The following is a 60,752-nucleotide window of genomic DNA, read 5'->3' on the forward strand; positions in this document are numbered from 1 at the left end:
AGCTTCAGGGCAGTGCCTGTCAGGCTGTGACAACTGAGTTAAGACAGTGAGGGGCCCAGTGGTCAATTGGCTGCTATAAATTAGAATTAGGCAGGGAGTTCTTAAATCAAGTAGTGGACAAAGTGATGCTGAGTTCAAGACATCCAATAGTTAACCTGTGCGGTGCTGAAAAAGATAAGGGAAAGATGTCTCAGTTCATACTGGGGAATTGTTGTCCTTTGTTGTCATACTGCAGAAGGAAATACTAATGTTGAACTCTTGAATATTGAAGAATGTGAAATCTCTGTTAAAAACTAAGTTGGTGGGCAACAGAGAAATGAATCAATTTGATAGTGTGTCTTTAATACACTGACCAATTTGTGATGATTTTTGGCAGGCATCATATCAATTCTGTGAAGCAAGGTAGAGAATACTTTCACATACTTCACCAAGAATCACTGGAGAGGAAGAACATGCTGAAAGCAGCCCAGCAGGCTCAGGGCACAAGATGGAGAACTGAGTTCCGGCCACCCAGATACTCCTCCGATGCAGAGGAGTCAGAGGAAGAAATAAACACGTAAGTCAGCTGAGAGGCCTTTTGGTGGTTTGAGGGCAGTGGTTTTAAAAAGCGACAATTTCCAGTTTCTGCCATTACTTCGTATTGAGGCAGAATATTACTACTTGTGTGAACTAGAAAGAAAAAATGCTTAAAATATGGGTAAGTGAGCAGCTGTAAACTTAGCAAGCGTGGAAAAAAATGCTTGAGTGACTGTTTAAAAAGGAGGAAGTGTAGAAGGCAGAAGGTTAGTGAACTCAGGAGAGGTTTCATAGCCAACTCAGAACTGATTCTCTGAGGAGAAAAGGAGGAGGCCTAGTGAGTTTGTGCCATGCTTTTGTTCCCACAATGGGACCCCAGCATTAAGAATAAAAAAGAATTGCATTCAGCAGAATAAGTGGTTTAGCTTGCAGAGTGGGTTTCTTCGCTAGTTCAGACCTATTACTTACTACCTTCTTCAGGTTTTATCTCATTTCTGTCATTAGATAGTCTTCAATCCTTTGGTTCACGATGATCTTTTCAGTGCACCTCTAATGCCTGTTGTAATGCTGTAGTTGTCTTCTGTTTGTCAACCCTCACTAGGTGATGAGATGATTAAATTACTTGCTCAGCAGGACAGAGTAGCTCTTGTAGAGGTTACGCACCTTTGGAGCATCATTGTATCAAAAGCTCATCTATCTCTAACAGTCTTTTCTCAACAGTTTGCTGTGGCTTTTTTCACTCCCAGGTACCAGCTTCCTCTCATTCACCTTTCTTCCATGAACTGACTCTCAACTTGGACAACTCCATCTCCAGAGTCATCTGAGAGGCAATCACACCCTAGTTATAAAGTGGGACAACAATATATAACCATTATTAACAAATAAATAAAATCTTTCCTGTTAGTATGAAACCCAGACCAAAAAGCAAACAAGTAGCAGACAGGCTGAGAGATTCTGAACAGAAAAGTTTCATATTTACTACAGTAATATCCAGCATTCTCAATGGTCACTAACTGAATAGCTAGAAAAGGTGGGAAAGGAATAGAATATTACTGAGAGATAGAAGGAGAAAAGGCATAGGGTATTAGTCAAAGTATGTTGGAATCTTAGCCTCTAATGTCTGTGTCATCTATAACTTTCTCCTTACTTGTTCAAGTCACCTACAGCTGTATTATTTAAATGGCACAATGAAGCACTTTGATCCTAGGTTAATGAAGGCCACATGAACACTTTGAGTAAACAAGATTGTGTAATTTAAAAAGATAAAAAAATTGAATACATAAGAACCTCCCTAAAAGCTTTTTCTAAACTCTGTGCTTATTATTCTTTTTGATATGTAACTGTTCTATCTACCTGTAACTCAGCTAATCCATTTTTATTGCAGACAAATAATTGATTACACATATGAAAAATACCATTGCCTTTATTATGGTGACCATTCAGACTATTGAAGTAATTTATTTTCTTCTGTAAGGAAAGGCTTCTTTCTTCAGAAAGGCTGACCTAAAAAGATTTGAAATTCCTCTTTCCTTTATGAAGGTATACATGCATAAGCAAAATTATCTTCATTTAGGTACAGCTTCTCCTAGCAGTAAAAAAAAAAGCTTTTACTGGTACAGAGTATACCAGGCTTGTGGGTGAATACTGACAAAGCCACTGTAATCCTACATCTGCACCAGGGGTTTTGCCTGTTATAAAAAAATTAAGAAAATCTTACAACTAACCTAAAAATCTACACTAGCAAAAGTTCCTAGTGGAAACCTGATGTCCTTTAATATTTTCAACGTGTTGCTTAAAACTAATATGAATTGAAAGTTTAACTTCATTTTTAGAGGAAAGACCTCTAACATCTGCCAACATTTCTAAGAGGGAAATCATTACACTTATAATCAGATGTCAAAATTGGGGAGTCTTATGGAGAATATTCTCAACTCCAGGATGTGTTGGGTGGGACAGGAGTATGCAATGAAACACGTGTGAAACAAGAAATGTGTGACTTGGGACAGTTGGAATGAGTGAAGGCACACCTGCCAATGTGGTTTACATACATGCAGGAACTCTGCCAGCATGTGTTAGTGCCAGCTGTGTGCTGCTATACATATGCTTGTCTGCAGTGGTGTACAGTTTAAAGTGGGCAGGGGGGAGTCTAGGAACAAAATACAGCTCATTATGTGTTGTGGAGACTTACTTCACTCCTAGCTTTCACAGTGCTGACTTCAAAAATTAAGAACTTCATAGAACAAGAAAAGCTCTGAAGCAGTGTTAAACTGCTGGGGCACAAAGTGTCTTTTTAACAGATGATGTCTGGCTTTAGTCTTTCACGGCTGCTGAAACTGTTGGCATGATTTTCCATGCACAGATCCCAGTGATGGATGTAGGTCTTTCACATCCCCCTTCCTTTTTCCCTGTAGGACAGCAGCAAATATTAAGCCTCTACTAGGACTTTTTCTACTGCTGTTACGTAAGTTGTAGCATTTAATTGTGTTATCAATTATTTTAAGTGTATCAATACTCTAAACTAGGTAACAGCTTCTTATCATAACAGTAGACAAAGTAGAAATAAAGTTCAGTTATCCCTCATTACTAGGAATATGGACTCTGTCAAACACTTCAGTGTGTATACAATGGTCCCACTGTCTATTCTGGCATTCTGTTCTTTTGTTAGAACTACAGAGAAGAGGAAATTGGAAGTGTGATTTGAGGAAGCACAAAACAGACATGTTTTGAACAACAAAGTCTGTGGAATTCATGTGTCAGATCATCTGTAATAAGTACAAATTTGCAGTTACAATTTATCTAAGATTATCTGAATGGTACTTCTGAATGACTGAATGACCACTTCTTGAGGTTTTGTGTAAGAAATTTCTTTTGGGACAGCAGGAACACCTGGCAGCTTATATCTTTGTTGGCTATCTCCTTTGTTAGACAAAACAATGTGTAAGTTTATTCACTTCTTAATTAGCTGAAGAAAATAGGCATGTTGATCTCTATTTAAAAATAGTGCTGAGATGCCTGGCCAGTGTTTTATGTACTATTCACAGTTGCTGCTTTGCTTTAGAAAACTTGTATCAACGGAATGCTTGGGGCACATGCTCCTTAGCCCTTGTTCCAACTATTTGCTAGTTCATAGCAGGCAATAGTAAGCTGACATCCCCAAACTGCTTCAGATCTAGAAAGGACATGTTAATCCAGAATCATTCATTCATCTAGGAAGTCTCTGCTAAAGAAATCTGCATATAGCTTTAAGACTCACCCACTCTGATCTCAGTTAACCTCTCACTATTTTTTATGGCCAGTATCATTTCAGTTTTATACTAATTTATGAGCCAGCATACAATAGTTCATGTTATATTTTCTGTGTAGACATCCTGTCTTCTGTATATTATTGCTATATGAAGGCTACAATATCTCACTGTGCTTATTAAGCTTGAATCTCCATTGTCCAACACCAGGTGCAGGTAGTTATTTACATTTGGGAAAAAGAGCTGTAAACATCTCCTTTTCTTGGTAGCATTTTGTAAACACTTTGCACAGGTGTAAATGGCTAAACAGGCTTGTGGCAGTGAAAAAACAGTGCTCACAGACTATTTAAAAAAAAAATCTGTTACATTGGTTTGGCCAGCACTCAAGACTCTTTTTTTTTTTTTTAAATTGGGGTAAATCTTTTCGACTTAATCTTTATTGTTTTCTGTGCATACAATATGTTAACCCAGCAAAAATTGAACAGAATTTTACAGGCACATCTTGAAACTTTGGCCTCATGTGTATACAATCCTACTGACTCCATTGGCATGATACCAGCAGAAAACAAGTGTAATGGAACGTAAGCAGTACCTTGCATCTTTTCTCAAAACAAATCAGTCACTACTTTTCATCTGCCTGCAAATTTGATTTCTCATAAATGCTTAATTGCTAATAACAAGTAGTAGTATAAATATGTAAATACAAATAATAGCATATTTATAAAGTACCATAAACATATTAGAAATAATAATTATATATCCTGGTAAACATAAGTAACAGATTTGTAATATTAATAAATTATAATAAATGCAGTAATTAACAATTTAGAAATACACCTAAGGATTTTTTTAGTGTAAGGAGGAGAAGAGGGAGTGTGGTGATGTGAACGCAAAAAACAGTTTTATTGGCAATGTCTTTATTTCACACACTCCTTTTTTAATTTCAGTCTTTGTCCTTTCCCACAGTTGCTCTCTAACAGAACGCAACCACCTGAGGAAGTCAGGGAAGAAGAAAAAAAAGATGACCTTACGGTCTTTCACTCCTGTTCATACAAGTGTCTTGATTCCAAGCCCCCCTGGAGCAAAACGGTATATTTGCAGGCAGATTTATGTCCTGCCCTCCTTGGTAGGACATAAGCAAAATTTACAGCAATGCAGACCCATAACACATACCTAGAGCTGCTGTTCAACTGGTAAAGACATATCCTGAGAATTTCAGAAGTTTGTGGTGAAATAGTCTGTCTTTGCTAATAGTAACTGTTAAATTCTAACTTTAAATGATTGAATCCTAATGAGTTACTGAATACTTTGTGCGCATGTACACAAACACACGTCATTTGCCTTGCTGATCTCAAGTCAGCAAATTCTGACTGAGTTGCATAAGATTTGCTTATGTGGCATAGCTGTCAAGATTAGGCTCGTTTTAAGGAAAGACTATAAAAATTAAAATTTAATTTGCTTAATTAAAAAAAGTAGGTCTACAAAAGAGAGAGGGACAAGAGAGTATGTGTACTGTGTACGCTTCTATATTTTGTATTAGTCATTAATACACGCTGTCTGGTCTGTTCTAAGTTCATTAACCCAATTGCTCACCAAATTTGCATGTGGAATAAACTAAAATGCCAAAGATAATCTTAGTTCAGAAAAAGATGGGTCCAACATCTTAAACTCACACACTGCTTTTTGTTAAACGCAAAACTTAGAAGCTTCTGTAGAATCCAAAAACCGTAAGAATCCATACCATTAAAGGATAAATGCTGGAATCCTCATAGGTATCAGAGCACTGAGCACATCACCAAGATAAGTCCATTGAAAAATTTCACATCCAAAAATATGCTTTCAGGATTCAGAGTTATGTATTAACATTACAAAAACCTGGAGAGGTGTCTAGAATTCACTGGGACAATGAAAAAAACCATCTGCTATGGAAATGCTTAAATGTGTCTATTTCAGCCAACATGATGCCAATCTGACTGCTTCCCTGACTCTATACTATAACACATTTGTTTCTCTTCTTTGCAGTGAGCATCTTTTCCGACAGCTGTGCGCCATACATTGGCTTTTGGAAGCTTTGACTCTTGAATCCAACAGTTCGATGCATTCCATATTAACGTGTTGGAATCCAGCGTATGTGCTCAATGCATGATAGTAGATGGAATGGCGAGTTTGGGAGCTTTTGTTCTTTATATGTTGTTGTTTCTCTTCTTTCAAGTAATAACTATATGAGTGAAATGTTATTAATTCTGTACCATGCAACATAAACAAATTTTGCATCAACTTTGCACCCATGCAGTCAGCAGGGAGCTCCCCCGCAGAAAAGGACCTGGGGGTGTTGATCGACAGCCGGCTGAATATGAGCCAGCAGTGTGCCCAGGTGGCCAAGAAGGCCAACGGCATCCTGGCCTGTATCAGAAATGGTGTGGCCAGCAGGAGCAGGGAGGTGATCATGCCTCTGTACTTGGCTCTGGTGAGGCCGCACCTCGAATACTGTGTTCAGTTTTGGGCCCCTCACTACAAGAAAGACATTGAGGTGCTGGAGCGTGTCCAGAGAAGGGCGACGAAGCTGGTGAGGGGTCTGGAACACAAGTCTTATGAGGAGCGGCTGAGGGAGCTGGGGTTGTTTAGCCTGGAGAAGAGGAGGCTGAGGGGAGACCTTATCGCTCTCTACAACTACCTGAAAGGGGGTTGCAGAGAGCTGGGTGCTGGTCTCTTCTCCCAAGTGACTAGTGACAGGACTAGAGGAAATGGCCTCAAGTTGCGCCAGGGGAGGTTCAGGCTAGATATTAGGAAAAAGTTCTTCACTGAGAGAGTGGTGAAACATTGGAATAGGCTGCCCAGGGAGGTGGTAGAGTCACCCTCCCTGGAGATATTCAAGGAGCGTGTGGATGTGGCATTGTGGGATGTAGCTTGATGGACATGGTGCTGTGTGGTGTTGGGTGGGTTGTGGCTTGTTGTTGTTGTGTGGTGGGTTTTTGGTGTGGGGTGTGTGTGGTTTTTTGGGGTTTTTTTGTTTTTTTCTCCAGGTTGGACTTGATGATCTTACAGGTCTTTTCCAACCGTAGTGATTCTGTGAGTTGTACAGTCAAATCAGTAGCACAGCATGGTCCTCTATTATTGCAGGTTGCAGAACTAGGAGGAAAATACTGTGCTATCCCAGCCAAATTCAGTTGTTTTTTTTCTTTTTCTCTTTTGGTTAATAATTATGGAAATTAAATACATATAGTAATACATGTATGTGTATTCCCATAGCCTTCCCTTGGAGGGTTATCCCAGTGAACTCAACAGAAATCCCATATACATTGTAATTACAGAACAAAGCCAGCTTTTAAGTGATATTTAGTAGCTGGTTCTATTCTGTCAATTATGTATGACAGTGATGGGTACTTGTAAAAGATGGATTGTTTCTGAACTTTTATACTGTTAAAAGTAAGTATTAATTTAAGTTCCCAACACTTCTAGTCAGTATAATCATGTTGTCATAACATGTATTTTTAAATTATTCATGGGTGTTTGGTAAAACAGTGAGCAGTTTATGCTCTGATTTGCAGGGCAGAGTTCTTCAAAGCTGTTCTGTTCTCTCTGTATACCCTCAGTCAAGAAAAACTGTGCCTATGTATAAAAGAGGTGGCAGAGTAGCATTATATAGAATTAGCCTGATAAATTGGAGGAGAGAATCAGTCCAGTATGGATTGTGGATGGGTTTTTCACCCCTTTACACATGAGGACCAACCAATAGACTTGGATAAAAGAACCAGTTTGTCAGCAAGTCTCATAGATACAGGGCAGGCTGACAGCAGAGTATAAATGCATAAGGCTCTGGATTAATTTCCAGGTTCTGAACTAGTGCAATCTTTTGTTGCATACTTCCTTCTGCTCTCTATTGCTGTCTCTAACCACCGCTCCTCTCCCTCAATGTCATTTGAACTGATCTGGATACACACATTCTTCATTACACAGTAACCATGAAAAATTAGGCTTACATTTAGTACGTTTAGATCATATCGTCTCTGCACAAAAAGAGATTTTATAAAATGTGGTGAAGAAAGCAAGCTTAGAACACCAATCTGCTTTTAAAACCTTTGACTGATTAGGTGGGGACTGAATGATAAATGAGACTACCTCAGCAGTGACCTGTTGTTATACCACAGCTGCAAGGACTGCAGCTTCCATGTTTACCTTTGTCAACATGATATAACATTTAAACTTTTGGACTAGTCCTCACTCAGCCAGCACTGAAAAATCCAACTCATATGAACCTGCTGTCATTTGTATCCAGGAAATCTTCCTGTGCTGGACAAAATTCTTTAGTACTTGCACAGAGGAAGTTGAGAGAATAATCTGGCCCAGTACATGTATGATAGTTTGTAGGATGACTGTGCTTTCTTTAGGTTCTTCTTCACTTGTGACTATAACATACTCATGGCTTATACACCTTGCATTGTCTTTCCATTTCTTACAAGCAAAGGTAGACATCATAGTAGTGGTCAGCCACCATTTACTCTCCATTTATTGCGTTTCTTAGAAGAACTTATAATAAAAGCATGACACTCAAAATGGAAAACTAATTAAATTGTTTTCACTTAGGGACCCTGGTGGTTGTAAAAAAACAGTAAAAGAAATCGAAGAGGAAAAGATAACAACATATATGTGGGAGCTCTTTATTACAAACAGAAAGGTAACTGCGTTGTTAATTTCTTCCTTGGGACCTAATCCAACTTTTCAATTGTTTGTTCTGTTGCTTAATTGAACTCCCTGAGACCACATTTTATGCTCTGAATCTTGTGACTGCAGAGTACTTGTCTCTAGGTTTTGAAGAATAACGATTTGATACCAGGTAATAGGAAGAGCAGTATATAGCTGATTGAAACTGTGGCTTGGTCTTAGTCATAAGTACTGATGTGGGAAGAATTAAATATTCAGCTTAAAACATAACTAGCCTCTTGTTTGCATTTGCCCCCTTTTTATGACCCAGAGTCACGTAGCAGTACCTGTTCACACAAACAGGTCTTTTCCAGTCAAATGGGGATTTCAGACTGGTATGCTGGAGGCCTTATTCTAGTAAATTCTGGTCATGATTTGCTTGGTTGTCTTTTTACATAGAATTTAAAGCTAAATTTGGAAACAAATTCTAAATGTTGAGGGCTTTAAAGAAAGCGGGATTCACTCACCAGATTCAAAGCAAGGCCAAAGGAAAGGAGAAAAGCAATTCAGAAGAAAGCCTTTAAAAGAAAAAAAAGTTAATACCTGAGCAGAAATTAAACACTAGAAAATTATCTGTAACACTTGGTAACTATTTTATTATCTTTCTGAAACCACGGAAAGACTTTTCTTTCTGAAACTGCTGATGTGACTGGAGGAAAATGAAGGGGGAATGAGTGATCCTTAAGAGTATAATTAGGGGAATTCAATAAAGAACCAGTGGGTTTCTCACTCTGTAGCACATCTTACACATTGATCTTCAGCAGTTTCCTTAAGCTTTTAGTTCCTTGCTTTGCCCCCTATAAGGCTAAATTAAACAAGTTTTGTAAAGTGCTTTTAGAACCCCAGGTGAGGCACTCCTAGAAATATGAGCTGTTGTTACATGCAGGCTATTTGCTCTTGTTTGTCAACACCTGCAGCTTGTACCCTCATGACATAATAATTAAAATGATTCAACAGAAGATTATGATTTCTGTTGGGGAATAGAAGATTTATTTCTGTGGGGGGAATAAGTAGCAAAAGTTGTGAAACTTTTAAAGACAAAGATTGTGGTTTTATGCAAATATTCTTCCTGCTGTTAGCAAACAGAGAGGGAAAGTCAGCAAGTCCCATAAAACAATTCTGTTCTTTAAAATATGAAGCTTTCTGATTTTTTTTTTTCCATACAGTCTTAACAGTTCTTTGAAGTCAGGTCCAAATGAACATAAGCAGAAGAAACCAAAGTGCCTGTCAGTCCTGATGTGTCTTTTGGCATTTACATTGCTGAGACTTTTTTTCCTCCCTGAATTAATGACAATTTTCTTTGTCATTTACGCTACTATTACTTGAAGACTGCTTTTCATATTTGATATGAAACTTCTAGTGGAAATATTGGATTCCTTCAGGGGTACTTGTGTTATAATACATATTGTTCTGATTATCAAGCCTGCAGAATTCAGTCTGCTTTCAGACTTCGGTTTTACAATCCTGACACAGGAAATTCATCTGCCAGGTTATTGGGTGTTGGGAGGAGACTTGAACATTTATCAAACCACTGTGACCTATTCTTCCCCGTACATGAGAGTGTTGCTCTATTACCAACTCTCTCTGCTGCTGCAGTGTTACTTGTTTACAAATTAGCTTAATCTGTTGGCATTAATGCAGTAGCAGAGGAGTATTGAAGAAAGATAACAAAATGAAGGAGGTCCTACCCAAGAAATCACTAGCTTGTTTGAAGTCACTGGAGAAAAATCTGAGGTTATAGGAGGACCAGAAGGATCTAATATTGGAGTTAGTTACAGAAATACAATTCTTTTTTGTCAAACATCTATAAAACCCCTTCCTTCCTATTCATTTTTTTCTTCTAGGTACAGAAATGCACCTGGAAAGCACGATGCAGTCCACTTAGCAGGAAGATAAACAAGATATCTACTCCAGGCATCTCTCAGCTTAGCAGTCAGTCATCTCCCCAGGGTCAAACCCCCTGTGGCAGCGTAACTTCCACTGCACTTTGCTCTGAAGACGTCGTCAGTATTAATATAGCTTCATCTGATGTTATGAGTGAGTCAACACAAGCTAAAGAACAACAACCTCTTTTCCCCTGTAAGTTACTTTTCTTGACTGCCAATATCAAATGGATTTGCTTTCAGTGTTGCTAGGGAGAACCTACTTCAAAGATACTGCTAGATGTACCAGTATATTTCTCTTCAGGCATATGGAATGTTGTACAAGTCTCTCTGTGCCCTCCCCCTTAGCAAATTGTTTTAAAGACAATATAATCCCATGTGAATATTAAGTAAGAGTTTTAAATAATACTCAGTTACAGTAGTTGTATAATCAGACTGTCATCCACATCTATAAGGTCCAGGAGGAGGTGAAAACAGTGAAACTGTTCTCTGCCATAACCAACTGATCCACTGAATATGTGTCTGTCTAACTTAGGGGGTTCTGTTTAACTTAAGGGTTTCTTACTCGGTATTCCTCCTACTCATCTATCAGTGATTACCTGCACTTGATAGACCTGACAGAATAGTTTATCTGTTAGCTCTGCAATGCATTTCACTACAAAGCTTAAGTTTTTTGCTTTCCTTTTAAGTAAAGCTGGACCAGAAAAGCATGTTAGCATTTAGTACTGCTGATTTTCTTTTAATTGATATTCATATTATCATTATTAGGCTGACATGCTCTCCTAGACTCTAAATTACTACTCGGGAAGGAGCTCTTGGAGTCATTTGGGATAGTTCTGTGAATGTTCAGTAGCTATCAAAAAGGCAAAAAGGACCCTAAGAATGAAATGGAAGACAAAGCAGAAAACTTGTTATGCAAAAATACAAATGTTTTGTATGTGCTTCTTCAGTTCTGGTCCTTGCAATTCAGACAGGCTGGTATCAGAAGTGGTAAAATTTGACGGGGAAAAAATGTGGTGAGGTATGTTAGAGATACAGAGTAGCTTCCAGATGAGAACCAATTAAAAAGACTAGGGCTCTTCAGTGCAGAAAAACAGCTAAATACAAGGTTGTGACAGATCTCTGTAACATCATGAAGTGCATGGAAGAAGGCGATTAGAGAGTGGTTATTCACAAGTTCCCTTGACAACAGATTTATGGGACACCAAATTAAATTATCTGGCAGAAAGTTTAAAACAATGGGAAGTGTTTTCATGCAATGCATGCTTAAACTTAGGAATTCATTGCTACAATATATTGCTGGAAGTATATTCAAGTGCAAAACCAATTAAATGAATAGAAGAAAAAACAATTAATTGCTCTTAAATGTACAGGAATGGACACATTCTCTGGGTCTGAAAGACCTTTAGGTTCAGACTGCCAGAAACTGGGTAGATATATCAGAAAGCTTGCGCTAATATCAGATACTACCTATGCAGCTGCTGCTGTCCATGGCACTAAGCACAGATGAATGGCCTTCCTGTGACATGAATGGGAATAGTGGAGAATTCAAAGCTATAATTCCAAGCAATTTCTTTAGAGATGTAGGTGAACAATTGGTTTGTGTGTGAGATGAGATTTGAAAATAATTTTGAGAGCAGTAACAGCTGGGAGCCTCTGTTTGCTGTGGGACATGAAGAAATATCTTGCGGTATGTGTGATGCATGGGAAGGACGTTTTGTGTACCCTTTGGAACAACATCTATCACATGATTGCCTGTGATTGCAGGGGACTGGCCTGAGTTACCAGTCTGGTCCCCTCAAGGACTGGTCCTCTCAAGGATTATGTTCCTAGCTCTAAAAAATATGGAAAGTTATTTTCTGCAGGGCAGCTCTGTAGCAAAGGTTGGATTCTGTAATGAATTCTGAAGCGGCTAGAATCATGTTTAATCCAGGATTCTGATTATAGGATGCTTCATGGACAAATCAGAAATTAATTACAAGTACAGCTGCCTGGTAGCCTTACACCCTAAATTCACAAAACTTCATGTAACTCATACAGACATAATTTTGAGAGCACACACAACTCTAACCCACATGTATGCATATACGTATATAGTTCAAAAGTGGGAAAGAGAATCTATAGTAGGCAGCTAATCAGTAGATACAGCTGAATGTGACTCTAACAGAAAGATTTCTTTTAAGGAAAGAATTTGTAACTCAATATAAAGCCTTTCATCCAACCGTAATTTAGATGCTGTTGTTTGGGGACTGCTGCTGTAGAATGTCTGCTTATACAAATTTGATTTTTCAGTGCTGTTGGCTGAATGAGGACCTGTACTAGTCCAAAAGTTTAAATGTGACATCATGTTGACAAAGGTAAACATGGAAGCTGCAGTCCTTGTAGCTGTGGTATAACCATAGGTCACTGCTGAGGTAGTCTCATTTATCGTCCAGTCCCCACCTAATCAGTCAAAGGTTTTACAAAGCAGATTAGTGTTCTAAGCTTGCTTTCTTCACCACATTTTAAAAAAATCTCTTTTTGTGCAAACAGAGACGATATGATCTAAATGTAAGCCTAATTTTTCATGGTTACTGTGTAATGAAGAATGTGTGTATCCAGATCAGTTCAAATGACATATATTTTCTTCACGCCGAGAAGTAAAATGAGACCTGTATCTGAGAGATTAAACACTAACTGGATTTTTATCCCCGAAGCTTTCCAGCCACAGTTTAGCTTTGAATTCTCAGTCAAAAAAATACTTTTAAAAGAGGAGGTATAAATACTTGTGCAAAGGATCTTCATTATAGAACTTATACCTGAATTTGGGGCTTTTCTTTGGGATTGATCAATGTCTTTTCAATTGATTTATCATAGTTAGATCCCTGCAAAACAAGTAAATATTAGTACCCCATTTCACAGATTATTAACTAAGGCATAGAAATCAAGGTCAGGTGAAATTACTACATTCTTTGCTGTTTTTCTGTTTTCTAATTAATGTCTGACTAGCTCACAGCTATGGAGGTTAATATTTCAAAAATATTACGAATATGGACGAGCTTGAGTATTTGTTTTCCCAGTTTCTCCAGATGGAGAATTGGAACAGGTTCTAATGCTAGTAAATGGAGGGCAGAGAGGTATTGTGCCCTCTGTTTCTGTTGATCAGCCAAAAAGAGGAGCTGTATCTTTGTGGTATTAGCCCTAGTTTGCTTCCTGTCATCTTCCTCCAAAATCTGCCAAGAGGACTGCTTCCAGGACTGGCTTTAGACAACTCAACAGATCTTGGAGAAAACATCAAATGCAGCTGCTGCTTAGTATAGCCCTCTTCCCCCAAAGCACCATTATCTGCAGAGTAGATGGGTTTCAGATATCCGGCTGCTCAATCTGCCCAAATGGTAACCATAAATAGAAAGCACTGGTTTCTTCTAAGAAGTTCTTCATGACACTGCATGCCAAGAACAGATGAGATTTGTGTGCAGCCTTAGCTCAGTCTAAGCAGAGGCTCCCTGCCCATATCGATGTCAGGTTCCAGACCCTGTGGGGGCTCAGCCCTTGTATTCAAACTGCTCCCCAGCTCTAGAGCTCTGGAAGGTCCAGCGGCATAGCCAGCATCTTACAGGCTTACACTTTGAGAATAGTAGGGGTCACAGTGGAGCCATCATTAGAACTAGTCAGTGCTAGAACTTAGGAATTTCTGACTGGGACCTTGGCACTCTCAAAACTCACCTGGCCACAGCTAATAGAGGATCTTAATTATAAGCATGGTTCTTAAAATTTTAGCCTATTAGCTGGTGCTCAGCAACTTGTTCCATCCATGTCTGACATTTCTAAATTCACAATATAATATTCAAATCTGTACATGACAGAAAAACTAAGGTTGGAAAAGACCTGTATGTAAGATCATCAAGTCCAACCATCAACCCAACACCACCATGCCCGCTAAACCGTGTCCCGCAATGCCATGTCTACACTTTTTTTGAACGCCTCCAGTGACGGTGACTCCACCACCTCCCTGGGCAGCCTGTTCCAATGCTTCACCACTCTCTCAGTAAAGAAATTTTTCCTAATATCCAGTCTAAACAAACTACTTTTAACAAGTAGAAATAGTTTGTGCTGTTATTTAACACAGTCAACATTCAGCAGTCATTTTCTATTATACTGCATGTGGTGCTTCACAAAAATGTAGGAAAAGGACCTTTTGAATTTGGGGATTACAATTTTAAGGTGTTGAGTGCTCAGTAAAATGTCACTTATTACCATGTAGGACATATTGAGCACTTCAGAGGATGACTTGGAATTTGACAGCTAGCACTGGGATTTTTAATAACAAGTGTGACAGTTGTTTTACTGCATGAGTGATTGGATGGAATAATGCAGAAAAGATGGCCGTCTCAGTGTCTCTCTAAGGGGTTGGCATCAAAGCAGGAATGAAACAGCAGTGGGAAGGAAAACAAAGATGTGAATTTGAAGGAAAGCAGTGAGTTAAATTGGCTTTCCAGGTATTCAAGGGAGAGGAGAATATAAGCATTCACATTAGTGGAAGGCAGGAAGAGTAAAGAGTGTTATTAGTGAGAGAGATCTGCTCAAAGGTGGATAATCTGGAAACTATAGCTAATGAAGGGCTACTTGAGGACATGTCTTAAGTTTTAGTAGATGCTGATAAGGAGACACAGAGAGGTAATTAGATACCTGTTGATGTTAAATGTATTAAATTCCATATGACATTTAAAAGAAGAATAGCAAAGTAATACAGTAGACTTAAAAATTCAGAAGACTTGACAGTTATGCCAGTAGAATGCTAACAGCACAGTACAATAACTGAAAATAGACTTTCTGCATAGTTTGTTCAAATCTACCCATTCTTCTAATACAATATTTTTATAAGCATCTAATGTAAAAAATATTTAGTGTCTTCTGCTTGATGGGGTTTTTTCACAGCTGAAAGAACAAAGCTTATGTTTTCAAAAGTGATTAATGAATTGGGTGTATTCATATTTGGGTACCTATCTTGAAACCTCTTTAAAAAGCTACATTTTGAAGAAACTTTGATTTTATTTTTTTTTAGAAATACTAAATAGCAGGTTTCTTTAGGATGTCTCATTCAGGCCAGCATATATGGCATCCTCTCTGCAAGGAAGAGAGGAATGCTCTATTGAGTTGGCATGTTTTTACAGAAATTTTTTTATCAGCCCTACAGAAAAGCATCCAGATAACATGTGAAGACGTGTCAAAAGATGTCCATAAACAAGAAGATATGGTTAAGGCTGTACTGCAACGGTACGTTGCCTAATGGGTTTCTGAATGACTAGGAGAAGCAACTCATCTGGACAGAGCCTATGCCTTTCTTTTTGTTCTCTCTCTCCATCCCCCACCCCCCAAAATGAATTCAGCACTCAGTGAATTCAGATGACATTTACATTTTTTTGCATTGGTGGCAGAGCCCATTTTACTGCTGTGCAAGCAGTATGTATTTTCTGAAAAATAGCCTATGAATCTTGCCTTTGCAAACAGAAGAGATCTTATGCTCCAGCAGCTTTGTAGAAAAAGCGATGTTCTATCTTATTCTTGTAGAATTGTTTCTGTTTCTACCATTGCATTTTTCAGTAGTCTCTCTATAACATTCCCAGCTAAGCTTACATTAGATGTGTTCCCTCATTACTCAGTTCTGTGGTGCTTTCCACCGCCGTAAGATCAACATGACAAACCATTCTTACAATTAGACTTTGCTGAAGCATTTTTTCCTCTTGAGTTGAGGTCAAAAGAAATAAATTTTGTACCTGGATAGCTCCAGCAAGTCTGTAATATTAAGAATGTTTTATCAGCACCTGTAGAATTTTTCAGATTCTGAAGAAGGCATACTGTATGCTATTTTAAAGCTGCTTGTGTCTTACAGTTTGTTGGCAGTGGCTCAGAAGAACTACAGAGTAAACATGCCGCTCATTAAGGACCAAGAGAGTATAATATCAAAGAAGCAGAGGCCCAGAAGGCAGGGGTAAGGGTACAAATCTGTTTTTGAAGCACCTTACATGCTGTATAAACTCAGCGCTATGTGTGAAAAGCATTTGGTACGCAAATGTCAGAGATCATTTTATTACATGAGCAGGCCAATGAAACCTTGCAGCACATTTTGTACATTTTAATGCAATGCGAAGGCACTTTCCTGGAAGGATGTGACTGGAAAGATGGTAAAAATCCAAATTTAATATATATTTTTTAATTTTTTAATTTTTAATTTTAATTAATAAAATTTATGAAATAATTTTATTAATTAAGAAAATTATAAATATATTAAATTTGGATTTTTACTGAGAATAAGGAGATCTCAAAATTTACATGGGCTCACACCGCTGTATATTCTAAGCAACACAGGTGCTTACCACAAAATGGTTACCACAAGATGCTAATTCCAATTTTCTATGTTGTTTTAGTTGCAGCTGCCATATCAGCTCTTTCATTAAAAGCAAATCTAACTTGTGTGCTGATATGAGGCAAAAGTTCACAGCAGTACGTGAAGAAGCAGCTTGTTGTTTACATAATACCCTAGCAAGCCTTGAGAGGTAGGAAGAGACTGTTTCCTGTATACTCTTAAAACACTACACACCTTGCTTCTGACTAGATTTAGGACTTGTCTTCAGGCCTTTTAAAGATGCATTTATATGGATTGACATTAAAATAAGAATATAGTGATGATGAGAGAAAGTTTTATGCTTGTCTGTGTACAAAAAATACATTACAGGTTAAATACTTACAGCACTGTGTGTTTTGGGATATTTCTGAATTACTTTTCTGGAAATAGTTTTGCTAAAAACATTGGTTATATTTATTTTGGATACCGTAGTTCTTTTCACCCAAAGACAGAATAATAAATTCAGTCCACATACAATCTGTATGGCTGTGTTGTGTTTTCAGTTGAGAGATCACTGTATTGTTCTTCAGTGTCACTTTGACTCTTCTCATAGTAATGGTTGCAATGTCCTCTCTCAAGGCCTTTTCCCAGATCAGTGACATTCCTACCCTGATGACCAGCTGAAGCTTGTCACCCTTTTCCTTTTACTCAAAACATCCATCTGTGATGTTTGTGCAAATTCTTTTATCTCATTAAACATCAGACCTGAGATCCTTCTCTACGTTGCTGTTCTAAAGGATGCTATAGGCACAGTTTTCTTCCCCCTCTCACTTCCTTCTTTCTATTCTTCTGTTTTGTTTTGTACTTAGATTTTTTTTTTGTCCCTAGAGCTTTCCTTATCTGGAGCTGGGTCCTTGTTTTCTTCCCTGAGCAGCTGCTGTGACTGCGTAAGGAACTAATCACTACAGCATCCTACAGTATGGAAGGACAAGTCACATGGAAACTTAACTATTTGCAGCTATTTTACCATTCTCCATACAGCCACACAAGCGTGTTCTGTTTGATCAGCATTTGGAGATGAAGCCTTAGTTTGGCAGGATATAGTATAAGTAATTTATTGGAAAGAAAAGCAGATTTTTATTTTTGTTATAACACAGTAGTACTTTTGATAAGAATGCATTCATGAGCCCAATCTCTGGGTCAAAATTCTAGCTCAGGTCACTCTATTCCATCTCTCTTCTGTTGTATTTTAAATAATATTTTACCCTAAATCACTGTGCAGTATTCTGTTTGGTTTTAAGCAGTGGATACCTGATAGGAAGTGGAGCTTGAATTTCAGTTTAAAAGCTTTGGTTCTGAAGTTTGTTTCTTACCTATGGCCTAGAGTTGATATAAAATGTAAACACTTTTTAATATGTTTGTAGAAATATGAGTGTATACAGAACACTGCAAAATCAAAAATTGTTATTACTGTCCACAGACTGAACATACAATGTGTTCTTCACAGTTATTGATTTCTGCCTGCCTTAATGTCTTCCCAGTTAACTATGCAAAAGTATGGTAATGTTTAAAACACAGTTTTAATTTTTAAGGTTTTTTGTAGGAGGCAGGAAGAGCGATGTTGTCAAAAATATCAGGCTTTGAAACAATTGAAGTATTTCAGAAGAGACATGGAAAGAATAAGACAGCTGGGCATAAGAGCCAAAAAAGAACATGGTGAAGATGGACTAAACTGGTAAGGAGGCACAGAAACTCTCAGTTTAAATGAGATGGTCAGGGTCCCAGAGTTCTGTCTTTAGTACAAAAAGCTCTTTTTCTTTCTTTTTTTTTCTCCCCAAAGCAAAGTATCACTAGAAACCACTGAATCAGTTGCTGGAAATACAGGCTTTTCAAACTGGTAGCAACAAAAATATGGATGTGATCTCTAGGAGCAGATCTCAGCCTGCTCAGCAAATAGGTTACTTGGAAATGGTAAGAAAGGGGATAATGAAGAGTTCCTTTCCAGTGATACTGGGCAAAAAGCACTCAGTCCTTGCATTCACACACCCCCCAGCGTAAGGAGACTTCTTGCACCAGGAAGTATGTCAAACATGCTGCATGCTGAAGATGAGAGATATTGTATAAATGTACATGGGTTAGATTCACAACTTACTGAACTGAACATTCACAGTACTGAAACTGATGGCAAAGGAGACTTGGATTCTAGCTGTCCATCCATGTTAAAAAGAAAAATATTTCCCTGCCAATTTTTGAACTGCACATGGATAATACTGCAACGCTTACAAGGGCAAATAGAGTAATCACCTAAATGCTTCCCAGTACAGCAAATATGCAGATTACTAGTGTTTTATTTTTGAAAGGATATTGTTGTACCCAGTGATCAGTTTCCAGGTACACACTAGAAATAGCCTACCAGAATACCTCAGCAAGCTCACAACGTGTTCCCTACTGCCCTGTCCATGAGAACTCCTTGGACATGGGATTACAGAGTATGCAAACTGCATGGAATGTTGGGGTTTTTTTTAGCCTGCCCTCTTCTGCTCTCCTTGCTAGTAAGCCTTCTGTCCTTCATAATTTGAAATAATGAAAAGTCCATTTCTAATCTCAATCCAAAATGTAGGTGGCCCAGCCTTAATGAGGAAACCTAGTCTTGGCCTATCTAGCAGAACTCTGCTTTTAATTGTCAAACATATATGCTCCAGCTGTCCCCCAAATTTAAGATGTGGCATGTAAATAAGGCCTGAAAGTGGAGTGGATGTGGTTTTGCTTTTATGCTTAATAGTTATGCTAGAAGAAGCCTTAATTTGGACAAAGCTCCAGGAGTATAATGAAGACTATACTAATATGGCTTTTTACTTTTTCCTTCTATGCAAGAATAATACTACCAGTCTGCTGTTCCTTCATAGGACAATCGTGCTTCTGCAGTGAGGAGGCTGTCTTGCTTTGACTATGCCAGCACAGTTAGACAAGTATAGCTCTCTATGCCAGACCTGTTCTGCAAAGTGCTATCTGTGAGGGGTCTGAAGAGTGAAATCTCTGACGAGGCTGGTCAACCCCCTTGTGGAGGCACAAAGTCACGACAGACAAATTGCTTTCACCATACCACTTGTTTCATTTATAATAGGTCTGTTTTTTTTCTGTACTCTGGCAAACACTGCCTTGCCAAGAAAGCTGAATCACAGTAGGAACATTTTACTAGTATATGCTGTCAGTCTAGTTGTCTTAATCTCTTGTGAAGTGAGAAAAAACCAAAAATAATATATGAACAGTGCCATATAAGAGTACACTAAACATAATTTCCTTTCTTACCTAAAATATCTTAATGTGTGGATGGGTTATAAAAGGCCTGTGTGTGACATGATTATGGTAACCTGGGTAATCTAGCCAGTGATAATAAGGAGTTGGCTATACAGCCATACCCATACCAGCAGTGCATTACTGAGTGTAGAACTGGCACTAGTGAAGATGAGAACCTACATGTTTCCTTTTTTACCAGTTTAAGGAGGAAATTCCTCACCCCTCCTCTCCTTTCCCAGTAACATGTATCCTAAACTGGAAGGAGGCAGCACTTCCTGTTGAGGTGTTGCTAAATCCTCAGCCCTTTGCAATGAAAGCCACAGCACACTCCAGCCATGCACAGTCTAGAAAGGTTTGGAACATCAGCCTCCAGGACTGTCAAAGCAGCACTGCAGAATTTATACAGAGCATTAAAAAAAAAGGCACTCTTTTCACAAGAGTTTTATTTTTATTGTAACATGTAATTCTCCTGAATCCCTATATTCAGAGCGAAATGGTAAAGACTGCATGTTACAGTGCACTTACATCAGTGAGATTTATGTCAGCACGTAGAGGGAGGACAATGATGATAGCACAGGGAAAAGGGATAGTAAAGAGAATCAGAAAGTGTGTCAGATCAGGCACTGATTCCACTGGAAAATCCATAGAGGCTAAACAAAATAAATAGAGGAAAGATGAAGAGGACAAATCTGTAGTAAAATGGAAACATTTGTTAGAATTTTATTATTTCCTTTCATACCCAAGTCTGTCATCCAAAATTTAAATGAACAATGAAGAAGCATCTATTTCAATGCCCTGCAAAGGGAATTGGTGCACAAGTCCAATAAAGTAAAGCTTTTTCACATTATTCACTCAGAATTACACTGAGCATTGCATTCCCCAAACAGCCATTTTTTCTGCAGAAGTTATGGAGGTGGTGAAGTGGCAGAAATGCCAGGCAAACCCAGAGTTATTAATCAGATATGCATTTGTTCCCAGGGCTTTTCTTTTATTGCTGTTCTTCTTTCTGCTAAAGGTTTCCTGTATTGCTTGCCAGACTCCCAGAGTCTGTGAAGAGTGACCGTTATGTACAGAAAATTTTAAAGAAATTGGAAAAATATGGCAAGACTCCTGACTTGAAAATTCATCCAGACAGCTTTCTTAAGGCTCTGGCTGATCTACAGATGTGGGAGCTGTGTTCTCCAGAAATTGCTGCAGCTGTAGAGGTGAGATGAGTCCAGTTCTTGATTCTCTGTGTGATGAGGGTGGGGAGAGCAGGCACCTATGGGTGAAATTCATGCAGTGGAAGGTTACCAGATGAAATCATTTAGGATCTCACCAAATGAAGATGCTACTATTCACCTTTTACAAGGCACTTTGAACTCCTTAGAAGAAAGATGTTATGACAAGCATTGGATTATTAATCAGTATAATTTTATTATGTCATTGATTTATTTACCGCCACAGTGAAAGTGACATCTGTCATAAATTGTTAGGGACACTTGAAAAGAAACATTAACTTGTTGTGCCCTGAAAAGGCCTGTCATTCCTAGTAGTTACATCCATGAGCTATTCAAGTAAAGTATTATGTCGCTGATCCAGGAACTCTGCAGATACCTTTGTTTTGCTTCAGCAACATTAAAAAAAAAATCTGCTTCTCAAGATTTTAAGTTGGGCTCAGCTCTTGTGGTTCTAGAAGTAATTGGTAGGAGAGGAAGGACACAAGAAAGAGAAGAGAATACATTTAGAATGTATACCGCTATGTAGTCTAACCAGGTAACTAACTTACAAAAAATGGCAATGATGCCACCTTGTGTTTTTTGTTCTCATCACAGTTATTTCCACTAATCTACAAGGCCAACGGAAATCTCTGAGAGGCCGCAGGTCACTGTGCATCTTACACGTATTGAGTGTTATCATGCCTTACAAAGGCAAAGGTTTAGCACCCAAAATGTCGAGATCAGACTACCTGTATTTTCCTGATGTCTTATGAAAATAGCCATTTTGTCTTGATCCCTAATTTGCACAGTCACTAACCAGAGAGGCAGCCTTGCCTTAATGTTCAATATATGTCTCTGTTGCTTGCTGGTTTTAGATCTATTTCTTTGCTGTTTCCATTCTGTTCCCTTTGTGTTTTGATCCCTCATATTAGTGCAATAGTAACAGAGAGAACCATGTCAACATGGCTGAATCTCCTATCTGCTTATTTATGCGTCTTTCAAAAATAGCCACAGAGGAAGGAGGACCTTGGTGCTCCCTCTGACTGGAATAGATAAAGGAAACTGTTGCACTTTAGGAGCAAGAAGAGCATCACTGAATATGAGCTGGCTGACACTGACAGATTCCAGATGAAGTTCCTATTGAACTTCAAGTTGCTTTAATGTATGTGCTGCAATGGTAGGTAGAAGACAGCTGCAAGTTTAAAGCACAAAGACTTGACTTGGAAGGATTCAGGATATAAATTGCAATGAAGATTGTAGAGTTTTCCTTTTAATTCATTTTAGAGCATATCCAGCTGTTCTGAAAGTTGCTTTCAAATGTTTTGGTGATATAAAGCACTGTTTGCAGAAGCCATTACATTTGTTTTGTTGTCATCAAAAACTCAGGAAAGAACCTTTTTCTGTTTCAGTTTGTACGTGAAAGTATTGTGCAGATGCCAGAAGAGGATTTCAGCGAGTGGTTTCAGACAAGAATAGCCCCCCTCAGTGCACAGTCCTCCTTTTAATTAAATGGCCAGATGATATGGTTTTCCAGCTACGCTGTCTTCAAGCAGAAAACTACTGCCTGTTGAGATCTGCCTCAGGCAAGACTGGGGAAGGGGAGTGAACTTCAGGAAGTCCCACTGAGCACTCTAGCACAACTGAAATTTGTCCTTCTACAGTGTTCTGCTGGCTGTAGTCGGCCATAGAAAATAAAAGCTAAATACTGTTGCTCCTTCCTGTACGATGTCTTGGACTCACCATCAAATTTCAATCTTATCTAACCATGTAGGATGAAGAATGAGTTTCTAATCACAGATCAGGTCATTTCTTCAGACATTCCTCTAACAATACCTACAGTATAACAAGCATCTACTCAGTACGGATATACCGATTTCCATATCTAAATAGCATTGTGTCTGTTTGCCTTTCATTTTAGGTCTCCTTTATAAAAAATATCCCAAGCACAGGGTAGTTGTAAGCTTTAAGACAATTCTTTTTTTGCATTAATTCTTTTTTGTAATTCGGATGTTTTATTTTTGCATGGAGTTTATTCTGTAGTTATTCTGTGATTATGGATTAATTCTTGCCTTATTAAAATCAGTATTGAAAAACCAAGCATTCTTAGATGCATTTCCCAGGTTTTCACCTGAAGATATGTTTTCCCCCTGATGACCTTAGCATATGTTTGCCATTACTCTGCTGGGTAAGACAGGAGAATGACACCCCTGAACTCACAGACAGTGATAAATACATGACCTTTGTGAACCTGTCTGGACCTAACTGTATTTCATGGTGCGTCACAACTGCTGGGTGATGGAATCAGTGACCCAGTGACCTTCTAAGCTGATGATCTTAATGACCTGCTTACCTGCCTGTCAAAGCTTCCCGAGGACCTACTGGGGAGAAATGCTGTTGATCCTTCAGCCACAATAAGGGGAAACAATGCTAGTTTAGGGTCCAGGTGAGTACAGTGACCTCTGATGTGTAATATATTATTGATTAATGGCCTTATTTTGTCCCCTTCCTCATTATCAAGAGATAAATGTTTTACAAGGAAAAGAGCCAAGAACACAGATTTCTTTCACTTACAGCCATCAGAAAAAAGCAAGCTCTTAAAGTTCTGTTGTGCTCCCACTTTTCTCATTCTGTATGTGGTGGAGATAAGCTAGCATTTGTACAGGCAGTGAATTCGTATTTTCGCCTGTCCATGGTTTTCTTTCCCTCCATTTCAAAATCCAGTGGCAAACTTTCCTCCAAAACTCTGGAGGCCTGATCTAGTGCCCAGTGAAATCAGTGGCAGTGCTGCTGCCGGATGAGCAGGATGAGGTCTTATTCTGACCTGTGAGACCTCAACTCCACTGTTCACTGTATTCTTCCATTTTTTTTAACTTCCTTGCAGCCCTCCATATGTTTTGAGAAACCCTAGTTCTGCTGTTCTTTTGGGATCGTTTCGCCATGATCCGAGTCAAGTTTCATTGTTAGTGCTTTTGTGCGTTACCCTGTGGTAACGACTGATACTATGTGCAAACAAAAAGAAATCTTAATTTAACAGCTTGGGAGCTCCTGGTTGAACTGTGGCTACACAAGGCAAAACATTCAGATTGGTCCTTCCTCACTACATGGAACTGCAGATAGAAGGTTGTGAGTTTTCCTTACATATAAGAAATAGAAACAAAGGGGCTTGTTCCTAGCTGCAGTACATGAGCCATGCTGCCAAAATCAAAACTTTATACCAGCCGAGCATGTGACCTAATGTGTCTGCCTGCATGTAAGATGAGATGATTGTGCCAAATGTAATTAGCTAATGTCTGAGCAGCTCTTTGAGCTCCCAAACCAGGATGCCGATGTTGAATGTTAGGAGTCTCTAATGTTTTTGTGGGATTATGAAATATCTTATGTATGTTTTCCATTGACAATGCCTCTTCTTTCTCCTATTGCCAACAGGTAACAAAAGGGACTCCTTCTCTAAAAAGAAAATAGATCATCTTTTCTCCTCCTCCAGCACCAGCCTAATGAAAAATTTTCTGCTTCTTTTACTCTGAGGTGGAGAAGAGCTCCTCTGGAGCAAAATAGCAGCTTCCCTTTTCCTGCTTCCTGACAAACTTAGTTTCCTCAGGCAAGATCCTCAACCCTACTCAAGTCTTTGTCTGCCAATTTAAAGGACTGAAACGATAACATAGAGGTTAGCTAAAAGAAGACTTTGGCTTTTTAAACTTTTGGGTTTTTTTCCTGCAGGTATCTTGGATTCTCCCAAATACTTCCGTGAACAATCTCACAATCTTTGACTTACTGCTTCAGCAGACCCTTGCAAGGTAGGTTCAAAGTAACCCATTTAACACATTGGAGATGGATGCACCAAGAGTCCAAGCAATTTGCTAAAAGTCAACAAGAGCGTGTGGTAGAGCTGCTTGGATTAGTGTTCTGTCCACTCATCCTTCCTCCCATTCTGTTCTGGTCCTTTACAATTTCAGCTAATGGGCCAGTCATTCACAAATTCCATTAGGCAAAACAAACCATGCAAGCTTGGGTTAGTCACTTGCTTCATGCACTGGAGGGATGTTTGGGGGATTCAGACACTGAACTCACACAGAATCTTGATCCTGTATGACAGAATCACTAAGGTTGGAAAAGACCTGTAAGATCATCAAGTCCAACCATCACCCCAACCCCACCATGCCCACTAAACCATGTCCCACAATGCCACGTCCATACGTTCCTTGAACACCTCCAGTGATGGTGACTCCACCACCTCCCTGGGCAGCCTGTTCCAGTGCTTCACCGCTCTCTCAGTAAAGAAATTTTTCCTAATATCCAGCATAAACCTCCCCTGGTGCAACTTGAGGCCATTTCCTCTTGTCCTGTCGCTAGTCACTTGGGAGAAGAGACCAACACCCACCTCTCTGCAACCCCCTTTCAGGTAGTTGTAGAGAGTGATGAGGCCTCCCCTCAGCCTCCTCTTCTCCAGACTGAACAACCCCAGTTCCCTCAGCCGCTCCTCATCAGACTTGTGCTCCAGACCCCTCACCAGCTTTGTTGCCCTTCTCTGGACACGCTCCAGTACCTCAATGTCCTCCTTCTGTTTCTTGCTGCCTGATGTGTTCCTAGTGTCATCCAAACCCCACCCTCCCCAGATTACACTTCTGTGAAACTGAAATAAGAACATTTTCCTACATCTCACTAGTAGCAGGGCAGAAAGTTATTCAAGCAATTCTCATGCAACAATATTAGGCTGACATGTGCTACAGGAAAACTCTTCGATTAAAATAGTAATGCCTCTTTCACCATTCACCCTTCCCTTCCGCTTTGCAATGGTTCTGAAATTGTCATTCTACTCTCTTTTCATAGGAAAGATTTCACCATGGGAGAAAAGGAGCCAACCATCCTATTATATCAACAACAATACTCCCACTGTGTTTTATATAGGACATAAAAAGCAGCATCTTATAAATAGGGATTATAAAATAGACATCTCTGTCTGTCTTAGAGATAGGTTGTTTTATTGTAAATAAATGTCACAATCATTGTAAGGGTATTCAGAAATCAGGGTATGTCTTTCTAATTGGAATTTCAGCTGTGCTGTCTTCTAAATTAATGACACCATGCCAGTATGTTAAAGAGATGCAACTATATTTGGCATCACATATTAATAACAGCAATTCTATTTGCTAAGTTGTAATAAATATCACTGTTGTAGCACTGCAGAAGATAAAAGCTCAGGCTAACAAACCCTGGGATATTTGGGACCAGCTCCAGCTCCTATTAAGGTCAATGTAAAGGTTCTGATTGACCCTGTTGAGTATTGATTACTGTAAAATCAGAATAGGTTATGACAAGTGCAAAGGCTGATCTTGTAACCAGCAGCTCAATCTTTTATTCACGGCACTAACTGAGTGTTTGTAGCCACACTTTTTGCTACGCAGCAAGCCTATACAAAGCAAAATAAAAATACACTTCCCAGAAAGCTGACCAACCACCAAAAGAAAGTGCTCAAAGAGAAAAAAAGATGTGACAGAAGGAATGCAGCTGGGAAGAATTCTCAGATACCCCAACCTTAATTTCCTATCTCTGGTGAGATTTTTTTTTCCTCATGTGCCTAAAAGCAGCTTCCACAGGATGAGTGCTGGACTTGTACCAAGGGCATGAGGTGATTGATCTGTAAAATCCTTTAGTTGTTCAGTGGCAGAGAGGTTTCTGTACAGACCCATTCTTCTTGCTGAAGAATCCTACTCCCCTATCTACAGACTTCCAAAGACTTGATTTCCTCTTTCTGGATGCTAAAATGTTCAGAGGCCCCTTCAAGAGGCTTTTTACTGGGAAAAATGTCTGAGTAATGATTTAATGATTTAGTACTGTTAAGGGCTGGTTTATGGAAAATAGTATCAGAGCTGTTTTGAATCAGCAGAGTAGAAATAATGACACCAAATGTAGATAAGACTGTTCTTCACCCACTGCCTGGATTGCAATGAGCGGAAGTAAAGCTTAATCTTTCCACTTTGGCTGGAACTGAATCACACCTTTGAAAGTAATAGCAGGCTCTGTATCAGGGAAGGTTACCTTAGCCAGCCCGCCACGCTCATCATCTAGAGAAGCTGGAAGAACAGTTTCTGGAAGCAGACATCTTCCCCTCTCCATTTCTGTTATAACCCACACAAGGGTTGGCATGGCTTGTTCCATCCCACCCCTCAGTTGTTCTGGGTAGGAAATGTAATTTCTTCCTATTTTTAAATTTGCAGTCCTGTATTTGGGTGTTTGTTTCTCTTTAGCAAAACCTTGGCTTCCTTGATTTAACTGACTACTAGCTGAAAAAAAATTAATGTGTAACCTCCTCCTGAAAAGATTATAAACAGCTGATTGTGAGAAGCTGGGAGGACATACCAAGGTCTGAAACACCCTGAAATTGCCCTGTTTCTTGTACTCTTCTTATTCATCTGTCATTGCCCCATGTCAAAGATGGGATGTAGATGCATTTTGGTCTACCTGATGCTTGTGGTTTATGACAAAATTGGAGAAAGAGAAAAAAAGTTGAGACTGTTGGGTAACAGCCCCATATACCAGTGTCACTGTAGCATGTTTGAAGTTGTACTTGTCTGTTCATCAGGGTAACAGGAAGCAGAAAGGATATTCATTCAGGAACCCTTTCAACAGTGAGAGGCGAGGAATGCTCTTTTGCTGCTATGCCAGACGGCCAGGGAAACAGCAGCATTCATCCCATTGAACCAGCCACCGAGTTCCATGTTTTGAGGATGCCACCACAGCTGACTGTGACTTTCTTCCTCTTTTCGGTAAGTGGCCATTTCCGTACTAAAGTGCAGTCTTAAGGAATAAAAGGCAGATCCTAGATTATTCTGCAATCGAGAAGGGAAATAAAGGGCATATTCCACTGGAAGGGAAAGAATTTGCTCTTGCACAAAGCAGAGCAACCTCAAAGTTAACTCTTTCCCATCAGAATATGCCTTCCAAAGGAGCTGGCACGCTATAGCCACACAAATCTCCTGCAGGTTTTAGACTGATTACCGCATCAGCCCCACACAATTACATAATTTTCAATGGTGTCAGTCCTGATTAACTATATCAGTTTCCAAGATTCTGGTTTTCCATTGTTGAAGTAGACTTTTGCAGTGCACTTCACAGGGGCAGGATTAGATCCTAAAGGAGGGAAAGGCTAGAAAAGAAAGGCTATGTTGACATGTCCTTCCTTTTTTTCCTGGCAAATGGTTGTTTGTTTTCTATGCGATTTATATAACTTCTTATTGGGGTGGAAATGTTTTAGTACTTTACATTGTAAATTACATCCAACTATATGTGACGGATTTAATCATTGTGCTATAAATTGTAGTGGATTTTTAAAAGAACCCATTGTGGTTGATAACTGGGGTATCGAATTTATTTCTAGTGCCAGATTACTGTAACAATCATCAAAACGTTGCCTTGTACAGGTAGTTTATTAGAACATTTCTCAGAATATTCTAACAACCTTTAAGAGGCTGTTTCCTACCCATGTGTCTTCAAACTGTGTTTACAAAGTAGGGCAAGTTGCAGCTAAGGGAAATAAGTATGGTCTATAGTGGAAACTTCGCACAAAAAGTGTGGAGGGAAGATGACAATGTCCAACTGTTCCCATCTTTTGTAGGAAAAGAGGAAGAACTGTGACCCATATAATCTAAGTGGCTGAGATAAAAATGACAAAAAAGCAAGCTTTTGCTCTTGAAAAAAAATAGACTTGATTATTGCAGGCTTGCAGTGCATCCTGCTGTACCCTTGTAAAAAAGAATCCAGGACATGAGCAAGGACTGAATATCGTTCAACTTTTAAAAAAGCCCTCTCCAAATTCCCCAAGAGAATGACCAGATTTTCTCATGCATGAATTGTAAAAAGAAAATACTGGCATTATTAAACAAAACAATCATTTAGTATGGAAACTGTGTGGGGATGAGCAATGGGCAATCAGACTCTTCAGTCATAGGCAAGGAACATTAGCTAGCTACTCTTTCTCTACAGTTACAACCCCCTCTCTAGCTAAAGAGGACAAGAAGCCCTTCACCCACACAGAAATCCAGAAGTACCTACACTCACACAAGTCAGTGTAGGTACTCTGGATTCTGGTCACTTCTGGAGAAGCAGTTCTCTCGCTGTTAGCTATAAGAGGGGACTAAGAGAAATCACCTCACTAGAGGTATATGGCTAAAGCTCAGTTTTCTGAATAGCCCTCCAAGGACCATTTTTTGTGTGATAATACTGCATCTGGATTTTTGACAGCCATGGAGCATAGCATGGCAATACTGTCCCAAAATAGAATATTTGCATATTTATCAGTCTGATGTGCTGGTGTCTACCCAATCAGGAGCTTTATCGGTAATGCAACTTGACTTGACATTGCAGGACAAAAGTGAACACTGAGTTCATCCATTTGAATGGGTTTTTTGGAATTGTGATAAACGTAATGTATAAATTAGGAAAAAGAATCATGTCCTGTTATGTCTACATCCAGGTCATTTCCTGGTGGGCTTCATATCCCAGAAACAGTGTCTCACTAGCTTTTTTCCCATTAAATGATCTCCTGATGCAGTAGTTAAATGAGTTCTGGGCCATGTTCACCAGTGCGCTCTATGCCGCTGCAATTACATCGAAATAAAGCTGGAGTGGCATTGATCAGTCAGATCCAAGTTTGATAGCTGTTCTAATTATTGTATTTGGGAATTCTTAATGAAAGAAGAGTACATGTGTATATGTGTGAGAGAAGGAGAGATGGTTCCTATGGGATGCTACACAGCAGAAAAGTGCTAGGTATATTAATTATTTATAAAACAATTAGTATTCAGCTTATCCCACAAGTTCAGATCTGAGTCCAGATCCAAACTTTCCCTAATGGGTGCATTTAGCCTTTTGGCTCAAGCCCTACTCTACTTACAAGTAACATAACTAACCTAGTCAAGCCACAGAACAATACACATAGTCATGCCTGTGTTTTGCTCCTGTTTGTATTGTGTGAAGCTGGAGCTGATCCAGAGAAGTCTGTGAAGAGATTCCAGACTGACTGTGGGGTGAGTGAGAACTAATTAAATTCATCGTTTGCATCAAATGCCTTAATTAACAGAATGAGATTAAATAATATTAAATAATCCTGAAACACTTTCATAAACATTTGAATTTATGAACATTTTTCAAAACAGCAATTTTCAGTTATTTGCTAGCACAAGTTATTTTGCAATTTCTTTGATAATACAAATACCACTCAAATTGGCAAAATTGTTCAAAATCTTAAACTAACAGGGCTGTTAAAAATGTTTTCAGGAAATCCTAGAAAATGAATGTTCATGAATATTTCCAAAAGGTTGAATTTACAGCACTGCATTGTACAGCCACATCTTAAATGAATTCTAATAGCAGGAAATTTGAAAAATTAAGTGCCCAATTTAAAAAAAGAAAGATATACTTGAGAAGGTGTCTGCTATTAAACCCCCTAGTAGTAACTATTCCTAGAAGAAAACAGGTAAAATTAGATATAATGTAGTACAGGCTGTCCACACACAGTAACAGAGAAAGAAATATGTTTTTCTTTATGATGTATTTTAAATAAATGCTACATCAACATTTTTTAATTAGATTACATAAATGATACTGTCCACCAGAAACTAGCACTGGAACCTTAGCGTGTGATAACATTCTTAGCAGATGAAGGTCTAAATTAGAAAAACACTACACTTCTCAGCTGTAGAAAAGTTTCAAAACATAATCAGTCTATTTTAACATATTCCAAATACATTCAACTAAACTGCTAATATTTCAGTCCCTTGCAAAACATGAGCAGAACACAATCAAACTTACTTAAGTGTGTCTAAGAGTTTTAATAACTGCTAACTCTGAGCAGCAAATCCAAACGTGAGTTCAGTCAAGCAGTAACTACACACTAAGGTCCATGGGAGTTTTCAGAAAAAAGTCTCGCTGCTGACAGTGTGTAAGGAAGAGGGCACCATGAGAGCCGGAGTCAAAGCAATTAAGTGAACACCGGCAATTAAGTTAATGCCAGCAGAGAGTGTGCACCACTGGGTACATGCCTGAATATTATCTCTCTTTGGTCAAAAAGCATGTGCCAGTCCCTGACTAGTCAAACTTAACAGCACAATGATACTTTTTGGTCTTTGCCTAGCTGCCAAATAGCAGGTGTCAACCAACACACAAGTGTACTGGGCGCACCCAGTCATCCTGTATTCCAGACAGGCCCATAGTAACTAGGGACAAGCCTACCTGAGGAATAGCCACCTGGCCCAAGAAGAAAGATTGTGACCAGTGAGGATATGTATGCTAGACTCCTTCACTAGAGGAGAGACTTGAATGTTTTGGCTTTTTTTTGGAAGGGCTCTTAGCCTCTGCAACTGCTTTTCTTCAGCACAGCCTAAATTTTATAGCTTTTCAGGCATGCGTCAGAAGGCAGCTGCTAAGAACACTTCTTAGCATGGTAAGAGACTCAAAATGTACTTTAGAAGTGACTTATAAGCAAAATTTCTGCCTAGGATTCATCTCCCCTAACTTTTGATCCTAAGGCATGCAAACTCACTTTGGCTGTGTTCTTCTCCACATGGATTCTAAAGAAAATCTGATTTAGCTAAGCTGTGATGCTCTGTTTTCAGATGGTTACAGTGAGATAAGATAAATCCTGCCATTTCAGTGCTACAAAAGGACTGCTACAACAGACTGTCTTGTCAGTCACAAGGAGAAAAAATTCCAAGAACTTGAACTCATTTGCAGGGAAATGGAACAGTGAGATAAAACAAGGGCTCCTCACAGCACAACACAGGTCACCCACAGCACTGAGCAAATACCCCTTGCTGCCTGAGATGGCTTAACAGATCCTTTAATGTTGATATGTGACTCAATCAGACAGATCAGAAGCCGGGAGATAGAATGGAAAAGGATAGATCATGAAAACACATAAAGATATCTTCACATGCGTTTAAGCGCTGGCAGGTTTGCACAGTCAGCTTATTTATTTGCTTCAAATTATGATAGTACTTCATAAGTTTATCAATGAATGAAAAAACAGTCTCAGACTGTGAAGGAAACTTACATTTTTATCTGGCCATTTCCCTGTTCACATATTATTTACCATGAATAATTTACCAAAGTAACAGCTCATCACGGATCTTTGATGTTTGCAAAGCCACAGCCCACAATTACAGTCCACAATGAAAAATAAGAGTATACAGCTGCAAGGGTAAAATTGCAAAGTTATGTTTAAACTAAGAAAGGCATTTTTCTCACAATACCTATTACAGCATCAGCGTATGCTAAGCCCAGTGGTAGAATACTGCATCATCCCCACAGGCACTGCTGACTCAGTAATACCCACAGAAATACAATAGCAAAAAGAGTCCTGATCCACCATTTTTAAGGAAGGCAACATGGATCCTTCCAGCCATTACACTTTCTACTATTTAATATGCCACATATTAAACCCTGTCCACTTCAAAAGCAGGAAAAATGAGACATGCCCCTGTTGTGCCCTAACTGGTAATATACTAGAAGAAATGATGACAGTAATACGAACAGACTTAGGGAAAGGTCTAAATTAATTCTTGAAGTGCAATGTAATGCAAATATATGCAAGTTGGCAAAAAAAAAAAAGCCACCAGGAATTTAGCCTTTGATTCCTGAATGTTCTCATTTATTTATGGCAGAGAGTTAAAGGGCAGATAGACCTCTTGCTTCAACATTTGTGCTATGCACGGATGTTGACTCTATCTATTTCTCATGGAAAAGAAAGAATTTTCAGACAAGTTGTCTCTGTCTTCTTTATAAGTCCACCCACTACCGTGCCTTCCATGAGAAATCTCCATCAGAATTATTCTTGTAACTCCTTGACTACAGTATTCAGTTAAATAATACAGCAGCTCCCTGTCTTAGGAAAAGTATAACTGTGTGAATATTTAATATGTATGAAAACCAGTAAACTGTACCTATCTGATTCAACCTCATAAATTAATAACACCTTTGCTAGGCTCCCGCTGAATCAACTGGAATTTACGGGCCCTCAAGTAAGCTTAGTTTCTGTCTCCTGTATAAAGGGGTTTTTAGTTTGTCATTGTCCAGCACTGCCTGAATGGAATTTATGAACATTCTGTGATACTGTCAATAGAGAAACTCACTTCAGAGCTAGGAACAACTGTCTTTATGATAGCTTATTACAACAATTTTCTTTGCGTAATGTTGACGAAGAGTTTGATCCAAATATTCATTTTGAATCGCTAAATGATAGGTAGCAGTAAGCAGCCTAAAACAGCCTCCCAAATCTCTCCCTTCTCATTTCTTTTCCTGCTTAAATAAGTTTAGTGTTTTCAACATGCCTGTACAAATTGCTTCTATCTACAAGCTCCACTATACAAAAAACATTATCACACAAACAGCAGCTAGGAGACACCAAAACATCTAAATTGAAAAGTGTAATGGCTACTTTCCAAAGCCTGCCAGTAAACCTTCGTGGTACAGCTGTGTTGGGGTCAACACAATGAATTACAACAGATTTCTTTCTTTTTGCATGTCTTGAAACTGTAATAGTCCTGCATTCCTTAGTACTGCTTAGTCATCTGCTGTACCTGTTTTACTCATTAACATAATCTCCATTTTTATCCAAATCTTCTGTTGGTTAATAGCAGTATATTCACTGACATCACACTGAGGCTACTTCTTTATTTCTTATTCTGAGTTACTTTATTCCTTGTTCTGAGTCCAGGATGAAATGTCACACTTGCATAAACATTCTGTATTTGTAGTAAGTTTCCTAGGAGCAACCAAATAAGATTAGAAAGGATTATCTGAAGATCAATAACAACCAGAGCAGCTCTTATACCTCACCCCCTTCAGGATTCTCTGTAACTTCTGTTCAACTCTAACTGCAATTTCGAATCAAAAATATGGCTTCTCTCATAAAGATAAGCACCAGGCACAGAGTTCTGGCCCAAAACTTGAAAACCCCAAACTGTGGAGGTATTTGGGTTTAAGGCCTCCAAAAAAAAAAAAGGATAGAATGTTTTCTGCAGCTGAAGTTCAGTCAGAAATAAAAAGACAGTTCACCTCAGATCACTATAAATAGAAGCTTCTAAGCAAAGACCTATCAGTGCAAAGCAAATTTGGACACTGAAATGTACAAAATGTACAGAAGAAAGAACTGATTTAGCAGTAAACCTGCAAAGAGGAAAAGATGGAGACCCTGGAGACACTGGTTCGTTTGGCATTGCTGACTGGGAACGGACATAGAGTCATTTCCCTCCAATAGCTGCTTGGGTGATACAGATTTCTTTATAACTTATTACTAGCAACCGGAACCAATAATGCAGTTCTGTCTTTGTTCCTTCATAGCCACGGTCTCCAGGTTTGTGAAGCATTGCTAAATGGCCTGACAATTGTGAGAACAAACAGCAAGCAGAGAAGGGATGTTCCCACATACTTGTCAAGACCAGAATGACCAGGTACAGAATTGTCTTTAAAAATAAAATGGTGGATTAGTTTTCCCCTGCTCCCCTGTAGAAGGGTACTTCTGTACAGCAGTTATTAAAACAAGCTGAAATGCTACTTTTCGGAATATGGGAGGCCTCCGTCCAATCTCATGTGTCCCATCTCCAGGTGATCCCCCTTTTGGGGGAGGGAGAGAGTCAGAGCATTGAGCTACATGACAGAAGTACCAGCCCTCCTGAGTATAAATAGCCTTAATTCCTGTGGGCTTGCTTGTTCCATTTGTAGAACAGGGATGGTTTTTACTATCATGAGATATTGTGATGAAGTATATGAAGAATTTTAAATTACTGTGCAATGGATGCAGTATGAGAATTAGTTACTGGCTAGGGTTAAACCATGACAATGTTGAATTACTTAATTTCTAGTTTATAGTTTTCCTTTAGGATTACAAGGTAGCCAGGTTTACTGTTCTCTCAGGAAGGATAAAGTATGGCTAAATGTTGGAAGATGCTTGGGATGATTTTTTCTTCAGGTAAGTAGAACTCAGCTTGGAGCCTTATGTGGCCATTGACTGTTATTGTGACCTCCTTCCCTGAAAGTGGTGTTTAAGTCTGGGTGTAGAAAGGTTCCTGTGAACATCTTGTCTGCTGTATTCAGAAAGGCTTGAGTCCGTGATCTAGCCAGAGAACAACAGTTCCTTGGAAAAGTATAAAAGTGTTGCTCACAGGTCTCCTTTATTATTTCTGTAGTCCTTTTTTCTGCTTAATAACCTAGAAGGGTTGGAAACAGAGGCAATGATAGGCAGCAGTGTGACCCTACTGAGAAATAACAGCTTTATAAAGACACTGTTTGCATTACTGTCAGGTTACTATCCCTCTATTGGGCACACTGTACTCTCTTAAAAATTTTCAGTTACTCTCTTTTTTTTTCTAAGAGTAGTTGAGAAAGAGCAATGTGCTCATTTTTGCCATAGGAGAGCAGAGACCATGATCTGAAATTAGGTTTGTTGAATGTCACCAGCCCCACTGCACAGGGGTTGACTATGCTAATCAAACACAGTCCCGTGTTAAGGCCAGTTTGGTGACATGTTGCCACATTGTTCCAGCAAGAACTGTGATCTCGAAATGCTTCCCTCGCCTTACACTGAGCTAGGGAAGCCTAGCCCATCTGACCACTCCCTCAGGCCAGTACAAGGTCCCACCAGCTCCTTCTGGTGTGTCTCTACACTTGAGAAGGGTTCATAGTGCTCAGGATTTGCAGAGACTCTGCTCTCTTAGTGCTGTGGAGAACCAATGAGGAAGCCCCTTGTATCATGTTGTCTGGACATACGTGTTAGTCCCAAACGACCTCTGAGCATTAAACTACCATTTTTGACCTTTATGTGGACTTTGACTGGTGTGTGCAGACAGTGGAACTTCTTTCCAGAACCACTGTGAGCCATGAACATGCCTTTTGAGGACAGTCCTACCAGCCAGCAATACAGCAAAGTATGGTAGAGAGACCATATTCTGCCTTACAACAAATCCTGCTGTCAAGCTATAGCACCCTCTGAAATCAGGGGAAGACGACCTTTAAAAAAAAAAAGTATCTTGAAACTGTCATGTTTTTAGCCCATCTGCTTTGCCCATCATGATAAGCAATTTATCCAGCATCTTGCCTTACTCATATCACTGGGAAAATCTCTGCTCCGTGCAGAATGATCAGTTTCTTTTTCAAGACTCAGCTTGAAGTGCAAGGCTGTAAGCAAGAATATTGGGTACTCTGAGTCATTCTCTTGGACAGCTATTTTTACGATTGTTCTCCATGGAACTACATCTTAAAACTCTCAGTTAACGTTCTTAAATAGTTTTCACTTCTTTCTGCTGAGCCATTTCAGCACAGTGGTTCTTCCCTCTGAGGTAAGAACCTTTCCCAGATTCTTGGGAATATAACTACCCTCCATCACTGCAGTCTGTGAAACCAAAGTATTGGCTGAATACCTCCTTCTTTTTCTTTGCCTCAGTAAGTGGCTACAAGTCAGTGCCATTTAAAATTTAATCTTGTCCTAACAGGATATACTTCTTGAATTTTAACCCATCTTCTACATAAAACAAACCACTAAATTCAGCTACAATAACTGCCTCATGACAGAACCTTTGTCTCAAGAACCTCTTAATGAGATCTCATTATCACAAATTGCCCCTGAATATCTATATCTTTTGTAGCTCCACACATCTCACCACTTCCTGTCTCCTGCTTTCTTTACAATCCATTAGCATCCCTTAGCAGCCTCATTTGAACAATTAAATTTTACTGTTTCTAGAAATGCACAAGGAACCCCAGGTTCTACCATTAGGTCTGTGTCTTTGAGAGACCTGGGAAGGGATTCACATGGTCTAACTTAACAGAGCCCAGATTCCTCCTGTGGTTCATGGTCCTCAGAGAAAGATTTAGTGCAGGTTGTTGGCCTGATGTGACTGGTAACTCCACCAGTCTCTGAATCACCCTCTTGGAGATCCCCCAGAAAGGCACTTAAACTAAACGTCTGATGTGAGACAGTAAGAATCTACATCCTTTCCTCATACCCCAGTTTCAAGTCTCCCTGGCTAATCTCTGCACACAACTTTGCCTTCTCTATAGAGTTGATGTGCCAGCAGCTTTTTGTTGTGCTTATGTTCAACATTAATGGCTTAAACTGCCCCTTGTGAACTGGATGTTCTCATTCACATGCCTGATACTAGGTTCTTATTTACCTCTGAGTGTTTCAACTACAAGCAGACAAACTCAAACTCATTAAGCCATTACAATGTTTCCCTGAAAGTGTTCTCATGGATTAAAGGCTTGAGTAGCCCGGGAAGATGCTGATCTCTTGCAGAGGGTAAGTCCATGGTCTCCATCCCTACTGAAATCAACTTTCAAAGTAATTGTGTGGTGTGATGCGAACTGTGTTCTCTGAGCTTGTCTGGTGACTGTGTTTAAAGTCCCCTGAGAACAAACATGTCAGAGATTTTACAGCTATGAAGAGCTTGTGCCTGAACACTAATGGGTACATTGGCAAGCAGATACAACTTGGTATTTCTTACTTTTTCCTAAAGATACAGAATCTTTTCTTTTGACATTTTGATACATCAGCAGATTCTCATTCCATGTTACATTCCAGGCATGCATCTGAGAGATGATTAATGCCTATGAAAGTAAAAATACTGCACCTATATTTCTTATGTCTTTACTGTGTTGACTGCATTTTATCCTGTAGGATGACATCCAGAAATGAGAAAACGTGGCTCCATTCAAGTCAACTGCAAAACTCCCAGTGACAAAAGTAGCTCATTCATAAGGCTCTAAACATAAGGCACTTACTGTTTTCTGTAACTTTAATTAGTGAAATGCTCTCAGGAGGAGCCAGACAGAGCAAAATCTCATCTCCAGCCTTCATCTGATCAGAAGTCTCTCTGTTTTGCTGAAGCTCCCTGCAGGTATAAAGTTCTTTTTTCTTATCTCACGTGGCAGATTCAGAGCCCGTTCCTTTCTGGGTGCAGGCTTTCCTCACCAACTTAAAAACCATGATGGAAGCAGATCTTTCTTTACTTGTTTTGTGGGGTTTTTTTTCCCCATATGGTAGGTTTTGGAAATAATAAAGATTTCCTTGCTCCCCCTCCTGCATCCTCCAAAGTGGATTTCACCTTACAGGTGTTACATTCAGTAAGCACTGAATCACTTGCTAAAAATCGGCCGAAAAAAAAAAAAAAACCTCTGGGCCTGAGCCACCAAAATGCTTTAAATTGGTTATTCTGTGCTAATCTTCAATGTTTTTGCTAAGTTTAGCAAGTTACTGGGGTTAGAAGATGACAAATTCAGCCCAGATCTAAGGACCTTACGCCACTTGCTGTTGGAGCTCGCTGACACTAGAGAGTCTAAGAACACAGCGAAGTTCTCCGCCGGGGTAACGCAAACTCAGTTAAAGTCATTTAACCGCCAACAGTTGAAAAGTTTCGGAAGAGACCGGAACAGCCGAAGGCCATGCGGCTCCGGACCCCGCCGTGCCAACGGCGGCGCGGCGGGGGAGGCGCCCAGGGGCGGGCCAGGGGTAGCCCGGGGAACCCCCGCCCGCCTCCGGCCGGCCGCCGCCGGGACACGGGGCTGGAAACCCTCGACGGCTTTCGTTTGGCTTTCTTTTTTTTCCCCCGATTCCTCCCGTGAATTGACTCCGGGCTTAAAAGAGTCCGCGCAAGAGGAGCTGTCGGCGGGCAGCCCCCCACCCCCGCCCTGCAGCGCTGCCGGCTGCCCGTCCCGGGGAGGCGCCGCGCCGGGCGGCTCCCTTGGCTCGGCGCCGCCGCGGGGTCACGCCTGCCCGGTGCGCGGCGCTGGGCTTTCCGAGCCGCCCGCCCGCCGCACCGCAGCCCCATGTCCGCGCTCCCCGCCGGTGCCGACATCAAGAGGGCTCTGGAGAACAGCCCCGAGACCAACATCGAGGATGAGCTGCCCGACGGGCCGCCGCAGCCGCGGCCCAAGAACTACCTGCTCCTCAGCATCCTCGCCTGCTTCTGTCCCGCCTATCCCGTCAACATCGTCGCCTTCGTCTTCGCCGTCATGGTGAGTAGCACCCCGCCGGGTGCCCAGGCGACATTCGGCTTGGGGCTGGGTGTTTGGCGGCGCGACCTCCGGCTCTCCGCGCCGGCCGCGGCGCTCCCGGCCGGTGCCGTCCGGGACCTGCAGGAGCAAATCGGGGCTGGAGGAGCCGTCAGGGTAACGGGCATCCAGCCGCCTTTTTAACCACTTGTCCCTGGCGCGTGTGGACAAAGTTAGGTGAGGCAGCGAGCCTGAGAGCATCAGCGGCTCAGTCGGGGTGTCCACTTAGCTATCCCAGCAGCAGATCTAAAATGTGGAGTGAAAGGCAGTTCAAATCAAGTTGTCAATATCAGGCTATCTAAGGAAAGGAGGTTTATCCCAATTAATGGGATTTGTTACATCAACTAACTTGCACCCTGAACTGGATATAGTATCTACGTGTGAAAATGGCAGTTGGGGAGCAGAAATCAGATTTGCAAAGGAACAGATGTGGTTTCTATTTCAGCTAATCAAACATGATAGAAGTGCCTTTTTTCCAGTAAACAGGTTCTTTAGTCTGATACTGTTTGCTAGAATAATACACACAACAATAACAAATGTAGGTTGTTGGCAAAAGCCCTTATAAAATTGATTATCAAGTACACTGAGAGAGCAGCCTTGCTCCTACAAGCCATAATTGATTTGCATAGTCCTTAATAACCCAGCAATCCTGTTAACTTCAAAAGATTGTTAGAACAAAATCTTCTTTGAGTCAAAAGTTGCAGAGTCAGATCCAGACTTTTCTAATAGGACACATGATCAGTGTAATCAGTAATACTGCAATGTATTTCTGTTGTTTGGGAGCTGAAAAGGGTTTAAAACATGTTCTGTATTTTCATCCTTTTCTCTGACAGCCAGGCTGAAAAGGTAGGTAAAAATATCGTTGTTTCTTTTTGCAATTAAGTATAAGAATAATTATATCTAAAATATACTAAAGCGCACTCTTCTAAAACTAGTAAGATTGATCAGAAATCACACCTAAATATTGGGATACATGCTTAAGCTTGAAAATTACTTAAAGGAGCTATTCCAAAGCCATCTTTACAACCTTTTTTGTCCAGATAAGTATTAGCTGTCATTTTATTTTTTTCTATGTGTTCATTTTCTTTGTTGTTAACTTAACTATACAATATACTCTTTTCCTTGATTTGAGAAGATTTGGTTCTCTTGGTACCCAGCATCCTTTCTGTCTGTGGACACTTAGGGTGCTATATAAAGTAATGAGAGCTGATGATCTGGGGCTGTGAGCATCTGTTCACTGTGACAGTGCTTTCACCAAAGCACTGGGGCTACGCAGAAGTTAACTGTCAAGGACAGAATTTGGCCTCTAAAGATTTTTGCACCCCATATGGAGAAATCTCCACCCACGCCCTAGTTGAAGTTCATGCAGGCTTTTGGAGTCAGGCTTAAGTAACTGTCACCAGGGGATATGTAGAAACCAGGGTGGGAAGAGCACTTCCTGAATGCTCAACAGTCTGTGCAGGTCTCAGCTGCCCACTCCCTTAAACGGGGGAAACAAAAACCAAACCAATAATCTCTACTGTATGTGAATGCCTTCTGTTTCAACATCTTTCTTACCAAAAACCTCTCCTTTTCCATTGCATGTCCACCTTCTTTTCCACAGCCTAATTCCCCTGCCTTTTAGAGTTGCAACCTGTAACTGCTCCATTAACCTCAGCTCCAGGTTCTGCCTTTTAACCTATGCTGGTTTTATTTCCACTTCTGCTGGGATCTACATCTTCCTCTCTTTCTCAGCTTGTTTCCTAGAGCTGCTAAGGGTTAACACTAAGATACAACAGTGGGTTATTTTCTTGTCTTACAGAAGATAGAGTCTGCAGAGCTTGCCTGAGATCTTGTGTCAGAAGAGATAAAGACCCATAAAAGTGGAGTTCGCTGTAAATTTCCACTTCCTAGAATGGGCCTGTAAGGAGAAGTCCTGTTGGCTTCTAGAGGGGTATGGTTCAGTACCCTGTTTGCCTGTCCTCCTTAAGTGCTCTCAATTCAGACAATGTTCTCACACTAAAAGTAGAGTCTGGGCTCTAACAAACCCCCAAATTAAATGACAGATTTGTCTTTAGTCTCTTCTTGTCTCTTGTGCTGCCCCATTTACAACTCCAACACTGGTTTCCTCACTTCTTTCTCACCTTTGGGGGCACAAACCTTACCATTTCAGATCTTAACTCCTTAACTATATTTTTAGAATCAACCTCTCCCAAGTTCTCCTTATTGTGATAATAACCTTTCCTTGTTTCTTACCTCCTTTGTGAAAGGAGTCTATTTCTCATGACAGGGGCAAGAGGATAGCTAGTAGAATGGACACTTAATGGCATCAGTGTGTTGATATATCGGCATTACAAGAGCTGCCCCCTCAAACTAGTTGCTGGTCACTTGCAGGTGTGAGGGTTGCCTGGCAGTTTTAGCAAATGGAGATCTGTTTTCCCCACAGTCCTGGCCAGGAGTCCTGGCTGTAGGATTACTGTTCTCCTCAGTATTCTTCTGCAGCTCCAGCCACGTGCCATCAGTTCTCCTGCTTCCTGTTGCTTCTAGCAGCTATATCATGTTGCTGTATGATTAGTTGGCTCACTCAACCCCAGAGGTGCCTTGCTTAGACTTTCCCTATTCTTTCTCACATAGGTGAGACCACAGCTATCAGGGCAGGAGTGTGGGGTGCAGGTACCAAGTCAGAAGGCTCATGTGACAAACGAGACTTCTCTGGTGTGAGCACTGAGCTCTTTGGCTCTTTATCTGCAGTGGTGTCTTCTCCCCCCGTTGTGAACCCGAAGAGCACTTAGCTGGCAGTGAACTAACTGCCAGTTGTATCTGAGACCTGGCTTAGGTGGACTGGCTGTATCTGACTTAAGGAATCAGAGCCAGAGGGAGGCTGTGGGACAGCTCTGAAAAATGCATCAGTTAGATATTTCTGATACTGGCACTAAGGTCTGATAGTTGAACAAACTTTGGCCTTTTTCAGTACAGCAGTCTTTATTTCAAAGATCTGTATGTTAGACTAGTCATCTAATTCCGTAGGGCCTTAGATTTGTAACAACTTCAAAACAGTCTCTCAAAAGCTATTTCCCCCGATTGCTCCTAACTTCCTCTTTACATTGACACATTTCTGTGTAATAATTTGTGTGTTTCAAACAATATATGTGGTCAAGCTGTGACAATCTTGGCTCATCTGCCTCTGATAGTAACAAGTTCTTTGACTGCATTTGTTACCCTTGGATTCAGATGCCTTGTCTGTATATTGGTTTCCCTAAGCAGAGACAACGAGCAAGAGGGTGGTAGAAGTCATGGGACAGCAAAGGATGGAACTTGCTTTCTGGGGGTCACCTCTTCTAATTGGGCTCCTAACGAACCATGTACAGTCTGTTGGCTTTAGTCAGGTCTGTGACTAGCATAGTGACGGGTGTTCCTGTACAGCTATACTTTTCTTTAGTTATAAAGTTTGTTTGGAAAGTTTATTATTTATACAGCTTTTTTTAAGTAGCTTGTAGGTACCTGGACATCTAACACCGTATGGGACAGCCTGTACCTACTTCAGGAGTATTAAACAACAAGGCTTAGCAGCTGTTCTTAAGCATTTTTTGCATGGCCCTTATCTTTGCAAACTGGTAAGCTTGCCCTCTGCAACAACATTTTCAACCTGCCCCCAGAGACACAGAAGCCCTGCACTTGTTCACATGCCGCTATGCAGCCTGCAGAGCAAACTCCCCTTTCATTGTGTCCTGCTCCTTACCTGCCTGTTTCAGTTGCCAAAAAGCAGAGATCAAGCCTGGTTCTGAATTGCTCCCCAAGTCCCCCCTCTTCTTTCTCTTTCCCTTGTAAGTTGTTCTCACACTGAGGAGTCATACTGAGCCAGCATGTCTCATTCTTCCTTTGGTCTGAACTAGAGAGAGTGTTTCATTTCCAGGCACAGCCAAATAAGGTTTGTTGCAGCCTGGCTTATGGAAAGCACAGGAAATGTTGATCAGAGGACCTCAGTCTGGTCTGCACAGATTTGTAAGAGATGTAGAGGAGAATTTCTGAAGTAATTTAGTATTCTTTCTGCTTTTGCCATAAACGGTGCTCTGGGAACGTGAAACAGAAGATGCACATTAAAAGGGATTAATAGTTTGTAGATAATTCAGTAAATTTCTGTTTATATGAGGTTAAGTTGCTTCATTGTTGAACTGAGAATATCTCTTATAAATAGATGTGTGTGAACGTGGTGAAGTCACTGAGATTGCCCAAGTAAATAAGCAGCTGCGGAACTGCGGCTTTAATTTAGTTTATGACTTCATAGTGAGCGAGGTAGCAGAAACCTGAGAAATCATATGGTATTAGGTTGAAAGTGGCTGAAATTTGTTTTAAAAGTTGGACAGACCAAGTGTTGCACACAGATGCTGTATTCTGTATATATTGTCTAGTCCTTGGAAATAAACAGATGTAACATTTAAGGCTTTAACAGTTAATGTTGTCTGTGTCTAACATTGAAAACTGGAAGCTTGATGCAAGGGCCCTTTGAAGCAGACAGAAGTAAATGAATTTCAGAGAGCTTTGCATCAGACCCCAACCACTCCCCCAAAACTCTTATTTTTTCTTGAATGCTGTCCATGTTATGCTATTTAATTTAAACCTCTTAATAAAGAAACTTTTGTCTCCTTCCTGTCTCTCCCAAATCCTCTTTATCATTAATGCTGTTTTCCTCCTCTTCATCATGGATTTGTATTAAAATGACATTATTTATTAAAGTGCACAGGGTGAATTATTTATGCGGTACCTGCAGAAATCCCATAGACATTCTCCAGACTTCCTAAATACATTAGTAAAATTGCACAGAACTGCAGGCTGGTGCTGCTATGACTTGCTTACAACTCTGTCTCATTCTTGAGACCACATGTGTGCGGAACTGAGTTTAGAGTGTTTGCAGGACCACGCTCTAGATGTCATGCAAAGTGAGTCCTTTGATGGGTGGGGAGAACAAAGTCAGGGTTGGGGTGTCAGTGATGCTTCTCCATGTTTCTCCCTGTAGCTACAGTTACATTCATAGTTGCTGTCAGAGGCAGGAGGAGAAGTCAGCATGCAGAAGACCAAGACAAGCCAAGTTTCTCCTGATACTCCTTTTATTGACCTTCCTGAACGTATTTTGAGAAAACCTAAGAAAGCTTTTCTCCTGTAGACAGGACTGCTGAAAACAGTGGAGAACTTAGCTGAGGGGGAACTGTGCCAGCCACCCTTTGTAACAGGAGGCTGCACTGATGGGGAACCAGAGGTGCCATCATCCTATTTGACTATGTGTTTGTGTCGGTCTCTCATTTCCATTTCTGTCCTCTTTCCCCACTATATCCTTTAAGTCTGCTAGCCAACCTCAATGAAACTTGACAGCAGAGCAGAGGTATTAGCGATATTCTTTAGGGAAATAAAACAGAGAAATGTTTAGGCATGTAGGCTTCCAGGAAGAGAAAAAAATGTATCAGTGCTCTCTTTAAGGGCAAGAGTGCATCAGCAGCTCAGCCTTTCTTAGACACCAGAGAATAAGTACCTGCACTTATCCTTGAGATGCAATTCTAGGAATATAGGCTTCATTGCTTTGGGACTGTCTTGGCACGAGTGATCTTACTGCAGTGCTAACACCAAGGATGCATCTAGCCCATTAACTTCTGTGTGCTCACTAATCGACAGAACACACACAGATAATGTCCCTAATTATTTTTCTGCTTGGGAAAAAAGGCTCTACAGCAATGCTTGGTATCCTCTGAAAGTTCATTCCTTTCCTACTCTCCACAGTCTCAGAACTTCACTCTGTTGAAATAGCTGTTACTCTATCTTTGCTACAGGAAGTGATTTTTAACTAAAGCCCTTTTGTAATAGCACTTGGTGATACCTCATGCAGTCATTTTCTAAAGACAACCTGAATTATTTAGTCCACAGAACAGTTCATTTGCTCAGGTCCCTATATTTCTCCCCCTGCATCTCCTGTTTCTGGGAATTCCCGTTTCCTGGAATACTTAACGAGATACTGAAGAACAGGTTATGATTAACCTGATTCCCCGAGGAATTATGCTGAGATAGTTCAGTAGTGTAATCTGATAAATAAATCTGGACTGAATGTCATGGTTTATGAACTCAAACTCTCCTGATCTTACAAAATAATTCTTAGTAATAATACTCTTTTTAAAAATTCTTTGATAGCATCTTATTCTTGGGAAAAAGTTACTACAAACTGTGTTAGACTCATGTACTAGAATACTTCAGTGTCTTTCACTGAATCTTTTCTTTTAAAAATATGGTCTGGTTAAAACAAAAATTAATTCAGAAAATCCTACAGTCTGTCTCACAAAAGAGTAGGAGATTAGAGTGGTCCTATCACACCTTGCAATCTCTGCAGGTAACGAATATAAAGCATCTGCTAAATCATGGGTGGATAAACTCAGGTCTGTTGAGATAATATCCGTATGTCTGATGCATACCTCAGGATGTATACGATAATAATTATCAGTGTGTTCCAAAAATGCAAAGGGACAGAATTTCTAGCCCATGAAGATGGCACTTAGATGTTTTGTTCAGATGATCTACATTTCTTTGGTTTGTTTTTTTTTCCCACCACCAGCAAACTACCTATTAATTCTTCAAAATTTGTTTTCAAAAGTAAAACATTGGAAAAATAGGAAATTAGTAAGCTTTTTTTAAGATGTTTTCCTGAGGCTTAAAATGCAGCCTATTTATGCTCCTTTTCATGCTTATGGTCCCATAAAGCATAAGAGTTTATTTCGCTGCTAGTGAAGTGGCCAACTAGCAGTTCACATATACTACAAAAATATTTCCAGAGATAAAAGCCACTGATTTATGCAAGTGGGTGGATTAGAGTTGATTTGACAGCTCTTATGCTGGTGTGTACAAGAAAACTCATCATATGAATATAGCCTCACCACTGAAAATAAAAGAACTGTAGTTCAAATGAAATGTGCCAGAAATGAGTGGAACGGAAAACTGGACTCCCTGCTTACCTTGGACTGTCAGCAGTGGAGGTTTATTTTTACAAAGCAAACCACCATTTTCTGAAGTCCTACGTGCATAGAACTTAATGTTAGTTCAAAGCAGTCACATTGGTTTGTGTACAGATTTCTCTTTAAAAAAATTCACAAACTCTCTGTTTCTCTTCTACAGGCTTTAAACAGTTATAATCAAGGAGATATAGAAGGGTCAAAAAGACTGGGTCGCAATGCACTCTGGGTTGCTGTTGCATCAATTATCATTGGCCTTGTCATCATTGGAATCTATTGCGTAGTTCATTTCACAACGGTAAGCAAAATGCTACTAGTTCCAACGCAGGCAGTTTTTCTCTGTGCACGGGCTTCAGAATAAGAAACTAAAGATTGTCAGAACTCTCTGCTAATGTTAAAATTTAGGGATGCATGCACGTTTTCCAAAAGAGCAATTTTACTTTTTCTTATTTTGCAATTTAGAAAATTCTGTCGTCTGTGGTTAAATGCAAATGACTGTGTCGTAGCAGCAGTGGATTTTCTAGACACTCTTGCAACTCTCATAGGTTTTTCCAGTTTAGGCCAGTTGCTTTTTGTTTTTTCTGCCTCTCAGTTTCACCATCTGCAAAGCCAAGTGCATAGAGATCCTTAGATTTCAGGTAATAGAGTCCCCAGGTGCTAATTTTCAGTCTCATAATCTGTCCAACATGTCTTTTTTAACTTTCCAAGGAGAAGATGACAGTCAATTACTATTTTACTGTTTGATATTAAGGTGACCATAACTATATCAAAAGTGACCACAAGTGTAATTTTGACTTGGCTTGCTGTGGGAGAAGGTTGCTTACTCTCAGTGCTGTGTAATGGACCTGCCTTTGTACACCTGGAACAACAGCAAAGAAGCTCAACAAATGAATTGCTGTCTACACAGTGGTTACCCAGATGGATTATAAGTTTATTTGGAAAAAAGGAGAGAAGTAGTTAGGGTATTGATATCCTTTCTTAAGGTTGTGCAGCAATATGTTCTTTTCTCCATAGTAATGTGCGCTTCCCATTGAAATAACCAATTTAAATAAATTTATTATTGGCTGTTTTGGTTGGAGAGCCTTTCAGTGCACTGTACAAACATGTATAAACTATAAACAGAGATCACCTCATCCACCACTGAAATGCAAACATCTCTGGGGAGTAGAATGGAGTAGCTGGTTAAACGTGTACAACATTTTCGGACAAAATCTTGAAGTACGCTATATTGAACTGCATGGAAGTTAGTGGAGATGGGGTCCATTTCTCTGGGATATTAGTGGATGATGCCGCAGAATCAGAAGCTTACTGTATATTCATTAATTTCCCATGCATTTTGCAAGCATGAATCTCTCTCTAGCTCATCTTGTGTTCAGTTTGTTCAGCCCTCACAGGTTTAAAACCAAGTCACTTCAGGCTGGGTGTGCCAAGTTTTGTAATTGACAGCAGCAGTAAATTTCTCTGTTCGCTTCTACTACCTTACTCATCATTTCTCAGACAAGGATAGCAGGTCAATAATTTTTTTTTTAAGTAGGAGGAGAGAAGGGCAGCATGAGGAGTGGTAGACAACACTGACCTGAAGCATTCACATTAACCAGGGCACACTACTTACATTTAGTTGTAGTCAACATTTCACTTCTGCTACAGTAGGACTCTGTGTGCTGAATGTGTGAATGCTTCTTTGTGCCTGCTGCCAGATATTAGAGGTAGTTAGCACTTTGCTTCTAGCTAGTATTTGTAAGCACCTCTCTCTCTCCTACCCTCAGGGAATTAAGTAGCAGTAAATCAGTATAATACAACTTTATGGTTTTTTCTTAAGTTTTGTCTTTTGAGGATTTTTTTAAATTGGTTTTGGTGGCTTTTGAAGAGAAAAATCTCTGTGTTAGATGGAAGCATTGCCAGGCGCCTCGGAACCCTCAGCACACTGCTGGGATATTAATTTCTGTATTCAATGAATAGTTTCCATAGAGGTCTCTTGGCCAAATGGTACTTTGAGTTTTGTGGGGACTCGGTCTGCTCTCTGGCTTTCCAGTCTCTTTACTACACACCTTCTCCGCTCACCTGTCACCCTCCAAAGAGCCCTTGTTTCTAAGAAACTGTTTGATGGGAGCAACAATCTTCTTTATTCTTCTGATGTGAAAATGAGTGAATGAGAGCACCCAACTGGCCTTTTCACCCTCCATGCTTACCTGCATCCCCTTTGTTGCCTTGCCCTTGGACATTTATATTTTACACTAAATCGTCTTTGAGTTTGACATGCCACTGATGTGGATGGCATTGCATGCTCCATGCAGTTATCTCACATCCATTTGTACTTTGGTCATGATTATTTACTACCAGCCACTTCACACTCTGCTAATGTGAAGCGAGTGTAAATTACTGCTTTGCTAACTTTAATATATATCCTTCAGTATTAGTAAGATAGTACAAAATAGCCTTAATATAATATGACAGTCAGCCCTGTAACTGGTTTATTTGATTACCATTAGGCACAGATTTGATGTTTCCATGACCTAAACATGCATTTTTACTGAAAGTTAATTTAGACTTCAGCAATATGTATGAAAAGCATGACCCTTCCAGGATTCATTACTGTGTGTTTTATCCACATGAAATTCATCAGCTACCATATTACCCAGTTGCTCCTGGTGACGTTCCTTGTGGCTTCTTTTGGTCTTCAAAGGATAACAAGTCTCATTGCAAATTACCATTGGGAGTACCCCCTTGTATTCTCCTTCCATATTCTTATGTATCTCTCCCTAGAGTTTGTTGTTTACCACCCTACCATCCCATTTCTAACCTGTGTTAGTACGTTATCTGTTCTCCCATGACTGCTAGAACTTCTCACAGAGGGTGTCACTTGAGTATTCACAAACCTTTTGATAAGTTTCACTAGTTCATTCTGATTTATCCGTGGTTCTGCTGACAGTATCAAAGATGCAAGGTGTAATGAGTTTGAGGGCTGAATGAGCCTTGTGAGTTCTTCCACAACGTCCTAGGTCTGTGCTTCTGGAAGGCAACAACCTGAGACAACCAAGTCAGGTTGGCAGGAGGGAATCTCTATCAGTTGTTACACAGCTTTTCCTCTTGGTACAGAAACTCGGTTGAGGCTCAGCTGGCTCTGAAGTCTCCTTCAAAACAACTTCTCACCTTCTTCCAGGGGGCTGGCTACAGATGTCCTGCAAATGCAGATCTGCAGGCCAAGGAGGAACCTTCCTTCTCCTGCCAGAAGTCACAAACTTCAGTCTTTCCTCGTCATGGAAGTCTCCATTCAGTTCTTGTTCAAGTGTAGTCTTTAGTTATTCATCCTTTGCTTTGTGGAGCTCAGGCACTCCCTTCTCCAAAGTCTCTGTGAAGACTGTGTTGGTCTCCTGTTTGTACACTCTGTTGGAGTGCAGTCTGCTCACCTCCTCCAGAAGCCCTTTTCCCTGGAGACTCAGTGCTTCAGACAGAGTACAGCTCCCACCGGAGAGTCCACCAACATCCCAGCCCCAAAGACAGGTGGCAGGCACTTCCCGGAGCTGCAGCCTGGACAGCTACATCCTCCTTCCAAAGCTTTGCGTCAGGGCATCTGAGATGCCAGGCAGTTGCTTCAGCAGTTTTGGGGACTGTGCCCTGTGACTTATTACCACCAGTGTTGCATAGTCCCAAGCAGTCCCTTCTGTCTTCAACAGAGTTTCTGGGTCTCCTTCTGTACAATCTCACAACTTAATTGCTAAAAACCCTCTTTGCCGCTCTTGAGCATCTCTCATTGAAACCACTGTGAATTGAGTTCTCAAATACTTCTCCATCTCTGGACCCAGATTCCTTCAGCATTCACTGGAAAGTAATTTCCTCTCTGTGAATGGTATTTCTAGAAGATCAGTTCAATGAGATCAGTGCGTAACTTGCTGAATTTCAGTAGCCGTTGAGTATCAAAACCCACATGCCCTATTAAAAATTCCAACCAAAATTATCCATTTGTTCCCACATCTCCTCCTCTGCCTTTTCAGTACCCAAACCTACTACGCGTTCCATCTTGCTTAGGAAAGGGGTTAAGTCGTGTGCTTTAAGCAGAGCTGAGGAGGGCTCCTATGGTACTCCGCATGCCTCAGCCAAGAGAAAAGCATCTAGTCAGGGGTGTTGAGGGTAGAAATGGTAGAAGCTGCAGAGGGAGGAAGTGCAAGAAATTTCTGCTTTGAACGAACAGTGACACTATATCCCCAGTGATACCCCCAATAATACTGGTAGACTTGGCAAGAGGAAGACCCTTCACTTCCCAGAAAAAGGGGGCTCTGAGCCCCGAGCTTCCTTGCCTGACTTCTTTGGTTTATTCAGTTGCAGAACAACGGTAGCACAGGAATAACAGCAGGCAACAGCTATGTGTGCATGGAAGAAACAGCCTTGACTCTTCATTTTGAAGATTTACTTCATGCTAAGCCAACTCAGCGCTTCTACTGCTTCCGTGGAGAGCTTCATTTGCCTTTAACACTGGCATGTTATCCTTAGCAAACGTACATTAAGATACATAGTGATACCTATATATAGCCTGGAACAGGGCCCACACGATGCTTGGGAACCATCTACCTTCTGCAGTCTTGACCCTGAATGTAGACAAGGGGAAGCCATCATTTGCATCATTGGAGTTAACAGCCCGGCAATAAAACTTGTCTGTCTTGATCAACGTAAACTGGTGTTTTCCTCGTTCTGCTGAGGAACCACTGAGTCTTAAGCTGTGGCATATGCTGACTCAGGGCTGTCCCTCATTCCACACTAGGCCAAATTTATTCTTAGTCCATTCTGTAACTTTTACCCTCTCCTGCACTCCTACCTTGCCAGTCCTGAATGCTGAATTACACTTCCACTGCTTGCTCAGATGTAACTTAAACCGGTATTTATGTCATCACTGAGTCTAGCCCTGCATATGTGCCCATAGGCATGTTGTCCATCAAGAACTGCAGTGAGAAAAGGGATGTATTTGTCTTCCATAAGGAGACGTCATTACGAACTGAAACAGTGCAGAGCTGTGTGCCATAGCCTGTGCATGGCCTTAATTTGCTGTAATGTGCCTGGTTAGAGTAAATGGCAAGATACCTAATGATAGGCGACACTCAGCTCTAAACCATATCCTCAATCCTGCTTCTAGTTCTGATGTCTTTGTGTATACAACGTCTTTCTTAAGACACACAAAAAAAAAAAAACACCAAAGAGAAGGGCTGCAAGGTATGAAAAAGTATGAAAAGACAAAATAGACACTATCTCTTTGGCTTGGGAAAGAAAGACTTAAGAATTGGAGTTAAAAGCAGTGAAATAAAGAGTGATTATTTGTTCTCCCTTATGAATGAGATAAAGGGGCATCAGAGGAAAGCAGCTTTAAACAAGAAGGTACTTTTCCATGTGACATACAATTCAGCTCTAGGACTTACTCCTTCTGGTTGCTGTGGATACAAAAAATACAAATTATTTGAAAACGCAACTAGTGAAGGTACCAAAAAAAAGCTTAAATGCAAAGATGCAGATATAATCTCGGGCTCAGAAAGTATCTAAGCTGCAGATTGCCAGAGCTGGAAGGCAATAAAGGGAGAAATATCACCCTGGATGTAGCCTTTTCTTATACAGTCCCTTTAGGCATTTGTAACTTGTCGCTATCAGAGATGGGATGCTGCGAAGATGGCTGTTTGCTCTGACCCAGCACCACTATTCTTATGCTCCTTCATGAAGCCTGTTACTAGACTGTCCACTGACTTGAATGGATTTGGAGTCAGCCTTCCCGTCCCTTCCTAAGTATTTTGATCAGTAAAAGCTAGTAATTTTGTCAGCAAATGAGGGCTCTCCAGTAGTTCACGATCTGTGTTTTAAGAGCAGTCTCCAAATTTTTGGAGCAGGTTCCAAATTCTGTTTTGTTTTGCTTTTTGATAACACAAGACGCTTGGTGTCTTTGCATTTCATTTGAGTCCCACTGGCAGGATTTAGGGAAACAACCCTGGGCTGCAAACTCCTTACTTAAGTGAAGGAGGCCTCAATACCTGAGGTCTCCATACCAAACCATTTTCTTAACTGGATCTCAACATGTCATATTCTACTTCATGCTACCATGGGAATTGTGCATTCTTATTCCATAGCCTGTTAGTAGTCTGAAACAATATGCAGCTTCTTACAGCACATACTTTTAGACTACCTCTAGTGTCTGAGTGACGCTTGACAATGCTGCTCAGGGCAGAACTGGAGTTCACATGAGTTTTGCTTCCCAGTTGAGCCACAAAGCATATCATATAAAGCCCATGTCTTTTGTACACCTCTCTAGTGGTTCTCTGCAGTCTAGGTAAGTAGGAGTGAGTCAAGTAGAAATGTGGAGAACTAGTAAGAGGTGTTAGAGTGAAGTAAAGACACAAGCTTTTCTGTAGAGCGCTGACTGAGATAGCGACAGTTTTGGTATGAGGAAGGGTAGCCAGAGTACTGAAGGAAAGGAATGCAAGAAACTCCTGCCAATGGACCAGTGTCCAAGACTTTTTTAATTCACATCAGAAGTTCGTTGTCTTTGTTTATATTGAACCCCAGGGCCACAGGCAGGGCAGAATTATCTTCTGGTAATAACTTGTATGAGAAGGGTAGTCGTGTTTGGCGACTTTGGAGTTTCGTGCAAACCATTATGATATTTTAATGCTTTCGCAGAGGAGTGTGAACTTCTGACCCCTTCTTTAATCTCACTTGATCTAGAACTTCACCCCAAGGAAGTCACAGAAATACCACCTGTCAGCATGGCTTCAAAGGAAGACAGACAGACTGTGCGGAAAGTACCAGCTTATACTGTTTCATAATCAGTAGCGTCTTAAATCAAGCATATGGGCAGTAATGCAACATTGGTAATTGCTGGTAAAAGGAAAAGGAGTAAGCATTTAGACTGTGCACCAGGGACAGATGTATACATACATTTTTCTTACTCACTTATAAATAATTCTTCAGGGGGAAAAGGCATGCAAGATTATTTTTAATATCTCTGCTGTCCTTTTCCTGAGGCTCTTAAAAGCCTTTGCAGCCATTTCACTGAGTGCCTGTCTCTCTTTCAGAGACAGAATAAACTGAGGGCCAGTATGATGACAGGAATTACACAGCCAGCCTTTAGATCCTTGCGTTGCCAATCCTGTTCTCTGTACCTCACCACAGAAAAAAAAAGGGTCAAAGAAGACTACCTGCTTTTTGCCTGTAACTGGTAGAGCACAGAGTCTGAAGTCAGGGCATTCCTATTGTCTTTTACCCACATTAATTCTTGGTGTCCACCTAGCCAGTGAGCTCATACTGCTGCTTTTCTGTCAGTAAGGGCACTAACTGATTATTTCCTTGATACCCTACCTCTTTTTACTGGATTTGTAAAAATGTAAAAGGTTAAAGTCCTCTACCTGTCTATCAAACATGTTCAGTCAGCTCAGAGGCTGAGTAGTGGGCAGACACATGTAGATGCACAGAGGCAATGTGATTACATCAGCGTAATTTCCTTAGCAAACCATACTAAAAATTCTAGTCCAGTTGTTTCATCTGTTTATGGAGGAAATGACCCCACAATAGATTCTGCCCATTGCAGTCCTGAGTAGCATCCAAGAGACAATCAACAAAGGAGTTAATGCTGTCTGCAGGATATATTTACTGTTTAGTGCCTCATGTCCTAGATCGCTCTTAAAGGAGCTGCTAAAAGGTAGCTGCTTGACAGAAAAGGTATCTCAGGACTCTAGCAGAGAGCCCAGCATCCAGGGACAAGTCAGTGAGATTAGTACATCCAGGGGTAATATCTGAGACCTACCTTCCACACAAGAATTTGAGGGAATTTCTCAGATCTTTCCTCTCCTAATGCAGATGCACAAGAGAAGTTACCCAGCCCTTTAAAAACCTCTGTCATATATTGCTGTTGTATTTACCAAGTCATCTACTGCTGAAAGTATTGTTCTTGCCTGACTGTTTTATGTGCCACTTAAAGGAAGCAGAGATGCTGTTGGCCTCATGAAACTTTGTGAGATAAGAGCCCATTTCCTGGCAATGAAAGATCCTAACTTGCATTGATTCAGGTAACCCAGTTTAAAAATTCAGTTCAGATTGACAGATGACCGGTGCTATTAGAAACTTAGCTCTTTGATTCAAAACTGTATTGAACCACTAATCTAGAGGGATGTTTGTTAAGAGAACAAGTGCCACTAATGTGGCATAATGTATCCATTAGATCTGTAGAATTAATAATTTAAATTCACAAGGCAAACTCTCTGTCTTTTCCTCCTTTAAAAATACATATTTCTGTGTCCTTGCAGCATGCTATCTGAAGACCAGGACTGCACTTGGAGGATATCATCATGTAAATCTCAGGAGGGGAAAAAGAAGAAGAGAAGGAAACCCTTCATTCCAGACTATTAGATTTGACCCTACAAGTCTGCAGAGGCATGTTGCTGGTGGATGAACTGATAGTCCAGTTAGTTAATCAGCATGGCGTGACCAGGTTTTCAAAATTATTTATTTATAAGGAATCTCGGTATAAAGCAGCATTTTCTTTTTTACCATAATGTATAATGAGATCTTGCCCCCGAAACTCCCTTTTCTTTCTCATTACATGGAATGTGTGCTGGATCCATGTTGTTCCCTGGCTGACCCTAGCCAGGCAAAGCCGACATACCTAGACTGTTTGTAGTGTGCAATGTAAGATCTGATGCACAGCCCACTGAAGCTAGTAGAAGAACTCCTGTTGCCTCGAATGGGTTTTGGATCAGGCCATTAAGGATTTTTTTATTACTTTAAAATAGTCTCAGCATAACACAATTGTAACCATGGGTTTGTGATTTTATCCTGCTGTGTGATTTTTATAATGCCGTGGGCATACTCTGACTCAGCGGCTGCTTTCTTCTGTCATCCTCAGCTTTTAGGTCTTTACCTTGGATTTTTAACCACCTGGGACCGATTTCAATCACTTGATTATTAAGAGACACTCTTCTTCCATAGCATCCATATTTTTCTTAATGATTTATTTTTGTTTTGTTGTCTTTCATTGTTGAACTCCCTTGACTTAGCTCCAGTCCTGCATTAAAGTTGCACTGATCATATTTTCTTCTTTAAACTTCACATATGTAAGAAGTTCCTATTTTTTTATTTGACAAAAGATCTTCTTTTGAAATAGATGTTCTTCTTCATCTCTTTGTTATTGTTCCTCTAGCAAGTCACATAGTTTCATTGTGTTCTGCTTTGTTCATGTCTTTTTCTGTTTAGTTCATCCTCTCATATTGCTATGAATAGCCTATATATCAATGCAGTTAGAGATGGACAGACTTTTGTATCCTTACATAGTTACATACACTCTTGCTGATCCTAAGATATTACTCAGTGAACAGCCTTAGGTTACAGAATCGATGGCCCCTAAATTACTGCAGTTTCTTGATACCTATGAAAATTTAGCATGGGACAGCTGAAAACAGTTTGAAATAATATATTTGTTTTGTCACACAAGTATTGCGTGTTAAAAAAAGTAAGCTCTGGTGCGCATTAAAACAGATGTCTACATCTTCAGTGCTTGTTGCTCCATTTGCTTTAATTGTTACTACATCTTCAAGGAACCTATGCCAACTTACACTTACTCTCCTTGCACTAACATAAATCTGGACCGACTACCCAGAAATGCATGGGAGTTTTGCAGGTGCAAGTGAGAAAAGAATCATGCCTGGCAGGAGTACAACTACCTATTAAAAAAATAATAATCTCCCAGAAACCTTTACCTGTTAAAGCATATGCCTGGAAGTAGCATGTATTTTCTGTGCCTTGATATTATACTTTTAATGTGCTTTTTCGCTTTTCTTTCTTCCAAATTCTGTTTTTCATTGAAGTCAGTGATGCATCACCTATCCTTAATTACTCCAGTATAAAACTTCACGAACACTGGTGAAATCAGTTGATTTCTTCAGCATTTACACTGATCGAATTTGTCCACGTGGGAATCTTGCCACTGATGTTGCTGATCCCAAGAATTGGCTGTTCTGTGAACTCCTCTTTGGTTTTTGAATACTATTTCAATGGTCTGATACGTCTTGTGGGACTTTTAGTAGCTTGCCTTATTATCAGGTATGATACAACTGTCATTGAGAACTGGAATAAAATTACTTTTAATTCATGTCCATTCTGGTATGTGGGAAGTGTCTTTCCTAAGTTTTGTTGCCTTTTCTATTTTAAAGAGTAACATCCCTTTTTCTAACCCCTTGGACAGTTTCAGAAGAAAGCGAATCAAAGTAAAAGCAGGATTTCTGGCCTACTATACAACCAGTCTGTACTGTACTGTAGTTAGTACATTGAGAAGTTGCTAGTTAATGCTCAAAATATCAGCAAGGTAGGCTCTTTGCTTCATTTTCAAATTAGCGTCAAGGAGTGTTGAGGCTTTTTCAAAATGGTCCCTCGGTGGTCTCTTCGGGGCTTTCCTACTGTGAGGGGAAAGTGGTCAAATGAGGTCACCAAAGGAGGTGTCTCAGCAGGTAACAGAGGTCAGATTTCTACCACCTTGAATTGCTGGCATCAAAGTAAACACCACTGCATTGCTGTAGTAATAGTTTTCTATGTCAGTGTACTAAAAATCAAAGTGTGTACAAAAACTTTCATCCTTCTGCAAAATATTAAACTCCCATACTGTAAACTAAACCACAGCTAGTGGTGAGAGGGGAGGAAGATTTCCAAAGTTATTTGGGTACTAGAGGGTAGGGACAGGCAACTTGAAGTATTTTTTGAAAGTGCCTAACAAGGATTTTGATCAATAGGGGCTAGACACTTGACTTGTTCAGAGGCTTTTGAAAACCACACTGGAAATTTAACTTGCATCTTGATGCTCATAAATATCTTTGAAGTCTTGCTCTTAATATAATTGAGAATTGAGCCATTGTATCTTCAGTGCTTCTGAAGATAAATGTTGCTACCTTACAGTGCTATTGATTGGTATAAAAATAAAGGCTTTATATTAAACCACTTAATGTGACAGAGAGGGGAAAATGCAGCAATTCCTCTAATGTCCTTTAGTGCTTCTATGTCATAGGTAATCTTATTTTTGCTTTACTAATGTACTGGTATAAGTTCTCTTCATTTATTTTACATAAATTTTCAACCATGTTTGAGAAATGCAGTCAAATACAGCTTGTGCTGGAAATGGATATGGTCCTTGTACATTCTGTTGTAGGTGTGACAGACCCGTACAAAGTGAGGTATCAAACATAGGGAAGCTAAATGACATTTTACTGCCCAAATCGCCAAGACCTCTGGTGACAGCAGTGGGTGTGGAAGGCAGAATGCAGTTGTCTGACTGAGGAATTAGTGCCTGCTCTGTATTTTGAGGGGTGTATAAACTAATTTTGTTATCTGTGACAGGCTCTGGAAATTACCTGTTCATCATCATCATACATCCAGATTTGGATTTGGCCCATTATTATTCTTCATTGCACCTACCATTTTTTGGTTGAAAAAAAAAAATAGTTGTCATATGTATGCAATGAATGATGTTACTTCGTTAAATGGTGGGGAGTATGGGGAAGCAGTAAAACGTGTTTCAACTCAACATCTGTGTCCTGGGCAGGTGAACAGAGTCTTCCTTCCACAAAGCTGCTCCAGGCTTCCATTTTTTGATGCAGTCTTCCTGTATGCTGAAGGCACCAACTAATGCCTGAAGTCCAGCTCGCTTTTCCTTACTGCATGTATTACAGGCAGAGACAGATGGAAACTTGAAATTGCTGGCCTCAGCTCCTGGATCACGTTAGCATCTTTCGCTTCTTACAGGGCAGCTGCATTCTGCAAAACAGCAGTGTGCATGTATCTTGATATGTAACCCTAGAAGAGGGATTCTAAATATAAGAGGATTTTCTTTGCTGCCATATGAAGGGGGTCAGCCAGACGCTTAAACAACATGCGGTGTATGTTTCATCAGATTGCACAGCAAAAAAAAAAATCAAGGGGACAATGTGAAATTAAATTCTTAGGGTGTCTCCCTGCAGGCACACCCAGGAGTTTACAGCTTGTGACTTGAAGATCAGCACTAGCTCTTCAATTTATGTGGTTGCAACCGCAATTCATGAACAGTGTGGCTTGAGGCTCCAGAAGCTGTTGCTCTTGTACCTGTATCTTTGGATATGTGCGCACAGTGTGAGCAGTGTTCTGCCTCTCAGTCTGGAGAAAGGTTCTATCTGATTGCTATTACAGTGTCCATCATGCTCAGAATCAGTCCAGATGCATCTGCTGGAAAGGTATGCAAGCATCTCTCTCTAGGCTCATTTCCATACCTGGACCCGAACTTTGTCTACCAGTTATTTAAGATGGATTTTGTTACTGATTTGCATTAGTTGGGCAGAGAGTGGGTCATCTTCCCAGTTAGTTTTTACTTTGTGAGCATTGCACATGCACAAGAGGATGCATTTGAAGGACTGGATTCCTCAAGGCAAGTAAGATTTAAATACAAAGAAAGTTACTGGATTCATTCAGGGCCAAGCTGGTAAGCCACATCCTGGTTACCTGACAGCTGTTCAGAGGCCATTATAGAATGTGTTGTTTTGTGGAGGGAAGAGTCCATATCACCAAACCTTCACTCCTGATAACGGGGTAAATAAAGAGGCAGCTGAAAAGATGTGGAACCTACCTTGACTTTGGAGGAGATACCTCCAGGCAAAATCAGAGACATCAGAAGGCCTGTGCAGGGTAGTTTGCATGGCTGCTGCCTAACCCACAGCTCTTCTGAGACTGAGCCCTCGGTCTTTCACGGGCAGTACCTTCAGGCTGAAACTCTACTTGAATGTTGGCTTCCTCTTACTATCCTCCCATCTCCAACCTCATTTTTAATTAGTATTTCTCTGAAGGTGTGCAGTGTTATGTTGGAGTAGAGGAGTTGAGAAGGGATGCAGTGGTCTATGAGTGATTTTTATGTGCACTCGCAGTTTTACGTTTCCCAAGCACAACGGCATGTTCTGCATGCACAGCAATGGCATGTGTCCCTGAAATGTGAGTGAGCCTTTAAGGAGGCTGCCCAACTTCCTCCACATCACTCCCTGGCAGCCTGGCAAAATGGGCTAAATTCAGAAGTGACCTAAAAGGAGGAGGGGGTTTGGAAGCAGATCACTCAGCCAATGTAAAGATGGAAGAACAAACTTGGGAGCCCAAGGCAGAAAGGAAGGTTTAGGCAGTTAAATTTATCCTGTCTTGAACTCTAGGATAAGCTCTGCTGCTGCTACCACCTAACTCACTCTCCATGGCACTGAAGCTACAAGAAGTACTTGCTCATGTGTCCTTTCTAATGTGATTTACAGCATGTCTGAATTTGATCTACCAGCTCGTAACTGAGGATGACTCTTCTGTTTTTGTCATATCTAGCTGTAGGGCTGAGTCAGCTTCCAATTCACTTGCAGTGACTTCTCTTTGGCTAACTAAGCTTGCATCATGTCAAGGAAAAATGACTTTGCCAGATATCAACAGATTCATCAGGACTTTAAACTGCACAGTCTGAAGACTTCAGGCCACTGCATTTCTTTTTCAACACATACTCTGGGGTAAGAGAAGGGGAAACTCCACTGAAAGTAAGGGATGCACACCAGAGCAGGCTGTGTGGTAATGGTGAGCCATGGCAGCCTCCTGTACACGTATCTCAACCAGTATTCAATGGGGGCTTAATTGCGTTTTGATTTTAACCAACTCCAGGAGATAATCCAAACAGAGAAAATGAGATTCTGGCCTAGAGCAGAAGTGGTTGGTGAATGCCATCCCTTCCTTGGGGCTAGCATAAGAGATTAGCTTTTACTTTTTGTGCCTGAAAGGTTTGTAAGGCCATTCTTCACCACATTTAATCAAAGACATACATTCCTCTAACACAGGTCTCTCCTGACCTCAGATCTATCCTGTTTGGTCCTTACTTTCTTTAAAAATGAGTCAGCTGATGAAGAAAGACAGTAAGTGATATGTCCAAGGGGGTAGATATCAGTACCAGTAGTAAAGATATCACTTCACTTGACCCCTCAGGCTGTATAGCACCAAAAGCGCTCTGTCATGATTGTTAGAACTTTGACAAAGTCTGCTGAGTCTCATGATCTTATGAGCCAAGAACCAAAATGCCTTAAAATTAATTTCAGAATAAGTTGCTCTGTGTGAGTTTTAATAGTCAGGCCAGGTCTAGTTCATGTTTACTAAAGAAGGTAGATGTGAGCAAGGGAAAAAGGAGCTGACTTTTGCTTGTGGCTAGTGACATGGTAAATAACACAGAGACCCTGTGGCTCTTCATGTCCTGCAGGTGTTTTACAAGCATCTCCTTTTAAAACCTCACATTGCCTTACGAGGTGGTGTTAGCACAGTCACGACACCTAATAAAGCATTTACTCAATTACTTTTATCTTGCTTTATGGGTTGTAGACAGTCTGAAAGGGGACTGTGCTTTTTTTTCCAAGAGAATTTCTTATTCAAAATTATTCAGTTACATTTTCCTCTGATCCTTTTATCCTTCAGCCTGCCATTTGCAATTCAAACTGTTGTTGTGATTCACCATACAATTTCCATGATACCACTTCTTTTTCCTGAGCAGACGACCATAAATCTTAGGACATTCACATTGTTGGTGTGATTGCTAATACCAA

At 40.3% G+C, this 60,752-nt stretch overlaps 2 protein-coding genes across 2 annotated transcripts; both read left to right on the plus strand.

Moving 5' to 3' along the window:
* Nucleotides 1–362: 362 nt before the first annotated feature.
* On the plus strand, nt 363–22,668 carry CCDC60 (coiled-coil domain containing 60). Its single transcript, XM_059827905.1, has 10 exons — nt 363–556; nt 4,725–4,847; nt 5,781–5,885; nt 8,343–8,433; nt 10,310–10,538; nt 15,511–15,598; nt 16,756–16,878; nt 18,271–18,402; nt 20,980–21,169; nt 22,573–22,668. Exons 1-10 carry the CDS (start codon nt 363–365, stop codon nt 22,666–22,668), a joined length of 1,371 nt encoding a protein of 456 aa, XP_059683888.1.
* A 16,309-nt stretch (nt 22,669–38,977) lies between these two features.
* TMEM233 (transmembrane protein 233) lies at nt 38,978–56,172 on the plus strand. Its single transcript, XM_059827956.1, is given in 4 exon segments — nt 38,978–39,166; nt 46,331–46,466; nt 55,980–56,078; nt 56,081–56,172. Coding segments are annotated over 4 exon segments (516 nt in total).
* The last annotated feature ends 4,580 nt before the right edge of the window (nt 56,173–60,752 follow it).

The sequence above is a fragment of the Gavia stellata genome, chromosome 21 (genome assembly GCF_030936135.1).
Source record: "Gavia stellata isolate bGavSte3 chromosome 21, bGavSte3.hap2, whole genome shotgun sequence".
Classification (NCBI taxonomy): Eukaryota; Metazoa; Chordata; class Aves; order Gaviiformes; family Gaviidae; genus Gavia; species Gavia stellata.

Excerpts from the sequence above, each read along its gene's own strand:
- CCDC60 (XM_059827905.1), top strand. The coding sequence starts at position 363 with ATGATTTTTGGCAGGCATCATATCAATTCTGTGAAGCAAGGTAGAGAA. Across the intron at positions 8,434-10,309 it reads TCTTTATTACAAACAGAAAG|AAATGCACCTGGAAAGCACG; the intron begins GTAACTGCGTTG and ends TTCTAGGTACAG. Across the intron at positions 15,599-16,755 it reads GTTAAGGCTGTACTGCAACG|CTGCCATATCAGCTCTTTCA; the intron begins GTACGTTGCCTA and ends TTTTAGTTGCAG.